Source organism: Camellia sinensis, chromosome 5, assembly GCF_055761805.1.
Source record: "Camellia sinensis isolate YWXY chromosome 5, ASM5576180v1, whole genome shotgun sequence".
Lineage (NCBI taxonomy): Eukaryota > Viridiplantae > Streptophyta > Magnoliopsida > Ericales > Theaceae > Camellia > Camellia sinensis.
Genome location: NC_138965.1, coordinates 171854742 through 171926830, shown reverse-complemented (window position 1 = coordinate 171926830; position 72089 = coordinate 171854742). Strand labels below are relative to the sequence as shown.

The 72089-nt window shown below is 36.3% G+C and overlaps 2 protein-coding genes across 16 annotated transcripts; one reads left to right on the top strand and one right to left on the bottom strand.

Annotated features, from left to right (window-relative positions):
* Positions 1-12492: 12492 nt before the first annotated feature.
* On the bottom strand, positions 12493-34657 carry LOC145790987 (uncharacterized). Of its 11 annotated transcripts, none has more exons than XR_014330504.1 (8): positions 34082-34219; positions 23823-24630; positions 20734-21260; positions 20400-20618; positions 15416-20247; positions 15242-15313; positions 14154-14260; positions 12493-12958 (listed from the first exon to the last, which is right to left on the bottom strand). XR_014330504.1 is itself a non-coding variant. In XM_082870438.1 (3 exons), the coding sequence occupies exons 1-3, from the start codon at positions 34353-34355 to the stop codon at positions 25041-25043; spliced, it is 1965 nt and encodes a 654-aa protein (XP_082726564.1). In that variant the 5' UTR covers positions 34356-34657; the 3' UTR covers positions 25021-25040. The 11 variants fall into 11 exon arrangements, 2 of the variants coding, with proteins under 2 accessions (XP_082726564.1, XP_082726565.1); XR_014330506.1 differs by having other exon boundaries at positions 15416-20618; positions 20734-20853; positions 21068-21260; XR_014330502.1 differs by having other exon boundaries at positions 20400-21260.
* A 23755-nt stretch (positions 34658-58412) lies between these two features.
* Positions 58413-66970, top strand: LOC114271082 (uncharacterized). 5 transcript variants are annotated; one of them, XM_082868045.1, is made up of 6 exons: positions 58413-58601; positions 58741-58770; positions 58905-58972; positions 65442-65638; positions 65843-65911; positions 66671-66970. In XM_082868045.1, exons 4-6 carry the CDS (start codon positions 65489-65491, stop codon positions 66881-66883), a joined length of 432 nt encoding a protein of 143 aa, XP_082724171.1. In that variant the 5' UTR covers positions 58413-58601; positions 58741-58770; positions 58905-58972; positions 65442-65488; the 3' UTR covers positions 66884-66970. The 5 variants fall into 5 exon arrangements, 4 of the variants coding, with proteins under 4 accessions (XP_082724171.1, XP_082724169.1, XP_082724172.1 ...); XM_082868043.1 differs by having other exon boundaries at positions 58741-58808; XM_082868046.1 differs by lacking the exon at positions 58413-58601 and having other exon boundaries at positions 58648-58770; positions 65460-65638.
* The last annotated feature ends 5119 nt before the right edge of the window (positions 66971-72089 follow it).

The window sequence follows — 72089 nt, the reverse complement described above, 5'->3', positions numbered from 1 at the left end:
GATTAGCACGAAACTTGGCACACAAGACCGCCTAGCCACGAGAGACTTATGGGAGAAGACGGAACTCGAATCAGGTTCCCGGTTTGGGAGTTAGAGTCGGATTTCACACTAGGCAAATTAATTCCTTAAGAAACTTGAATCCGAGGTGTTGACGCCCCAAAATCACCAAACAGGGTCAGATTAGCAAGAAACTTGGCACACACGACCGCCTAGGCACGAGAGACTTGTGGGAGAAGATAGGACTCGAATCGGGTTCCCAATTTGGGAGTTAGAGCCAGATTTCGGTCTAGGCAAACTACTTGCTTAAGAAATTTGAATTCAAGGTATTAACGCCCCAAAATCACCAAACGGGGTCGGTTTAGCACGAAACTTGGCACACACAACCGCCTAGGCACGAGAGACTTGTGGGAGAAGACGGGACTCGAATCGGGTTCTCGGTTGGGAGTTAGAGCCAGATTTCACTCTAGGCAAACTAGTTCCTTAAAAAACTTGAAATCGAGGTGTTGACGCCCCAAAATTACCAAACGGGGTCGAATTAGCACGAAACTTGGCACAAACGACCGCCTAGGCACAAGAGACTTGTGGGAGAAGATGAGACTCCAATCAGGTACCCGGTTTGGGAGTTAGAGCCGGATTTCACTCTAGACAAAGTAGTTCCTTAAGAAACTTCAATCCGAGGTGTTGACGCCCCAAAATCACCAAACGGGGTCAGATTAGCACGAAACTGGGCACACACGACCACCTAGGCACGAGAGACTTGTGGGAGAAGACGGGACTCCAATCGAGTTCCCGATTTGGGAGTTAGAGCCAGATTTCATTCTAAGCAAACTAGTTCCTTAAGAAACTTAAATTCGAGGTGTTGATTCCCCAAAATAGCCAAACGGGGTCGGATTAGCATGATACTTGGCACACACAATCGCCTAGGTATGAGAGACTTGTGAGAGAATACGGGACTCGAATCGGGTTGCCAGTTTGGGAGTTAGAGGCGGATGTCATTCTAGGCAAACTAGTTCATTATGAAATTTGAATTCGAGATTTTGACGCCACAAAATCACCAAACAAAGTCGGATTAGCACGAAACTTGGCACACACGACCGTCTAGGCACAAGAGACTTGTGGGAGAAAGCGGGACTCAAATCGGGTTCCCGATTTGGGGGTTAGAGCTAGATTTCACTTTAGGCAAACTAGTTCCTTAAGAAATTTGAATTCAAGATGTTGACGTCCCAAAATCACCAAACGGGGTCGGATTAGCACGAAACTTGGCACACACAACCACCTTGGCACAAGAAACTTGTGGGAGAAGATGGGACTCCAATCGAGTTCCCAGTTTGGGAGTTAGAGCCGAATTTCACTCTAGGAAAACTAGTTCCTTTAGAAACTTGAATTCGATGTGTTGACGCTCCAAAATCACCAAACAAGGTTGGATTAGAACGAAACTTAGCACACACGACTGCCTAGGCACGAGAGACTTGTGGGAGAAGACGGGACTCGAATAGGGTTCCCAGTTTGGGAGTTAGAGCCAGATTTCATTCTAAGCAAACTAGTTCCTTAAGAAACTTGAAATCAAGGTGTTGACGCCCCAAAACACCAAACGGGGTCGAATTAGCACGAAACTTGGCATACAGAACCGCCTAGGCACGAGGGACTTGTGAGAGAAGACGGGATTCTGATCGGCTTCCCGGTTTGGGAGTTAGATCCGGATTTCACTCTAGGTAAGCTAGTTCCTTAAGAAACTTCAATTCGAGGCGTTGACGCCCCAAAATCACCAAATGAAACTTGGCACACTCGACCGCCTAGGCACGAGAGACTTGTGGGAGAAGACGAGACTCCAATCGAGTTCCCGGTTTGGGGGTTAGAACCGGATTTCAGTCTAGGCAAACTAGTTCCATAAGAAATTTGAATTCGAAGTGTTGACGCCTCAAAATCACCAGACGGCGTCGGTTTAGCACGAAACTTGACACACACGACCGCCTAGGCACAAGAGATTTGTAGGAGAAGACGGGACTCCTATCGGGTTGCTGGTTTGGGAGTTAGAGTCAGATTTTACTTTCGACAAACTAGTTCGTTAAGAAACTTGAATTTGAGGTGTTGACGCCCCAAAATCATCAAACGGGGTCGGATTAAAACGAAACTTGGCAGACACGACCGCCTAGGCACCAGAGACTTGTGGGAGAAGACGGGGCTCAAATCGGGGTTCCCGATTTGGGAGTTAGAGTTGGATTTCACTCTAGGCAAACTAGTTCCTTAAGAAACTTGAATTCGAGGTGTTGACGCCCCAAAATCACCAAACAGGGTCGAATTAGCACGAAACTTGGCACACACGACCGCCTAGGCACGAGAGACTTGTGGGAGAAGACGGGACTCGAATCGGGGTTCCTGATTTGGGAGTTAAAGCCGGATTTCACTCTAGGCAAACTAGTTCCTTAAGAAACTTGAATTCGAGGTGTTGACGCCCCAAAATCATCAAACGGGGTTGGATTAACACGAAACTTGGCACACACACAACCGCCTAGGCACGAGAGACTTGTGGGAGAAGACAGGACTCGAATCGAGTTCCCGGTTTGGGAGTTAGAGCTAGATTTCGGTCTAGGCAAACTAGTTCCTTAAGAAATATAAATTCGAGGTGTTGACACCCCAAAATCACCAAACGGCGTCGGTTTTGTACGAAACTTGGCACACATTACTGCCTAGGCACGAGAGACTTGTGGGAGAAGACAAGACCCCAATCGGGTTTCTGGTTTGGGAGTTAGAGCCGGATTTCTGTCTAGCCAAAATTATTTACTTAATTATCTTTGTAATTATATAGTAGTTAATTTTTTTATATTTTTTTTGTAATTAAAATATTAACACATAATTATATTGGCATTAATTATTTTTATTTTTTTGTTTACAGATATTTCCTGAGTAGCAGTTCGCTTCTTGTGGAATGCAGGCGTGTGAAGATTGCGACTGACTTTTATTTTTGCTACCCACGGAAGAATCACGAGGAAAACTTTTGTTTTTTATTTACGTTATTTTGAATTGTGAACAACATTATGTATTTAAACATTTTATATGTATTATGCAACATTATGTAGTGGGATAATTTTGCTGATGTGTGTTGTTATGAAAGGAAGAATATTTTTATTATGGATGCATTGTTATTTTTATACTTGAACTTTTATATTATTATATAATTATCGGTTTCTTTTCAGTTATTTTTTATTCAATACAGGTAATTTCATATTTTTAATAATTTTATTACATTTTTTTTTTTTGAGACAGCACAACACCGTATCAAAAAAAATTAGAACCAGATTTTTTTTGCGACGTAAGCAATGTCGTCGCAAAAGAAATTGGCAACAGTTGAAACAAAAAACCTTTCGCGACGGTATTCTTTGTCGTCGCAAATAATCTTTTAGCGACGGCATGTCGTGTTGTCTCAAATAACCTTTTAGCGACGACAAGTATCCCGTCGCAATAAAAACACTTTCGCGACGGCATCTTTGCCGTCGCAAATAACACTTTTAGCAACGCCCTTTGTTGTGACCCCCCACTTGCCGTCGCTAAAAGTCAATTGCCATCGCAAAAAAGTTTTTGAGACGGCATTTTGAGTAAAAACCAAAATTTTTGTAGTGAAAAATATATATATATATATATATATGTGCAAGTATAGCGATTTCGTGTTTTACCCCTTGTTGTGCAGTGATCCGAACTTGGTTCCGTGGATGTTAGCAGTTGTTTATATCTTGTTTACATCCTTTCGTACCTTGTATTTGAGTTATAGGATGTGTTGGGCGTGTTCTGAACAGGTAGGTTGAGTTTTGGTCTCAAGTATAGTTGCCCAGGTTTTTGATGTTACGCTCGAGTGGATCATCCTGTGCTCGAGCGGAGTTTGGTTTTTGGTTTTCCACTCAAGCGGGCCTTCTTGCACTCGAGCGGGATTTACACACTCCCAGTATCTCGTGTCCCTGGAAAACTTCTACAGGTGTGTTTTTCACGCTCGAGCGGGTATGTTGGCGCTCGAGCGGGTAGTACTTTATCTGTGAAAGTTCTGGGAGGGGAAAATCTACGCTCGAGCAGACTGGTTTTCGCGCTCGAGCGAATGTATTTTGTTCTTGTGTCTTGGAGCTCGAGCGGGCCTTGTTGCACTCGAGCGTGTCCAGATTTGTGTGCTTAACGCTCGAGCGTTCTATTCTCCGCTCGAGCAAGAGTATCGTATATCAGTGGGCAGTTGGGCATTTTTGAATCACTTTTTACACTTTCTCTCTCTCTCTCACTTTCCCAAATCGATTTTGAGAGCTCCTCTCTCTAGAATCTCCCTTCTCTCTAGGGTTTGATCTAGCTAGAGTGTCCCACTACCTTGTTGTCTTTGCAAAAGGTGTGTTGATCGTCGAGGGCTTCGTTTTGATCCGAAAGGTTTGGAATTTGGAGCACTTTGAGTTCGGTCTCCTTCTCCATTTGAGCTCTAACTTCGAGATAGGGATATCCTGCTCCTCCTTATGAGCTTTGTCTTTAAATTTTAGCATTTTGATATGTTGGGGATTGTTGGGTAATTTTGAGAAAGTTTGGGTCTTTGTGTAATTTTACAAAAAGATGGGGTTTTATTTATATAAGCCTATATACATGTTTAACATGGAGAAATGAGATAAATGTTGGGTTGTTGATAGAAATGGAACCTTAGGTTTGTTTTGTTAATTATGGGAAATGTCCTAATTACATTGATGAATTAATTTGTGAAATTAATTTTGAGAAATGAGAAGTTGAATTGAGAATGTTGAAATTGGGATCGTATGGGATTAAAGGGTGTAGTTGGATCGTTTATTACTCACCTAGTTGAAATGTTGATATTTTATCCATTTGGTGCATTTATTTTCTGTTTAGAAATAACTGCTTTAGGCTATCGATGGAGGATAGTCTTGATTGTTGTAGACAATGCATGATGATTAGGCAAACTAAAACTAATTGATTGAGTATGCTATCGAGTATAGCGGTTGGGATAATACAATAACTTTATGTATTGATTGATTATGTATATGATCTTTATTTATATACATTGTGTGTGGGAGGAGATAGGGGATGTACTCCACGGTTTAGGGGAAGATAGGAGATGGACCTCTAAACCGGATTTTGTGTGACATTGATACAGCACTACAATGTGTATCAAGTGTGGATTATGGAAGTGTTTGAATTGATTTGATATAGCACTAAAATGTATATCGTTATCAATTGTGAAGTATAGAAGTATTTCTATGTGTTATTGATACAGCACCAAAATGTGTATCCATCATGAATTTCGAAAGTGTTTTAAAGATGAGTCTTAATCTCATTAAGTTATTTGGCTAGGTTCTAAGCCTTGTTTTCAAACTCAAAGTTGAATAAGAAATGGAAACTAAAGTGTGCTATGGGCATGACTGTCGTGAAACTGTAATATGACATACGTTGGAATATAAGTGTGGACTATCTATTGAATGCTATTATTTTAGTCATTGTTTATAGTTGGTTTAGTATATTTCTACTGGGCTGTGGCTCACCCTTTATGGGACATCATTTTCAGGTATAGGTAACATGCCACCTCCAAGAACATAGCTTGGGAGGCTAGAGGCAGACAGACTGTTTCTGTTGTTTTGTTTTCTTTTGATGTGTTACATGTATATCAAGCCAAGGGCTTTCTTTGTATAGAGTTAGTACTCTCTTTTTGTACCAAGTGTTGACTTGAAAAGTTGTAAGCCCATAGGGCATTTACTTTTGTTGTCAACATGTAATACATTTTGTAATGATTACTCTGATGGAATATATTTATGCTTTATTTTCTTATGTCTAAGCATGCTATTGTTGGATGATTTATGGGAATATTTTGAGGGCGTTACAGCAAGGATGATTGGCAGACTTCTCACCTTTTGCTGAGAGATCTTGAGATTGAAATGACTCAACCCTCTCATAAATAAGTCCTAAAACAGGAGTAGAGTGATACTTATTTGGCTTTCCCAAGTAATGTGGAAATTTTTCTGCCTTAATTTCGTCTGGAATTACAACCTATTTCAAAAGAAAAATAGAAGGTTAAGGAAAGAATTGCCAACATCAAGATCATAATTAAACCAATCTTCTGAAATTGAAACTTTATGTAATATACAACCATCAATTACACCCCAAAGCACCACCTCCAATACCAATAAAATATTCTCTTTATTAGAATCCCGTTGTTAATTAAGGTCAAACATTATCATACTGATTCGAGATGCCCAGTTAAGATATCGATTCCACTTAATAGAATCCTATCCTCCACATAACACGCTTCTTTTCATTATTTACCTATGAAACCTCAAAATCATGAGGATCTAATATGCCCGTGAGCAGTGGCAAAAGCAGATAAGTATCACACTTCCAACACAAGGCAGAGCAGATATTGTGCCTATTCAAGATTTCAAGGCAGCACTAGTATTATCAGGTCCATAACCAAGATTTCGAGGCATGACCTGTCACTCACATAAATGTTAAAGATAATGACCCTAATTTCAAAGCCCTTTTTGTTTTATTGTTATAACCATAAACAAATGGTCAGGATGGTCAGGATAATCATTTTCAGCAGTGTTTGTAGCTGGTTGACAGTAACCTGATCTATACCATAAAAGCAGGAGCCTTGAAAGTTGAAATCCACATACAGCTCAAGACAAAAGGAAGAGCATTGAAGTGAGTCTGACACCGAAATGTAGGGGGCAAATTGCTAGTAGTATGCATAGGAGAATTGCAAAAGTCATAGCCAAGTGCACCATAATTGCAGAAAGTAAAACAGGAACCCCAGACCATTAACACATCCAAAACTCAAATCTTTATCCAGAAAATATAGAACTGTCAAAACTAACCTTTTTCCCACTCTTGGGAGCATCTAAAGCCTCACAGTATATATCAATCAAATGGTGCATTGTTTCTTTCATGCGGTCCTTCTCAACAGAACTGCTGTCCCCCAATATAAGAAGCTGATCCACAAATGCCAGCCAACTATCAGCAGCGACACTCATATTGTAACTGGAATAGCAAAAAGTACTTTAAAACTTAGCAACATGGATAAAAACTTAGGTCTTTCTCGTTATGATAAATCAACAGCACAACACAGGTTTGTTCAAATAAAGAGGTCATGTCCTGGAGCAATGATAAGTTCTATGCTAACCACTCCAAGTGCAATGGCACAAGCTCTAGTCACGGGAATCAACCTCTCCACAAAAATGTGAGGGTAGGTCTACCTACCTACTACCTCTCCTAGACTCCACTATAAGCGGGAGCCTTGTGCACTGGGTACAGCCTTTCGGTTTGCTTAAAAGAGCCTGCACTAGCAACTTTAGCGGACAGAGATGGTTTACAAATAAAAAGGAGTCCATAATCTATTTCAACCTCAAACTGCTCTGAAGTAGCATATCTGAGACCAGATTATCCAGCCAAGTCACAAGTAGTTTAATTAAGGGCGACTTGATTCCTGTGCCATATGGGAACAGGATGACGTTAGCCAATATTATTACAAAGAATATATGGGGTGGAGGTGGGTTTGGGGGATAAAACATCATGTCAGTGTAGACACCCCATTTTTGACCGACCTTAAGACTCAGACGTCACCAATTAAGCGCTTAGTGATGTTGCATATCGCACTCGTTCAGAAGTTTCAGAGTCGCGGCCGTGAGCCTCGCCTCCGGACTTTCGAACCCTCTTCTGTGCCTTGCCTCGGTTTGCGAACCAGACTCGGTTTTCTCTGTTTCTTTTCCTGAAGGGAGGGAGAGGTCCTGTAGACCATCTCTTAGTGGCCGTGGGCTACATTTTGTGGCCATAGGCCATTTTGCCCATTTCGGAGCTCGGTTCCCGATTTTCGGAGCCATCAGGCCGTGTGCCTCGGTTCGGGACCGCTTAACCATCTCCGTTTGCTCTAAATTTTGGCACACATCTTATTTTCTCCCTTTCAAGGGACACTGGGGTCTAAGAAACCCACTTCATGGCCGAACGCCACTTTCGGTGCTTAACAGGCAATTTTCGGGACCCCGAACTGCGTGTTTTGGCCCCCGAGCATTCGTTTTGCATCGGTTTTCGTTCATTTTTGGCAGGTGCCTCTGTTTCATCACCGGGAAGGTCACTGGAGGGTGGGAGGCCAGCAATTGTCTTGGCAACCAGTTATATTCTATTTTCGCCCTCCGACGCCCGTTTTTCTCACTTCCGGGCCAATGTTGAACACCTTGGGGCCACTTTCTTCAATCCCAAACCACATATTTGTATTGTACACACATGGGAGGACCCTAAAAGTTTATGGCCGGCCAGAAACTCCCATTGACCCTTTTGAACCCCTCTTGAAAATGGCTTGTTCTCTCTCCTGTTTTAGAGTTTCCAAATTCAAACCACAGGGTTGTGATGAGGGGACCTGGGAGGCCACCAATATGAGGTGGCCGGCCAAAGAATCAAGTTGGCCTTTTTGACCCTTGGCCGGCCGGCTAGGGGGGTTGGCCGGCCGGCCACTTGCAACACCAAAAATGGGCCGGCCATGTTCCTCACACTATGCACTTTACAGCTGTATAGCCTTTTTCCCCAGAAAAGATCTGTATCCGGGGGATATTTTGTGGGGGAAAGCCTTGGTCCTTTTCCCCACCCTTTCCTTCCATGCTCCCCCTCCTTTTGGTCCTTATAACCAGCTGCAAGCATTGGTATTGAGGGTTAGAAAAATTGGTCTTCAAGTTTGGTATACAAAATCCCCCTCCATCTCTCTCATTTCCTTGGAAACCTCCAAGTCCTACATCACCATTTCTTCTACACCACCAACCCCCACCCTTCCATCCTCCATTCCAGAAGTTTGAAGGTGTTCTCCAAGGCCTAAGGAGCCACAAACTCAAGCCAAGAGGCAACCAAAGTCAAGCCTTCAAGGGTAAGTAGACTTTCCCCCTTTTGTGGCTCATTTTTGCACCAATTTCTTAGCCAACATGCTTACTGATTTGAGCTCCGACCAAAACTGAAAAGGTCATTTTTTTGAGCTCATTTTCTTGTTTCATTAAGGGCTCAACCCTGTTTGAGGCCCCCATATTGCACTTGCTTCAATATCTCCTTGTATGTCAATTTTCTTGCATGATTTATTAACCTAGTGTGCTTCCATTTTTGGGCGTTTTACAGAACTAAAAATAGGCTTATTTTGAGCCCCTCTTCAACATTGAAGAAGGGCTCATCAGTGTTTAGGACCTCCATGTGCCACTTCATGTTATATCCTCTCTTTGGTCCCCATTTTTGCATGCTTTGGCAGCCTATCATGCTTCTGTTTTTGGTCTTTTTACAGGCCTAGAAATAGTCTTATTTTGACCTTCTTAACATGTTTTATTAAGGGTCTTTTCTTGTTTGATGAATATTTTGCATACTTTGTGTTATAGCCTCTTTTGAGCCTCATTTTGCATTGCATTTCTAGCATGTTTGTATACTATTTTGGGGTTTTTACAGTTCTGTAAATATGCTTATTTTTTGTCCCTCTTCAATGTTGTAGAAGGGAATTTTTCAGTTTGGGCTGTGCATATACCACTTGCCTCTTTGGCCACCTTTTGGCCCATTTTCTTACATAAGAGCTTAGCCATATCCATGTTTGTTTTTAGGGATTTTACAGTCCTGAAAAAGATCATGTTTTGGGCCCCTCTTCAACTTTGTTGAAGGGCCCTAACCTGTTTGGGATCAGCAACTGTGAGTTGCTTCTTTACCTCATATTTAGGGTCATTTTTGCATACTAGTTTTGCCCTATTTATGTTTGCTGTTTGGCCATGCTCTAAACTGTAAAAATGCTTATTTCGGGGCTTCCTTGCTTCTGTCTTTTCATTCCATGTACCAATTGTGCATGCTTTGTATAGCTGTAGTTCATTCTATGTGTCTAATTTCGCATTTCGGTAGAGATTCCATGCATCGGGTGTGTTTTCGCCTCATTTCGGGGCGGTTTTCCCCCACATTTCAGTGCCGAAATTTCATTAGCATGTTTGCATATCATTTGCCATCATATTGCATTGTGTATGCCATTGCCTCGGTTTGCGTGCCTGTGTGCACACATTTCGAGGCACCTCATTTTCATCCATCGGCCTCTTATGTGAGCATGGCTGAGGCTCTCTCATGTTAGTATAAGTCCATGTTGCATTCTATATGCCATTTCCATGCCATTGCATTGCGTATGCCATTGCCTCGGTTTGCGTGCCCGTGTGCACGCATTTCGAGGCACCACATTTTCATCCATCGACCTCTTATGTGAGCGTGGCTGAGGCTCTCTCATGTTAGTATAAGTCCATGTTGCATTCTATATGCCATTTTCATGCCATTGCATTGCGTATGCCATTGCCTCGGTTTGCGTGCCCGTGTGCACGCATTTCGAGGCACCTCATTTTCATCCATCGGCCTCTTATGTGAGCGTGGCTGAGGCTCTCTCATGTTAGTGTAAGCCCATATCACATTTCCATGCCATTTGCATTGCATATGTCATTTTCTCGGTTTGCGTGCCCGTGTGCACGCATTTCGAGACATCTCATTTTCACGGCATAGTGCATACTAGGTTGTATCTTAGATCGCATTCTGTCATTTTCTCGGTTTGCGTGCCCGTGTGCACGCATTTCGAGACGTCTCATTTTCATAGCATTGTGCATGCTAGGCTGTATCTTAGTTGCATTCATGCATATCATGCATATTGCATCATGTTCGGGATAGGAGTTAGCCCGGGCACGGGAAACGAGGTACGTTTCGTACTCCGAGTGACGGAACGTGTCTCAATTCCAAGTCACCGACACTCCGAATTACCCATGATGGAGTTAGGTTTTGTTGTGTTTATACGTGCATTCATTCCATATTGAGTTGCACATTTCGACTCCTCTGCCATCATGCATCGATACGCGTGATTGGTGACACGAGGATCGAGGCATGCATATATCTGTGAAAATACATTGCTATGCCCCTTTCCTGCTCTCTGTTGCAGCAAATGAAGAATCAGCAAACTTCCGGAGTTTGGCGTGCTTTCCAAGAAAAATCACAAAACAGAGGCTAATCGGGGCATCCCAGTGGATTTCCACGCAAGGCAGCCCAGACATGCATCATCCATCAGGAGCAAGGCAATCCCTGGCTTGCACGCCAGTTTTACAGCTTTCTTAGTTAATTTGATTAATTAATTAGGAATTTGTATATTATTTGGACTGTAATATTTGGACTGTACTATTCTTTTATTCGGGACTGTGACCTTCTGCGCGGGGGCATAACTGTAATAAGTGTGCATGTGTGTGTTGTATGTCTTCCAACCCCACATCTTTCTCCCTTTTATTTACCAGCTTATGATGGTTAGATTTGCATCATTCATCTGTTTTGCATGCACCGGGCTCGGCGCATCATACTAACTGGATTTGTATTTCAATTTCCAAGTTGAATACATGTTAGCTGTAGCATTCCATATGCCATGTTTAGAATAGCCGAGCCCGCTATAGTTGCATTTTTGCATGTGTTGCATTAGGCATTTCTGTGTATTTAGGGTTCATGCATGATTTCTAATGAGTTTTTGTTTTGGCTTGGAATACCCGGTGAGCTTTATGCTTTAGCATCCTTGCATGCGTGTGAGTGAATGCCATGATAGCATGCTTACCATGAGGCAATACGCTTATGTGATATAACTGCCTGAATGCCTGTGGGTGAAGGTTGGGTTGTTTAAATTGGAACAAATCATTGACTGTAAGTTTTAAGCCCACTAGATAGTGGCAAAACCATCTTTTTTAAGCCCACCTGAGGGTGGCAAAATCTGCATTTTAAGTCTACTTGCGAGTAGCAAACCATCTTTCAAAAACAAACATGAAGTGTTTTGTTCCAATTCAAGCAATCCAGTCTATACTTGTATGTTGTGCGCATCACATAGTAACCTAGGCTGATAACCGGAATAAGAACATACAATGTTTTCAAAAATAGATATCATGGTTAGTAGAGGCCGATCTTTGATCGGGCGAGCGGGGGTGCTCACGAAGTGACCTTCCCCAATCGTACCCAAGTTCCCTAGCCGAGGCAACTTTGGTGATGACGGACACGTGGCCTTTGGCACCGAGTCAGGGTTTTCTAAATTTCCCATTAAAAAAACATTTAGGTGGCGACTCTGTATCTGGCAAAGCAGTCCATGTTTGGCACTTCTTTCAAAAAAATCTGTTTTTCTCAAAACGATTTGCCGGATTTGGACTCTTTGGTTCAGACTTAGAACCGTGACACAAATCGAGTCCGAGTTGTAGCGAGGTCCCCCGCGGGCTGGTTACAGTCAGCTTCTTGTGACCATCTCAATGAGTGACTAGGCAACAATAACTAGGTATCATTAGCAAATAACCACAGATTACAGCAGATGTTGATAGCCTGATGGTTACTGCTTCATATACAGGTAAACCTCAAAAGTTCTTACATCACGAATGCAAAATCCACTAAAATCAATCTGTAATAAATAAATAAAAATAAAAAGCTCATGTTCTAAACTTGCAGTTTCTGGAGGTCGGGAGCTATGACACCAACACACAACAAATAACTTTCTGAGTCTTTACCATAAAATTCAAAAATACCCTAGCCCAAAGAAATAACCTTACAAAATGTTGAACCATTAATTCAGTGGTCAACCAGTAACTAGACATGTAGCATGCTCATAACAACATTCAAAAGTTCAATTAATCACAAAATGAAATGATATGATACAAGCAATAGTTCAAACACAGCACAAGGGTAGGCTCAATTCATAGATATACACATTACAGCCACAATAAATGACTTTGGCCTTAAACAGAATTCCCACTATGCATAACCAAAATGTTTCAGATTAATGAACTGCATTTGCAAACCTTCGCTGAAACCTTGTTCTTCTGAATAGCTGAAAAAGCTCATGTTCTAATTCCTCAGCCGAAAGCTCACTGGGCTTTTTTGTGTTGCATGCATTTGGTGTTGAATAGATACGGCTCCAAGGATTACTCGGTTTGAAACACCTCAACAGCTGAAGAATGCAACCAAAAACATTCAGTTGTGAACAAATTTCAATTATACAATCTTAGACAATGCTCAAGCTATAAAATAAACTTCTCCGTCAATTTTTGTGCAAACATTATCTGTCATTCAAAATAAAACAACAATAGATCACTTCAAAGACCAGTGACAACATATAGGCCACATTTGGTTGCAAAACAAAAGAGGCGCGATCGGATTTGTTATACATGGGACCCATTTATACCACATTTGGTTGCATAACTTGACAACGGGGTAGTGTGGCTGGATTGAACACTATATTCCACAAATGGGGGACAACTCAATCCTATTGGGGGAGTGGGGACACAGTGGGATAGGATAAAACTTACGGACAAAATTACCAAGCATACAATGATACAACCAACCATGGCCATAGGAAAAACATCAAAACTATAAAAAGGAAATTAAAGGCCGAAAGAAATGAATTTACAACAGAGAACCTAATGCATGTATGTTCCACTCAGATTTCCTGACCCCAGGGTAGATTCAAAGAAAACAAAATCTTGGAATTAAACAAGGACAAAGATTTATGCAGTACTAGTACACAGCAGATGGCTTAAGACTCTAATCTAATGATGAATATGGTTCAAAGTTTAAAGACTAGCATAGAGTTTGTAACATATATGACACAAATAAACTACAAACAAAAAAGAATTTTCAAAGCAGCCACCAAACTGCATAAACAATAAATCAAGCATTGAGCGCACTGGCAATACTAATCATTCTTGTGTGCAGTATCTAAATTATATAGTTTCTGTGAGCATAAAAATTAGATAGATTTCCTGGTCTAACTCAAGTACAATGACAATTTGAAACTGTAGAGCATTTATCAACATAAGATAAGGAAAGACAACTAATTATATCAAGTGCCACTAGTACATGACATAGTGATTGTTAAGTCACAAATTTTCCAAAAAGCCTAAGATTTTAAGAAATGAGCCCAACAATGTCTGATTCATTGTGTGTTTTTTTATGTATTTGTGTATATGCTTTCCAAAAAATTCCACATCCAAGAATCCTTCTTAATTTTAGTGTTCATACATATTTGGTGGTCGTAAAGGAAAACCTCATGGCAATATGTCAACTGAATTAAGAAAATTTAACAAGTGACATTCGAATTATATATGACCACAGTACAAAGTCAATTTTCAAAAAAAAATACATACCTAATTCCAACTATCTCCAGTGAGTTAAAAGTTTGCACATTTGAGAGTCTTGAATCTGCCTCAACCTTTATCATTGAAGACATAACCTGAATTGTTTTTTCTGGAAGCTGCAAATATTTAAGAGGAAATTTGTCAACTTAAAAACTTTAAGTAAAAAATAAAAAACAAAAAAAAAAATAGAGGCAAAAACTTAAACCTGTAATTCAAAAGTGAGAATATTGTCAATAGCAATAATACAGTGATTAACAAAATGTTTACAACAAACTCTTCCTTTTTGGAACATAAGGAAACTAATTGATTTTTCTGTAACCTGTTAGCCACAGCTCACCTCTCCTCCACCATCAACAACTCTATTGCCACTAAAGCACACTGTGAGATAAATGGTTGGTTTTCTGTTTCTCAAATTTCTTTCTAAAGATTATATAACCCTGACATCATGTTTGACAGTCACAATCATTTAATCTCAGTTCGTATATAATAATCAGGTCTATGTGAAGTGGTGCAAAATATGAAGGAATAATTTGTGTTGTGAGGGCAACAAAGATAAGGAAATCCGTGAATAGTTATGGGCCAAAACAGGGTGAGCTCAAACATAGTGGGAGCAGAGCAAGTTTGGGTAAAGATGGCAGGGGTGGCAGCATCTGGTACCCAGTCTAATTGCCATTCCTTATAATTCATTTGATTTGGGTGAAGTAAAAAACAGGGACGGAACCAGGATTTTTGCCTTTGGAGGATGGAAGACAGGGGAAAAGTATAACTATTAAGATAAGCAGAAATGATAATATTTTCATTTCATTTGTTTAAGTTCTCCATCCACAAATTGAATAACAAATAATGAATAAAAAACAGAAAATAGTAACTAAAAATTATCCATGTAACATCCTCAACCACAAAAATAAAATATCAAATTATAACTATATATTTTCAATTTTTCATAGCATCACAATTGCTGCCAGCCAATTTGGATGGTCAAGTAAGTTAGGAACTAAATCAGGTTTGACAAGGCCAGAATCTACCAGCACCACCAGAATTAAAATATGTCCACATGCCAAGATTAAAATACATTCAAAAAAATTGGCAATATATACCTTTCTATTGACAAGAAGGGTGCCCTTGACAGCACGTCCATTGTAAACCAAACGGATCTGCATCAGCAAAGGCTGCAAAAAATGCAAATGACAAGTCCAAGAACTTAATTAGAAAGATTAAAAACATTACATCATCAATAACATATTAACATACAACAAATATTAAAGACATACCGGCTCCCTGGTATGAGCTTCCGACCCTCTCAATTCCAGTGATTTCTCCTCACAATTGGCGTGATCAAGAAAACTTTAAAGTTTAAAAATGTTAGAATCCAGATGATTTAGCAAGAAAATACAGTAAATGTAACTAGCCATAAAATAGAAACAAACACAGCAGGCACAAAATGTCATATCTGCTGCATGAGATGATTTATGTGCACCATACCCATCCACACACACTACCATACATTGAAAATGCAATATATGTTTATCAAACATAAACAACAAACTTTTGATCACCATTTCATTGGATGTTATTTTAAAACATATTAACAACCTTCTCCATTGTAATCTTGTAGAGCAATAAACTGATACCTTCTTTCCATATTTGTATCTGTCATTGAGAAAGTCTTAAGAAACTGTAAATGCAGTCATGCAAATTTTTTATTTATACAATTATATATATATATATATATATTTTTATCAATGACAAAGAGAAGATTATCACAAAAGAAAAGAAAGAGACACGCAAAAGGTGCAAGGATGACAAGAAGTCCACCAAATGGGAAAGGGAAAAAACCAAAAAAATTAAAATCACACATGGTTCCCCAATCTCTACTAGTTAAAAATAAAGGAATCCCCTTAAAACTACAAGGCACTGAAGTTGAAAAAGTAGCCAAACAAAAAAATTATTGCATAAGCGCCCAATCTTTTCTAATTGATCTCAAAGACTCTAAAAGTTGCTTTCCAACCTAATAACACATTTCCAAAGAATCCAAGGCTTTGTCTTAGGACAGAAGCCCTAACAACAAGCACTCTCCACCATAGGGCCAATATCAGTAGGCAATGCAAAAATAGGTCATCAATACTCTCTACATCCCTCTTACACATGACTCCATTGCGGATATAATAGCAATTTGGTCTCCTTTTCATAAACATAATCGTTGGTATTAAGTATCTTCTGAGCCACAATCCATGCAAAAAGAACTTTCCAGATTCATCTGCACTCCAAATCATTTTATGATGATCAAAGACCAGCGCATTTGGGTCATCAATTATCTTATCAGAAAAGGACTTACATGAAAGCACTCTCAATGAATGAGAATCCATAACTTGTTGGGATTTATATCATATCTCGCCAACGCGAAAGGAAGCACACCCACGCACACACCAAAGAGAAAAATAGTCATACAGATTTACATGGTTCGGCCCAAATTGCATACATCCACCGGAGTGAGAGCTTCCACTATATGAACAAAATAAAGACTACATGTGAGATGACCAAAACACTCAAAACCTACACCACTACCTAAACTTGTGTTCAAGAGTAGTTCATTCATTGCTCACCTTGGTGCCCATCGTATTTTTTGTCTCATGCCTTACATCTTTATTTTTTCCCTCACCTCAACCTCTCAATCTCTCTTAAAGAAACCCTATAATCCACATGACTACTTATAATAGTCTACCGATGAGAATCCTAGTTCTATATAATGAGGTAACCAAATTCTACATATATTAGGTTTCCTAGTAGATTCCATACTCTACTATCCCTACCCAAATACATGTATAAACCAACCTAATAATTGTATAGGGCCCACATTTATCACATGGGTGGAGTAATCCTACCACAACTTGTCATTTGGTTGAATTGTTCAAAGAAACACTTCAAGGATAGATAACAAAGAAGCAAATTCATTAACTTCAAGATCATTAAGATTTCTGAAAAAGGGAAAACAATATCGCACCAATTATGTTACAAAGCAAACAATATACACATAAAATTAGCCTACAAAGCTTAACAGAACCTTTCCAACTAAATCATGGGTATCAAGGGAGAAAACGAATTTGTGACTCTGCCATTCAAAAAGGAAGGGGGGAAGGAGGGGAATGCATCTTAGCTTGTCCAAGAATGTGATTCTAACAAGCATCCATTTGAAGTGGTCCCTCTTTTTGACTAAATTATAACATAGTAACTTAAATAATTATAGTCCCATATGAAAATTAAACACGATAATTATTACTATATATTTATATAATCGGGGACAATGTTAACAAATAAATGGACCTCTTATCAAACCACCAGAACCTACTCTTTCAATATACACCCTTTTCCTAGCTAGGAGAAATAATGGGGATTTCTCAATCTAAAATTAGAGCGTAGAAATTAGAGATGGAACCCATTTTTAATATAGACTTTCTTGCCCCCCTAACCCATCAAGGACAAATCTCAACCTTGCTTGGATACTTCAACAGTCCACGATTATTCACTAACAAAATTGGCAGATGATGGTGTTAAGGGTTTCATTAAGAAACTTGCTATACAATTAGAGTTTCCTATCAAAGCTTTTCTCTTTGTGGCTCATGCATACATATACAACTTAGACATAAGCACACGAGTATAACTGTCGTCCAATCTAGACGTTGGAGGCTTCCCATATCTTCATATCAAAGTAAACTCTCTCTCCCACAACAAAAAATAGTAGGTATTGTCTCTAACATCATTTCTGAAACAAACAGCCAATTGATACTAAGGTTCATAACCAAGTCAAACATCATGTTCATCTAACCTTCTAAGGGGCTATTAAAAATTAGGTGATAAAAACACATTAAAATTGTTGGAATATGTCCACATCTCCTGGAGTTGCCCCATCTGTGCTGGTTATAAGGTTCTATTTTCTCTCTCCTTAATACCTACGTTTTAAGGAGAAGTGTGGGCTGAGCTTTTCAATTTGGTATTAGAGCTTGGTTAGGCCTTTGACTGGTGTGCTGTTTGTCCAGCTACCGTATGTTCTCCAGTTTTCCTCCCCTTAATACCTGGGTTTTAAGGAGAAGTGTAGCCTGGACTTTTTAATTTGGTATCAAAGCTTGGTTGGGCCTGTGATTGATGTGCCGTTCGTCCGGCTTAGTGTATGTTGTGGTCCAAGAGGGTGTGTTGGAATATATCCTACATCACCTGGAGTTGCCCCATCTGTGCTGGTTATAAAATTCCAATTTCTCTCTCCTTAATACCTAGATTTTAAGGCGAAGTGTGCCCTAGGTTTTTTAATTAAAATTGTAAAAGCTCCCATTCAATGAGATAAGGGCCAACTAAGATTTAATCTCAACTGAACAGTCCTGGCAATTCATGAAGCCGGGGCCAAATATGTCCCTACATCCATTGATCTACCCCTGTAAACCGCTAATCTAAACGAAAGTAATGCAAGCAACTTGCTTCTACCCCTATAAACCACGGCTAATCTAAATGAAAGTAATGCAAGCAACTTGCTAAAAACAAATTCAGATTCTCTTTTCATTTTTAGTGATGATAACATATGCATTGAGACATAGACCAAGGAAAAAGGGAAAAAGGCATCTTTAACAATTTGGAGAGAAAAAGTAGTTTTCCAAAAGAATTGCAAGTTGAGGACAGGTATACTTCTGGTCCTGGGCTTCATCAAGTAAAACTTGAAGATCGGACATTCAAAACATGTAGATCTAAGTTTTTTTGCCCAGGCTCTATGTGGTTTTTTGTTTGATTTTAACAGTTAGAAAAAAGAAAAATGAAGAAAATGATCTTATATACGAATTTATAAAATAAAATAAAAAAATTGTCTTATGACCGTTGCGGCCTTTACTTAACGATGGCAGCTATTATGGCCATGAATTTCAGTCACACCACCGCAATGGGTGGTGTTACGTAACAGTTGTGGCCGCTTTTTAAAACCATGATCATAATTTGACAAAATCTTAATGTACTAAAATTACATCAAATTCACAATGAGAAAGATGCACTCCAAGTTTTCACACAGCATCTTCTTGCTGCAGTAACTCATTAAAAAAAGGGAAGAAAGAAAGGGAGAAGATGAATTCTTTTTCCACATATAACAAAAATGTATGTATAATGACCAACTAAACGGTGATGCAATCAAAGCATTATTCAAACTAGTAATAAAACATATGGTCAAAATGGTAGAAAAGTTTACTTGTCAAACATTAATGCAATACTAAGTACTTAACTGAGAGAGGCACCAAAGAGGGGGAGTCACTAGATCTATTTTGGTCAAATACAAGGCTAAAAGGCTTTATGAATGAAAAGGTGGAAGCAGATGATATGCAAAATAAGATAAAGTCAAAAAAAAGTTATTCTCTATTAAACATTCATATGCACTAGAAAATATGCGCTCAGAGAAACCAGTCAAAATCATTAACCTCAAAATTTTCATCATTTATAAACTTTGCTCTGGAAAAATCTTTGGGAGTCTTCAATGCAATATCTTCTGAAATATAGCCAGTTCCGTTAGTATATATAAGAGGGTCTCCATCTTCATTATAGACAACACACCTATTTTCATCCTATAATTTAAGAAAACACTAATTATTTGGCTTGACAAATGGATTAAAGAAGAAAAGCCTAGATCTACATGGTGGTGCAAGTGAATATTAATGAAGAAATGAGACGAAAGATTATGCTCGGCAAGAAATATCTTCAATTTCTTCAATAGTGATGGAAGCAAGATCGACTTGAAGTTTTATCGTCTTTGATAAAATAAGGGAAAACCTACATTCTCAACAATGTATAGAAACCCCATATTTCAAAATAGAGAAACTCCATACTTCATAAAATGGCACTCGTATATGGATAACAAACAAGAACGTCTAGGCAGTATACCTAGCCATATATTTTGCGAGGCTAGAGACCATTTGTACATGCATGAAGAGACACCTTGCTTCATGGACTGTTCTCTTAGACAAAATGTAAGATTCTATCTCATCGCAAGGAGCAAGAGACTCCATTCTTACAAAGTAGCATTTTACAATTGATGAAGTTGGACTTTTTTTCTTCTCCTCTTTGCCTCCATCTTTAAACACTGATCAATAACAAGAGTGAGACACGTAAATCACCATGTTGGGACTCTTGATAAATTAGCAAGAAAATGCGTGGAAAAAATTATGTGTTTTCAGAGTTATTCTGGTTTCCACAGTAGAATTAATCACTTTGTTAATGTCTCAGGCAACATACCAACTGAGAAAAAAGACAGCATTTAGTTTCAAGATTGGACACTAGTGACCTGCCAAAGATATTGGTTCTGGCTTAAGAAATGCACAAAGAACAATCAGGCTGCCAAAGGCCCAATGTTAACAACTCAAAATCTGCAATCCTACAAGTTTAATGGAGGACCATGAACAAGGATCCGTTGAAGCACAAGATCTTCAAAATAAATGAGACAATTACTCCCTCCTGTAAAATTCACTTCCATATTTTTACTAAGAAGACCCATAAAATGATTTAAATTTAAAATAAATAAATAAATAAATAACAAATAAGAAGGAAAGAAAGAAAAGAAAAAACAAACCTAGGTAAATCACTCTTAGGCCCTTCTGTGAACTAGATGGTTGGTTGGATTATATGAATCAGAAAACAGTACTCTAAACGTATGATTATATGAATCATAAATTTAGACAAACACTCGCACCTAACACTCGTGCCCAAGTCCATGTAACATAGAAGGAAAAAAAACAAAGAAACAACAAAGAACGTGTTAGCTTGAATCCATAACAAATACAGTGAGTACAAATCAAACTATGGTCATCATAGCTTGAATCAATGTGTCCCAACTAATTTAGCATAGAAAATCAAGACTGATGTTTTGAAATGCTTCACATCAAGAGCATGAAAAGAAAAATCACCAAAAAATCGAAAGCGCCTCAGACCAACAAGAATTCCTTCTTCAGCAATCTTGTTGAATGCAACATCATAATTACTAGAACCAGTCACCCAATTATTACAGCTTGTGGTCTCTTCGACAAACTTCACAATCAGCACAATCTGATCTCTTAATTCCCTTTGTAGGTGAGTTCTGGTGCTGTTCAAATACAGTCCCTGAGTTATAAAGGCAATGGACGTCACAATTGAAATATTTAATAGAATAAACACTAAGATTTTGTATGAGAAATCTCAAACGATAATCTACAAATACACCACAAATAAAACACACTATATTGCCAGCCATTATTAGAAAGTAAGAAAAGTGATGCAAGTCTATCTTGTCAAACCAACAAGGATATTTCAATTGTGATGGAACAAGCAAGGATATACACACCAACCAAGGTGGAACAGTCAGAGTTAAAGTGACTAAAGAGCATTTTTTTTTTTTTAATGACAAATGAAGAGCACTTAAACTCCAGGTTTATGTTGAATATAGAAATTAGAGTACATAAAAAAAAATTATTTTTAGTATTATGTATATAATCTGTGATTGTGTCAATTACTGATTTAGGGCTGGTTTGGCATGTTATAAAGAAGGCAAAAAGTTACTAAAAAAGCAAAAAAATTATCACTATTCACAAATTAAAAAAATTAATTTACACAAAAAAAAGTAAAATCCAACTTTGCACAGGTGATGGTACTGAAGTGATGGGGAAAATTACATACATATACTGTGATGATACAAATTACAAATTAGATATATATATTCATTAAGTTGGAGGGTACTGTTGGGTTCGTGAGGGCCCACCACGGGTTCCATTTAGATAATCCGAACCATTCAATGTGTAGAATTCGTCGAGTATTATACGCCTGTAAAAAATCACGTTGATCGAATATGGATCGCTATGTAATCAAATCGATTTTTGTCAGTCATTTATTTTTCACCGTCCATTTTTTTCATACAAAATTGTTTTCATCACATAGCTATCGATATCCGATCAACGTGATTTTTTACACGCATATAGTACTCGATGAGTTCTATACATTGATCCGTTCGAATTATCAAAACGGGACCCGTAGTGGACCTCCATGGGCCCAACAGCACCCGTGAAGCCTCATGCTATATATATATATATATATATGTTCTGAAGTTATCACCATTTGCAAGGCAATCCGTACTATCCTTCAATTAGCACTGTCACTGAGTCTAGGACATAGGGGTAATAATGTAATTTTGCTATTTTATACAATATTTTAATACACATTTTTTCGTAAAAAGACAAAAAGTTATCCCAAACACACATCTTTTTTCTGTCTACTTTTTTCACCAAAAATTCAAAAAATGCACTTATTTAGAACACTCCAAACAAGCCCTTAGTATTGTTTCCTTATTTATAACGTTTTCTTATTTATATTGTTTCCTAAATTGTATCATAAATCTATTATATATACATGGCCTCTACAACATTCATGGGTAAGCCAACTAATTTTTTTCATTCTTTTTTAGTATCAAAGCTAAGTTAAGTACTTAGTGATTTTGCTTCACCGACAGGCGACAACCTTACCTTGACCGCCCACTAGACCTCAATCCATTCCATTGTCATATTTTCTTTTAGTATCACTTCATGGTGATTTCTTCCTCTATCCACTAATTTATTTCTATCCCAAATAGCTCTATCATATTTTTTTTACTTGCAATCCATTTTTTTGTGTGTGTTTCTGTTCCACTCTGTCTTTCCCTCTATTTCAACTTCAAATAGATTTCTATCTTCAAACTTATTTGAGTTTGAAGGGAACCACCTAAGCCGCCCCATCTAGCGCACAACCCAAGTCGCCCGCTTGGCGCACCACCTAAGCCGCCTCTCTGACGCACTTTCTACTAAGCCACCCCTTAGCGCATTCAGTCATCTGTTGCCATTTGTGAAGCACGGACACGGACATTGACACTGACACCAACACTGGCACAAGACACGACAATTTCCAAAAAATAAAAACACGGACATGAACACGAACACGAACACAGCGGGAGACATGACGAATTTTTTTTTATATATATATATTTTTATGTGTTATATAGATTCATATTACATTCATCGTAAATCAAAATTAACAAACACTAATATAGTAACATTAATTCAATAAATATAACCACTACATTTAAACAAATTAATAGATCATCCATTCACAAAAAAGTCAGAATAAACGATAATAAGAACTAAGACGAAAAGGGGAAAACATTCAACATCCAACAATATTTTTTACAAAAGCACTAAATAAGAGAGGTAAAAGAAGGGTAAAAAAAAAAAAGGTGAGCCCTGCCGTGTCCCGACATGGACACACGTGTCCTCGCCGTGTCCCTTATAAAAAAATCATTAAATTAAAGGGGCATGCCATTTGGCTCGAATACCATCAAAGCAGTGTTGTTAAAGGCGTGCCTAAGCGCTCGCCTAAGCGAGAAGCGAGGTAAGGAGAGCTATTGCGCTTCATAGCGTTCGAAGCGAGTCGAGGTTGAGGCAATTGAAGCGAGGCTTAGGCGATGAAGCGCAAGGCGAAACAAAGCATCGTTTCTTGCTTCTAAGATCTGGGCCCTTCATTTTCCTGATTTTATGTTATTTGTGGACATGCAGTGCACCTTAGAATTGCTTTCTACTATTTATTGAGTGTAAAACCCTAGTTTCTGGGGTATAGAAAAGAGAGAGACGAAAAGCAGAGAAAGAGAAGAGGAGAGAAACGAACCTGGTCCTGCTCTGCCTTCATCTTCGACATCATTTCTAAGGTAAGTCTTCTTCTCCTACTTTCTTCTCTCTTCCTGCTTCATCTTCTCCCTCTTCTCTTCTTTTCGTCTTTTTTTTTTTCTTCTCTTCTTCTTCTCTCTTCTTCTTCTTTCCTTTATTTCATCTCTTAGCAAAAAAAAATTTTATTCGCTTTTTTTTTTTTCTCCTTCCCTAATTCTTGTTCTATTTCTCTTCAATTTATTTTGCTGAAAATTTTTTCAATTAATTTTACTAAATTGATTTTACAATTGTATAATTATTTTGTTGTGTTAATTATATAATTATTTTGCTGAAAAATATTATACAGACTAATAACTTTTATAGCATTGTCTTACTAATTAATATGTCGTGTACTAATAAAAATTTAAAATTTAAAATATAATTCACTTTAATAATAAGATAGGTGTCACATTATTGAATAAAAAGAATAATAAAAATTATTAAAGCATTGCATTGATTTTTTATTAAAGAAGGGGAAAGAATTATTTGGGATGGTTGATTGGTTTGATGTTTTTGATGAATATTTAGTATTTAGAATGTTAGATTTGTTGGATAATTTGTGTTGTTTAAGGATATTTAGTATTTAGAATGATAAATGCATGATAGTTTTTGAAAATATTTGTATTTTTGTCTATACTATTTATTTTACAAAAAATATCTTTTGTGTTCGCCTCGATTTGATGAAGCCCTCGCCTCACCTCGCCTCGTCGCCTCGCGCTTAAGCGTTAGCAGACCTTGTCGCCTCAGTTTGCTTTTCGCCTTAAAAAACACTGCATCAAAGCATGTTTTTAGAATTAGAGAGTATAGATGAAGCTCGAATTCTTGCATTAAATAATATTTTGTTCCAAAAGAAAAAGGTAGCCAAGAGCTATAAGAAGAAGGTTAAACACATTAATTTTGATGAAAGTGATTTGGTATGGAAGACAATACTTTCAATAGGAATTAAAAGCCATAAGTTTGGCAAATGGTCACTTAATTAGGAAGGTCCATATCAAATTCATAGAGTCTTGCCTGGGAGAACATACCATTTGAGAAATCTGAATGGATATGTGCATTCTAAGAAAATTAGTGGCAGGTACTTGAAGCCTTATTATCCAACTGTGTGAGAAACACAAGACGTATAGAAAATGCTAAACAAGAGAAGCATAAAAACACTCAAATAATGAATAAAGATTTCATTTCATATAGAGTTGAGTACATGCAGCCATAAATTGGCCCAAAAATCAATACAATGTTTCAGTTGTTCCCTTACAATTAATTCTCTACTCCTAAGGGATGGGAACAACTGAATGGTAGTAGCCATGTCTTGCCTTCGATCAGCCAGCCCTTGATTGGTGATTTGCAGCTTTGTAGCAGTTCGATCCAAAGCTAGATTAACCGCTAACAACTCTTCTTCTAATTGAGCCTTCTTCTCCAAGAGCTGGGTTTGAAATTGAGAAGCAGAAGAATGTTTTCCTTTCAATTCAGACACCTCAGCATGTATATGGGAAACAAATTCCTTGTCTTTTAATACCTTCTCTTCTGCAGCCTTGGCAATTTGGCAGATGTTGACATAAAAATCTATGGTAGCTGCTGCCTGGGACAAGTGACTTGAAATAGCCATGTTGGATTGCTCAATAACCTTACAGCATTGGAGAAAACCATTCTTGATGATAGGTCTTTGTAAGGCTTCGAATGGGATCCTTGAGAATAATGCCAGCAATTCCAAACAGGTGCCCAAGTCCAATGGAGGTAAGGAAGCCTTATTGATAGTTGAAGAGCTCTCAAAAATTTCCAAAAAAGAGTCAGCCAGAATTAATGGCTCAGTTTCATTATTGGTTGTTGGAATGGTAGGAGATATATCAAAAAGGCTAGCCAGTCTAGCTTCAAAAATGTCCATCTCTTCCACTGACATTGGAGGTGTAGAAAAGTCTCTACTGAAAGGAAGAGATGGCTGTATAGGGATAGGAGAGGAAGATGAAATGTCCCTAGTGGTGTCTACAGTCCTGGCTACCAGTAAGTCAAGAGAAGAAGGGCTGGAGCTGGATAGTGATGGTGGACAAAAAATTGGTGAGCTACCAGTATCTTCTCTGGGAGTATCAACTATTACTGGAGATGAAGTGATAACTGGGATCTCCTCATGTAGGGAAGGAGCAGCCAAGATTGTAGGAAGAGTAAATTGGGCTGAGGTAAAGGTTAGATGAGGAAGATATGAAGTTAAGCTAAAGGATAGAGATACAGGATTGTTTTGCCTCAAAAAAGGTATGAAAAGTGTAGAACCAGGAAGTGAAAGAATTGTCTGGATAGGCTCTACACTTAAAGGCACTTTAGTGTTGATTTCCTTCCTCCTTTTCAAGAGTGCTTCTAATAGTCTTTGAACTTTAGATAAGACTGAAGAAATCCTTATCAAAGGAGGAGGTAGAATAGATGTTGCTGCAAAATAAGAAATATGAAGCAATGTTAAGTTTCATTACTGAAAACTTGGAAAGGGAAATTACTAGAGACACGAAAGGAAATTACCAGTTTCAGAAGTGGTAGCAATGGTTGGAGAACTGCGAAAGGCATAATGTTCAGTAATTTGTTGTCTCCTTGCAGCTTTTCTTTGGAGTGCATCAGCAGCAGCAGCTTCATCCCTTAGTACTTGTTGCTGTCTCCTTTTCTCAGACCTCTGAAATACAATGATTTCTTTGGAGTGCTCCTCTTCCCCTGCTTTGGCAGCTGCTTCATGAGTAGAGTCCCCAATAAGATCAAAGGGAAAAACTGTCATTTTCTTCATTCTTTTCAATGGTGTCTCTTTCTCTTTTTTTGTTTCTTCATCTTCCAAGTGAGTTTCAGGCGTCTCCTCTTCAGGATCCAGCAAAAGTTTTCTTTTCCTCTGTTGTTGTTGTTGCTTGCCTTTGAGGACATTCAAAGCCTGAACTCTCTGAGGAGATTCTATTTGTGAAGCTCCTGCATTAGAAAAAGAAAAGAAAAAAGAAAGCCATAAAGTAGATGAACACAGCATTATAAACATCATATAGAGAAGAGAAAGGAAAAAATGAAAATGCGTGCCTCTCTTCAAAACAGCCCTGGAGACTCTAGGAAAAGGAGAGGTAGCAAGAGTAGTCTCTGTGACAGCAGAAGCAAGAGCTAGGATAGCAGGGGTAATAAAAACTGTAATAGTGGTCTAGTCTTTTTGGGTTTGGCTTGAGTGGGCACATTTAGTCCCACTAATAGATCTTTGGGAGGTATTGCCAAGAGCACCCCCATATTGGCTGTTCACCAATTTTGAAATCTTTTGGAAGCTATGCCATGTGGGGTAAAGGGGGTGAATTGAAACTCACTCAACTCTTGTAGCAATTTGAATGTTGCTTCTTCCAATTTGTTTTTGGATACCTTCAGGTCTTTGACTGTGAGATTGGTATTGCAGTGGCTACAAAGAGAGACAGGAATTCCTTGAATAAGCCCAAATTGCCTGGCAAATTAGGAAGGGCAGTAAACTTCAGATATACAATTGTAAGCTTGAGAATTCAAAGTACCAATGAAAAGCTCCCTTGGCAACAAGATTGAGGCCCACATATCTTTGTGTAATGAATTGGAGCATTCCCTATCAGCCAAAAATGGCCTAGGCCAGGCTGGTTTCGAAGGGACAAAAGGAAGGAAGTGGAGAAATTGGGAGTTGATGAAAAAAAGAAAAATAGTAGACAAAGCTGGAGGGATATAAAGAAATCTTGGCAAATTTCTCTTCATAAGTAGTGGGTTCTTGCACCAAAAATCTCAAGCATTTGGAATGTAAACTAGTGAAATATGCAAAGATCCAAAGCTGTAATACCCATAGAGGGCCTCCTTGGTTGACATCTAGAGGCTTCTAGCAAAATTGGGAACAAGACCTATAAACATGGCCTAAAACATAAGGAGCGAAGACTATCTTCTTCTTCGAAGCAAGAGTCTTGGCAAGTGGGGCAAACTCAGGCATAATCCGTTGAGATGAAGTACAAAAAAGAAATTTGCATAACCAATATAGAATGAAGGAAAAGAACTCTCGATCACCTACAAGACCTACCTTCTTGTTCTCAAATTTTACAAAATCACTAAAGGAATAGTTCAAAGGTGGAATGGTGAAATTGACGGGAAGGTCTAGGTAATCAGGTGTAAAGGGAGCACCAAGTGATGAAAGCCCTAAGAAAAGACAAATATCAAGAACGGTAGGGGCAATCATGCCACACTGAAACTGGAAAAAATTAAAAGCCGAATTCTAGAAACAAAGAGCTACAGGAATCAAGAAAGTATCCTTAGAGATAGTGAACCTGGAAAGGCGGAGGGCATCAAGGATACAGAGCTCTTGTAGATCCAATTCTTTGGCTGGCACAACTCTGTTATGCCACTCCTCCCATTCAACCCTCAATGTAGGCCAGCAGCGGTGGGGACAGTTTAACCTCCAGCTTCCCCAATCAAAACCCCGTTCGTAGAGTAGGCAATGATCTTCTAGATGAGGATACAAAGCAAGAAGCTGAACTGAAGCTTCTCTGAAGATGGGTCCCAAGACGTATTCCTGTTGTTCTAAAAAGGCGACCATCTATGACACTCAGTTCACCGGCTCTGAGCTTGGATATCTCTTCATCGATACACCTCTTTAAAGCCAAGGATGGACTCACGCGCTCCATAACTATTACTTTTAGGGAGGAAGAAGCTATTAGCAAGAGTTTTCGAGCATGAAGCTGAGAAAAGAGTAAAGAGGAGGAGAGTGCAGTAAAAATGAAAGAGTTTGTGTTTTCGGCAAACGAGTAAGATGAAAGCGCGAAAGGAGAGGGTTTTAAACCTTTCTGTTCGAAAGATGCCCCATCTGTCTAAATGGGTAAAAAGACCCGAGATAGATTGTTTGGCTGATGTTGGAACCCGTATGAATTTAAGATTGTCCTAAAATTTGTGAGGGTCTTGAAAGTGCAACACCAAAAGTCTCTCTCAAGGTTGATTGTTTGGACGGGAGGCATATCTCAAACAATCAAATTGGCTGCGAAAATAAATATTTAGCTTCGAAAGTCAAGATTTGGCTCCAAACCCAGATGTCAAAAGATCAACTAAGGCTTTAAGAGCAAGTAACTGATTTCGAAGCACATTTCATACTTAAAAATATAAGAACACTTAGGTTTTGTCTGCTTCAAAGGGATCGGTGACTTGCTATTAGGTTTCTTGTAAAGATAAAATCCTTCGAAGTAAACTTTGAAGTGCTCTGCAGCTAGAATTTGTTTGTTTTATACTTCAACGTTGCAAAACCAGTATTTGGTCAAGTAGTGAAGAAACCCAAAAGGGCTTACTCTTTAAAAAGTACGCAGTATAATTCCTAAGGGAAGTTTCCATACTTCGAAGCTCATAGACTATTCTTCGAAGCTAATTGGTTATGCAAATTATGTTAATTATATAATTGGAATGTGAAGCTTAGGGCAGAAGTTGTCTTCTTTACAGACAAAATTCCGTTTCCACACTTTGAGAGTAAGTTTGATTGGTACGAAGTTTTTTGTGAACATAGTAGCTTCTGAGTTAGAAGCACGGTCACATCAATCATACAACCAAACATACAATTGGAACACAAACCTAGACCATGCCGAATAAAGAAAGAAAACCTAGTTTTATTGATATGTAAATAATTACATTAAAAAACCTTCTTGACTACAAATTCAATCTCATAAAAATAAGGAATAGAAAGAATAGCAATGTCATAATATTTGTCCCAACAGTGGTCAATGAATTTATGTTCCTTCTTTATTCTGTCCTCTGTCCTATCTAAGCTGGGTTGTTGTAGTTGATATGTTCTTATTTGATGAAAAAGCTGTTCAGCCTTCATTTCGAACTCCATCTCCTTCAATCCTTGTTCCATTTCGTCCATCTTTAAATCATCCCAATATGCAAAATCCTTACTCTTAAAGTCATTATATTCGTCAATAAGATTCTCTGCCTCGTACTGGGTTTGAATTCGTTTGGCCGAAATTTTATCCAAAGAATTAGTGATAGCCAAAGAAATGTGGTACCAATGGAGAAGAAGCCTGTGTTGATCCAAAAAAACCTGAAGTTCTGCTTGAGCAATGGGGTTGAGAATATGACCCCGAGTCATAATGTCACAGGCCCATCGAAAGTTCTTGAGAGAAGTCTCATCTCTAAGAACATTGAAGGACAAGTGAGAAAAGGTTGCAAGCAGAAGTTGAGCTTGATATCACTCAAATGTAGTGGGCAAATCTGGAGGTTGGTAGAAAGGAAGAAAATGATTCTCGAAGAGAGTAAGTTTCAATTCCTCCATCCAGTGAGGATTCTAAGGGAAAGGAGGCACAATAGGGTCCATCCCGAAGGAAGAGAGAAATTGGGGATTATTCACACATTCAAGCCAGTCAGAAGAGCAAAGTTTTGCCTTCTTGGCCAAGAATGACAGATTGTATCCTTGTACTTCCTCTGGACGAGGAGTTGCTCGCACTATCTTCGCGGGCATGGAAGATGTGTACCACACCACAAGTAAGTTGTCCTCCAGACTGCGTCACTGATCGATGAATACATAGGGGTAAACCACCGAGCTCCAAGCAAAATGAGGGATAGACCGAGGATCAGCGAATTCAACGAATCGGTTGTGAATTCGCTCTCTTAGTTTGGATTCATCAGGTTCTGGCCAGCTTCCCCAGCCAGTAGACCTGGAGGAAGAAGGAGCAATTGTGTCCCATGCAGAGGGTGGTGGGGCAGAGGTTCAACTGTGTCCCATGCAGAAGATGGTGAGGCAGAAGAAGAGTTTCCAAGATCCATTTTTGCAAATGCTTGATCCAAGGGTTCGTAATTGGCAAACTTTGGGTCTAAAGGTTAGTACATTGCAAAAGCTTCCATAATTTGTATAAATGGAGGCGGATAGATATAATCAATAAATGCATTGAGATTCTTTCAAGATCTGTAATCATCTTCCATAGACTCGTATGCTCGATCAATGTAGGAGAAGGTGTGATTGGCCATTGGGGATGTACCAGTCTTTTCGTCTACTCAAAGAATGGAAGTGCAAGATACAAGGATTTAATGAAGTTCACAACTTCATTATTCAAAAACGATTATGCTACCAGAATACACAGAGTACATGCACGTCTTAGAACATGGGTGGATTGCACTAGTTTACTAATATCACCAAGTATTGGATATATTTGTGCGGGGGTAATGTTGGTTACATATTTTGTATAGGCCAATCACAGCTTAACACGTGACAAGATGAGGGCAAAATGGAGAGTTAATTCAAGTCTTCATGGATCTACAGAGTACAGAATCAGCAGAAAAATACAAGATGATGTAGCCTAACGATTACTCACAAAGTTTAAATTCAAAATTAAGAGGGAAGCCTAACTGCAAGAGTGGCGTAGTGAGACTGACTGTGAGAGATCATGTTCAGCAATCATTAGAAGACATTTCGACAGTTGAAAGCCCACTTTGACGGTTATTATTGGAAAGTATAAATAGTAGAGAAGGCCCCAGAATGAAAGATCCAGACTCAAATCAAAAAACCAATTTTTTTACTACGTTTTTTCCTCCTAGTTTTTACAGTTTTTTACATTTCTACACTTCAAATCTTGTACTGCACTTCATTCCTAAGAGTAGGTTCAAATGGTTTGTTGCTATAAACCTCTACGAGACTGGGTCAGGTCATTGTAAGTTTTTCATTTTACTTAATGAAATTCTAAAATTATTCTTCACTTATTGTTATCTACTAAATTCTCCTAAAACAAGCCACCAGTAAAAGTCTCCGTCGTTTTGGTTGAGAGAACTAAAACACAATCGTCTGATAATTGGTTGGCAATTAATATTCTGTAAAGACTAATTGATCTTTGTTGGCACGCTTAAAATTACATTGTTGGTGTTTGGGAAGTGGCTATTTTAGAGACTTTTTGACTATGTTAGTAGGCTATTTTAGTTTTTGTATTTAGGAAAATAGGATGGATTTCTATTTGAGTTGGTGTATTGAAAAATGTGTTGAAATAATATTTGAAGTTAAAATGACAAATTTGTCCCTAACCTCACATTTTTCAAAATTAATTTAAAAGAGCAAAATTGTAATTTACCAATTTGTCACTATGACAGTGGTAGGCTATGCCTACACTGTCACATTGACAGCCCACTACCGGCCTATTTTTTTTTTTGTACTTTTTTTTTTTTTAACCATTGGTTTAGAGGCTTTTAGGCTTTTTTTTTTTTTTTTTTGAAGCTATTTTAGCCTTAAAATTAGGTTTCCAAACACCCCCATTATTAACCTTCGAAAGTTAAAAAAGTCAACAGTCTTAGGCCAAGTTTGGGAACACCCCAAAAAGTCAAAAAGTCAAAAAGTTACTCAAAAAATTAAAAAGTTATCACTATTCACCAAAAGTTAACAATTACGGCTGCACAACTCCCAATTCTAATTTTCTCCTACAAATCAATTTTTACAATTTTTTATTACACATTTTTCCATAAAAAGTCAAAAAGTTAACCCAAACATTCATATTTTCAACCTCAACTTTTTAGTCTAAAAAGACAAAAAGTGCACTTATTTAGTCTTCCCAAACTTGGCCTTAGATTTATTTTTATTTTTTAAAAAATTTTCGCCTCATTAGTACTCAATTAAAAATCCAAAATTAGAAAAATAAATCATTATTGGATATAAAATACTTGACTCAAACCTACATCAAATTTAAATTTTGTTAAAAAAATCACTCAAAACACCCTCCACTCCCTAGACCCAAACTAATACCAAATTGTGTTTTACTCAAATTTGTATCCAAAACAAAGGGAGACTCATCACAGTTGAGTGCATTCAATGCAAAGAAAAAATGAAAATTACAACACATGATCCAGATGCGTGCATATAAGCTTAACAGGTTTTTGAAACCTCTGTCTCGTGTCCCTGATGTCATTCACTATAGCACGAATTTCTATACAAATGCATATGTGCCCACAAACTTGCAAAGAAAAACCAGAAACCGTGGGAAATTTTTGGCAACAAATGGTCAAAACACTGAGATGCCTCCCGTTTGGAATGGCCAAAATTACCCAATCACGACAGTCTACACGTTCTTTTAAAAAATTAATTAAAATAACTACTTTTCTGTAGGGGAAAGAAATAAACCAAGACGCCCGGCCGAGTTTTTGTTAATTAAAAAATTAATATGAGATGTCTTCTTGGCCTAAGACCGAGCTACACCAAGACGCCCGGCCGAGTTTTTCTTTTTTTTTTTATACAACGGAAAATAAAAACAACTACTTTTCAAACACCATCTTATATAATATATATTATATATATATGCTGCATGCATATATGTATCACAGCATAAGATGCTAAAATATACCCAATTTCTCACCATACGCATTAACGGCTCCGTTTGATTAAAAATTTAAAAAAAAAAAATGAAGTAATATATACATATATATATATATATATTCCTATGTGAATTTAATGAGAATAAAAAATTTGCAGAAAAAAATAAGAAAAATTCTATAACAAATAATCTTTCTTTTTATTTTTATATTTTTTGCAATAAACTAAAAATTTGATTACCAAACTATCAAGAGTGAATGTTCAAAAAAAAAAATTATCAAGAGTTGTACAAAAATATGTATTTGGCAAGAGTTTTTTTTTTTTAGCTATTTAAATTAAAATTTACAAAAACATAAAATAAATTAAAATAATTAATAAAATAAAATATCACATCAAATTCATAATAATTTTATTTTTTCTCTCACAAATATCACATCTAATTATAAAAAAATCAATCTTCTCAAATATAAAAATTTTAAATTACTAAAATAACATACCGTAACTTCTAAACACCAAGATAACTTTCTCGCGACTTCCGCACCACAGCTTCGGGGGGGGGGGATACAGTATATATCTATGTGTATATATATATATATATATATTTTTTCCATTTCCTTTTCCATCATTTTCATCCTAATCTCCTAACCAAACTTTAGACAAGAAATTCCAGGCGGGACCACGTCAAATTCATTTTCCCAGAAAACAAACAGAGCTAAAATGTATAAAAACCAGTTCAGAAAACCCAAAAGTAAGCAAAACTCCAATCATCATAACAAAGAAATTCCGGGCGGGATCACATCAAATTAAACTTATTTTCCGAGAAAACAAACAGAGCTAAACTGTATAAAAAAGAGTTCAGAAAACCCAAAAGTAAGCAAAACTCCAATCCAACAGACAGTACTTAAAAATTTAAAAAAAAAAAATTTTACTTGGTGAATTCACTGGACTATAGCAATCACCTGAGCTCCGTTTATGAGGTGATTGATAAATGCCTTGTTGAGTAGGAGCTCTAGCGTAGTTCTTGGCTAAATGCATTATGAAACCACTCAAAGTTTTGTAAATTTTGTGTGTGGAAATTTTTCTGAGGATCTCAAGAGACACTTCTTCGCCGAGCAATTCAAGCTGTTTTCGGACCGAAGTATCTGGAGGCGATTGACATTGTTCGATACAGATTTTCTGGAGCATCGATTGGACGGATGGGGGGAGACGGACTTCAGAGAAAGGTTCAACCATAGTTGGTTTCTGTTTGTTTCCAGGGAAAAAATAAAACAAGGAGTTGAGATTTCAGAGGATTTGGAAGGAGATTGAATTGAAGAACAAATTCGAAACTCTGGCTAGAGAGATGAGAGGGAGGGCTGATTGGGAGAGCTAGTTTTTCAACGACAGAGAAAAGTGGTGAACAGGATTAATGATTGTTGCACGAGAAAATTTTGGAGTTGAGATTTTCTCACTTGGCTTCTGTTTGGATTCTGGAATTGAAATTCCGGTTCTTACAATGGGTGATTGTGGGTGATTGTGAGATGAAGAAGTGGTGTGTATTTATAGTCCTCAAGTGAGGGTTTTAAATTCGAATGATTAAAATTATTTTTGTTTTATTTTCTGTTAAATTAATGATTCAAATTTATATCCGTCCGTTTGACCATACAAAAATTTTAACAAAAAAAAATTTCAAAAAAAATTAGTTGGGGGTGACGGTGATAATGATGGTGCTGAGGTAATATTCGTAAAATTTTAATAAAAACGAAAAATTTATCTTTTTGAAAGTGTAAAATATTTCTTGCCTAGGTTTGTTTCTATTAACTATAAAAAAAAAAAAATTCAATTGACTTTTGTTTTGCATTATATTAAACATTTTTAATATTATTTTTGTCCCAACAAACGAAATGCAAAAAAAATTATGGGATAATCACTGAGAGGTCCAATTGCTGGATAGCCTTGAATAATTTTTTTTCGCGAAATGAGTGGGAGCTCTAATTAGAGCCATCACTAATGATATGGCAGTGGCCCACTGCCACAGTATGTGTTGTGTGTTTTTTTTTTTTTTTTTCCCTCATTAGTGGTGGGTTTAGAACCACCAAATTAGAGGTCTCTAGCATGATTGTTTTGTCCTTACGTCTTTGCCTCTCCTTTTGAGAATGACCAACTTTTAGAGAAGCTCTAGTGAGATGGCACCATATTTGTTTTTTTAAAAAAAAAATGGAAAAATGACAAATCAGGAAGAAAAAAAAAAAGACAATTTAATACTCATTTAGAACTCCTCTTTTAGACGTCTAAACCATTTTTGATTTTGAAATGATCATTCGGTATTAATAATAATATAAAAAAAAATTATCAAAATAACAGGGGGAAGGACATTTTTTAATTTATGTAAATTTTGATTTATTTTTAATTTATTTGTATTAGTTTATATTTAAATATGATATGAATAATGTAAATAGTCTAATTATATTTTTTATTTTTTAATTTATAATACCAATTCATAAGATAGGCTGATAATTATTTCAAAAACCATTCAGACCGGCATTACTCTTATACTCAATTTTCATAGTAGATTAGTTTTTTTTTATTATTTCTTAAATAATATTTTAAGGCCTTGTTTGGTTTATGAAATTTAAAAAAATTCAAATATATTGATTTGTGATTATGATTCAATTTTAAACAATTAATAGCAATCTTGATTAAACAATCAATAACAAATTGGCACAACAATTTAATGTGAAAAAAATCACAATTAGACTCCTTTAATTGTGATAAAAAAATTACGAGTCAAGACCACAAAACAATCTATTAAAATGACATAAAGAAATTACACACAGTAACCCTCAATTACTTATCGAATCCACTCCTGAAGTGAAACAAACTCGATGTGTCTCTTCTACTACCGTCTTCACCTCGAAATTGCTTTGTCCAACATTAAGTCCACAACGCCGATATTGAATCCACAATGATGAGTCACTCCAGAATCTACCAAAGTTTTAGGTTCAAATTCCTCGGAATTCACCAATGAACACCATTCTCCTTTTGTGAATGAAATAACAAAAATAACCTCTGATATTTGTCAATATGTAGTTCGTTAATTAATCAATCAATTTCTATACATCAATGAAACTCATAGTATAAACATCCTCAAATATAAAACACTTTGTATTTTACTCATCTCTAAAATCTAGACGAGTTAAACTTTACAAATCACAAAAATACACTTTTATATTAAATAGAGCCATAAAAATCGCTCGAACAGTGTGACTAAAGGTGGTGCTCACTTATAGGCCAACCGCTCAAGCAGTAAAAATTGTCTCCAGAAAATTCAAAACGCATGCAGAGACACTAGATGAATTACTTCACCGCTCAAATGTACAAAAAATCGCTCAAGCGGTTAATCAACTCTGACTTCTTTCTTGGTTTCAGTCCCTGTACTTAGTCAATGAAGTGTCAAACAAGGAATACTCAAGTCAAGATACGGAATATTAGCACAAAATCCTCTATATAGGCACAACTTGGATTGCATTCGCATCTAAACTATCATAACTTACAAAGCGAATATACAATTGAAATGAGTTTTGTCAAATGAGATTGCCAATAAAAAAGACCTAATAGTTTAGTTTTACAAAAAAAAATTTAAGAGCTCAAAACTTAAAATTTGTTTAGTTTACAATTTTTTTTAAACTGCTTTCAATCACCCTTTTTTTTTTTTTAATCGCATATCCCCTTCTCTTTTTTTTAACTAATATAGCTAATAAAGACAGAATATATCAAAATAGGTAATAAGATAAAATATTACATTCAACCATAATCATTTTTTATTTTTTCTTGCATAACCATCCAATCAATAAAAAAATATATATATTTCCAAACACAACTATTTTAATTAGTCTAAAATAGTCAAATAACCAATTAAAATAGCCAACTTCCTAAATAATGCCAAAATTTCTAATTACAAAATTATTTCATAATATACAACCAAACAAAATTTAAAAATTTAAAAACTTTTTTCAAAACTCGGCTCATGTGGCACGTGGTTTGTTCCACCACAAGGAAAGGTTATAAATAGAGTATAGTGTACTTTTTTTTTCATTGCAACACTCAACGAAACACAGCTACCGTTGTATGTGACATATTCCATGACAAAGACGGTTAAAATGACTATAATATTTTTTTTCTATTGTGACATTCACTTTTTTCCATTATAATGGCCCCGTTTGGTGTAGTTGTTAAAATAGATTACAGATTATAGATTATGACTTTATCAGAAGCTGTTAATCTGTTTGGTATAACTGTTGGATTATAGATTTAAGTTACTGAGTAGTGTTTGTTAAATAAGCTGTGAAGTAGTTTTTTCAATTAGTTTTTATTTTTTATTATTCACTACTTGTTTATATTTCTCATAAAAAATAATAATAATATTTTATATTCCATTTGGGTCTTTTTCTATTTTTAAAAAAATAAAAAATAAAAAAAATTAAGAGTATAACCGTAAATTAACATGTTCACAGCAGAAACTGATAATCAGAAGCAAGGGGTGAGCAACTTCTCAGAATCAATTTTTTTGACTTAAAATAAGTTGTTAGAATCAGAAACTATTTGAAATAAGTTTAACCAAACAATCCAAAATAACTTTTCAAAAGCCATAAGTCATAAATTGACTCAAAAAAACCCAAACAAACACCACCCATACCCATCCAACAAAAAGTTAAGAGAGTGCTGATGCTGCATGATCTATTACAAAGAAGGATTTTAAAAAGGATATAATATATTATCTTTTTTCATTATGATACCTACTTCTTCCCACTATAACTTCTAGCAAAATATTAAATTTATTATTACACATCCAATAAGACCAAACCAAATATTAAATTTATTACACATCCAATAAGACCAAACTACACATAAGAAATATCTTGAAGGGGCCAGCATTGTCTCCAACCCAAGATCCAAGACGGATTGGAGTGTGACGTTAGGCTCTTCGGGTCCTATCATGAGTATTGTTTTGATAATATGAACCATTTGATGTATAGAAATCATCAAGTATGTTATTTCTATAAAAAATCACTTTGATCGGATATCGATTACTACTTGATCAAATTAAATTTCTATCAACAATAAATATAATTTTCAAAATAAATTATTGACAAAAATCTGATCCAATCAAATAACTATCAATATCTGATTAATGTATTTTTTTACAAAAATAAAGTATTCAACAAATTTTATATATTAAACAATTTAAATTATCGAAAAAAAATCTATAGTAAATCATATAGACCCAATCATTTTGCTTAGTTAGAGTTTTTTAAAAACACTTTTAAAAAAAATTTACTTTCTTATTTTTCGTATTTTTTTTATTTTTACTATTTTTTTAATATTTTAAGCATTTTTTTTTAATTTTTAGACACACCTAACGCAAATAAACTTAAAAAGTATAATTTTTATGAAAAAATCTTTTAAAAATTAAATAAATACCAAAAATACTAAAAAAATATATAAATTCATTACATTTTCGTATTTTTATATATTTATTAATTTTTTAAAATATGTTTTAATAAATTTTTTATTTTTTAGATACATCTAAATAAGGTGTATCTGAAAAATAAAAAAAAATACTTAAAATTTTAAAAATATTTATTAAAAACAAAAAAATATAAAAAATAAAAATTTAATAAAAAAACTCAAACAAAACCCAATGAATAATATCGTCCAATAACAAAGTAAACTTAAAGCAAACCTGTCCCATCTTGAAACTATTTCAATCACAATTTCAAAAGTGGGAGGGAATCGTGCTTTTTTGTTCCTTTGAATAAATCGAAGCCGTTGATGCATTACTTAAACCATAAGGACCCTGCAACCACGGGATCTTTTATTACTTTTTGCCTGCTAAAGACTTCCCCCCACTGACAATTAAAGGCTTGGGCTCTGTTTGATTGTGTTTTCAAATTACATTTTAACATTATTACTCGTGCTTCATGTTTGGATAGTACTTTTAAAATACAATTCAATCATATAATTTAAACTACGATTTGAAAATCCGTTTGACAGCCTATGATTCATTTCTCAACTTTCAACGTTTCAGCCTTTTTTCTCTTCCTTTCTGAAAAGCTTTCATCTCCATGTCTCTTTGAAAATTTTCGTGTGAACTAATCTACTCATCTTCCTTTGTCCGTGTAAACGATCAGACTGAAGATTCGTCACGGGTAATTTTCACATAGAACTCAGACCATTTTTTAAATGGTGAAAAAACAGAACAGATAGGTAACAGATAGCAAAACTGAGTGCGGAGGACGAAGGGGTGATTGAACCAAATGACCGGCCAGTTGACCGGCCGAATGACCGGCCGGTTGTCCCTGGAGGTTCAGAAGGTGCAAAACAATTTTTTTTTTCTTTTCTTATCTTATATTTATTTATTCTTTTTTCCTTACAGTCGTATACTGATTACTTTGTTTGCAGGTTTTGACTTCGCCTTTGCTTTCCTTCATTGTAGCTGTGTTGAACAGACAACTAGAGTAGGAGTGGTAGGTGTATTGCGAAGTGAAATTACATGATTAACCTTATTCATTTTGTTGTCATTCAAATCAAGAGGGGTAAATTGGTAATTTATACACAAATTTCAATCCCCCCAATTATATGACCCGTTCATGGGTAAGTACAATAATGCATATGAAGAAGTGATTCTTTTATTAAATTAATAAAATATAATAAATGAAAAAAATTGATAATGTTTAGTAACGTTTACGTTTTGATTTGTATTTAAAAATATTAAACACACTGATTTATGTTAATTTTGATTAATACGTATTCTGAAAAGTTGTTGACTTCAAATAGAAAATTTATTTTGAAAAAAAAATTATTCAAAAAAATTATTGAAAAAAAATTAATTGAAGAAAAAATTAATTTTTAATTTCAGTATTTTAAAAATTATTTGGTTATTATTGTTGATAAAAAAAAATATGGATATCGATATCTGAGCTGTGTGTTTGATTATAAATTATTAGTTGAATTAAGTTTTGAAAACTATTTTCAAAACACATCACTAAACAAATTTTTACCTTTCACATGTCACATCAAACTTTCAAAACTTAATTCAAAATACATCTTTAAAACACAATTCAACACTCTATATAAAAACCATAACCAAACAAATTTTCTACACTCGAATCATAATTCTACAACTCACAAACTCAAAATACAACTCATACTCTCAAATCACATTTACAAAACACAACCAAACGCAGGCTTGGTTTGTCATGTTTAAAAAAAGTCAAAAAGTTAAAAAAGTACTATCTTATTTAAGTTATATCATTTTATTTAAATCATATTACCTCTCTAACACATTATTTCAAATCCAATCCACACCTAACTCATATTTTATAAAAAGTCAAAAAGTGCACTTATTTAGATCATTCCAAACAAAACTTTAGGTTGCATTTGGTAGAGTTTTGTAAGTATGATTTGAGAGTATGAGTTGTATTTTGAGTTTGTGAGTTGTGAAATTATGATTTGAGTGTATAAAATTTGTTTGGTTATGGTTTTTGAATAGAGTGTTGAATTGAGTGTGGAATTGAGTTTTGAAAGTTTGATTTGACATGTGAAATAAAAAAATTTGTTTGGTTATGAGTTTTGGAAAGAATTTTCAAAACTTAATTCAAATTATTATAACTCATAACAAAACACACTACTTTCACGCTATTGAAAATTCTGATCAACACTCATAACCAAACTTTTTTTAAAATTCAATTAAAAAAAATTATTATTAACAGAAAATAACATTAATCAATTTTTTAATTGAAAATATTACAAAGAAAATAATTTTTTTCAAAATAAATATTCAAAAAACTTAAATAAAAAATATTTAAATAATCTAAAAAATTAATAAGTAAAAAATTTAAATAAATATTCAAAAAAAATTTAAACCGTAAAAATTTTAAAAATTTAAATATTCAAAAATTTTAAATAATTTAAAATGTTAATATTTTAAATTTAAAAACAACTGTACACTCAAATCGTAACCAAACACATAAAACAACACTTAATTAAGAAATTGTTTTTAAAACTCATAACCAAACACATAACTCGAAACTCCATACTACTTTCACAATTTTACACTCAAATTGTAACCAAATCCATAACAAAAAAAATTAAAATATTTAAAAATATTTTTATAAAATTGAATTTGAATTTATTTTTATAAAATATTTTAAAATTTAAAAAATTAAAATCGTAATATTTAGAAATTAAAATATTTAAAAATATTCAAAAAATTTAAAAAATTAAAAAATCGTAACATATTTAAATATTAAAATATTTAAAATCTTAACAAAATTAAAATATTTTTAAAATATTAAAATATTTAAAATATTGATTTGAATTGAGTTTTGAAAAGAGATTTGAATTATGTGTTTGGTTATGAGTTTTGAAAAGTAATAATTATGTTTTGAATTGAGTTTTGAGAAATTAGTGTAAAATTATGATTTGAAAGCTCCAAACAAACAATACACTCAAATCAATGGGTAGAATTATATTTTGAAAGACTTACCAAACGGAGCTTTACTTTCTCGGGAAATGATTCAACTTTGTTTGGCAGTATTTGATTTATTGATTTAGATATAAATTTAAAAATAAAAAATAAAAAATATAAGTAAAATATAAATAAAAAATATTTTTTTTTTATTTTTTTAAATCTTTATTCAAATTTATAAACTAAACCAAACATAAAAATAAATTTAGAAAGCCAAGTTAATTAGAAAGTTAAAAAATTAAACATCAGGAAGTTAAAAGATATTTTATTATGGAGTATTTTGGAAATTTTGGTAAAAAAACAGTTTTCTTTTACAAAAAAAAAATTACAAAAAAGCCAAAAAAATCAAGTTTTTTTAATAAAAAAAATCAAAAAATTAACTTTTTACTAACTTTTCCAGACACCGAGTCTTGATAAAAAAAAGTTTAAAAGTATTATACATCTTATATTACATTCATATTTATACATATGTATAAAAAAGCATATCAATATATATTCTAAGAACACATGTTATCAAACCCTTCTCTAATTTCTTTACATTTTGTATTTTTTTAATAAAAAATTTAAACACATTATCGAATAATTTTTTACTTTATATTTTATCCTAGAGAAATGCTAACTTACTATTGTTGTTGGTGTTGAAAATGTATAAAAGTGTATTAAAATATGTAAAAAAATTAAAATATATAAAAAATTCTAATTAATGTTCAAAATATATATAAAAATATATTGACATATATAAAAAAAATTAAAATATATAAAAAATATATTAAGAATATAATTTTTTTGTTAAATTTAATATTTTTTATTGACAACATTTAAGATTGCCATCATTCACCTCGCAGAAAAGAATAGATGTGTGAAAATATAAACCAACTGTGAGGATATATTTTCTGAATACCAACACGTGGCATGGTGACGCCGACGTGTCAGCCGAGGTGCCACGTGTCCTGGTAGTTACGCCGAGGTGATCTCGGAGTTGCCGATGTTATCTCCAAAGATATCGGAATCCGAGATAGGCGGATAGGGGACAAGAGTCCTAAGACGAAGAGGGGACTTAACCTAGATAAGGATAAAGCTCTTAGGGAGTTTATCCTTATCTCTTAAAGAGTCCAAAGTAAACATTGATATGAAGTTCATAGAAGTCATACTTCTAGTGGGACTTGGATTGAGTATATTATAAAAGAGAGGCACCCCCGTGGGTCTAAGGTATGCAATTTATGTTTTGAGTATTCAGTTTAGCACTTGATTATCATTGAGAGATATACTGACTTGATCGTCGGAGTGCCCCCGGGTGGAAGAACCACCGCCGGAGCTTTTTCTTCCTGTTACAGGTTGCTAAAGCCATCTATTCTGTCTGTGCTCTCCAGCTGATCACTAAACGGGCAGTGTGGTCAGATTTTCACCCACACAATTTGGCGCCGTCTGTGGGAACGAAGAAAGAATAGATGGCCAGTAACGGACAGCAGGAAAATATTGGGGATGACGCTCCCACTGGGAGTGGTAGACCAATTGACCTTGACATTGAAGGAGACAACCACAATGCAGAAGCCCGTGACCAGGGTCACAGAGAGAACGACGTCATCCCGGAAGGTGACACGTCAAAAAGAACAAACCAAGGAAAATACTACAATGAAGATAACCTCCAGGTATGGAGGGACAGGTGCCTACGGAGGGATGAGGAAGTAAAAGAATTGGCGAACAAGTTGGCAGACCTTCAGTCAGTCGTCAACTTCATGATGCAAAATAATGTTATGCAGCCACCATACCCGCTGCAAGATACGTCGATGCCAGCAACCAACACCCAAAAAGGGCGGAAGAAAAACAATCCCCGAGGTCCCTCAGCATACCAGGAGCGGAAGGCATTCTCACCAGCCTTCCAGGGAAGTCGGACGGGAAAAGCCGAGGCAAGAAGAGTCCCGAAGGACGCACCACATGAAGAATCTAGAGCCCAAAGAACATCGACATGTTCAGGGGCAGGTACTCCACTTTGACGAAACCCATGAATAAAGATCCAAACGGACCCACCACGAGGCCGAAAGCAGTGTACCAAAAAGACTAAAATCCAAAGACAGCCGAGCTCCAGGGAGGAGCAAAGAAGACCTGAGGGACTACCTCAAAAGGAGGCAACAGAATGCTGAAGCCGAGGTAAACTCCCCAGTAAAACCGAAGACAGCCTTTTCGATGAACCACCCAAAAGATTCAGTATGCCGAGGTTTCAAATCTATGATGGTAAGTCAGATCCAAACTTTCATGTTGGGCTATACCTGAATTCAATGGCATTATATAGCGGAAACGAGCCGTTGCTCTGCAAAGTATTCCCCTCATCCTTTGGGGAAATTGCATCTGATTGGTTCCATAAGTTACCAAAAGGAAGCATAAAGACATGGGAAGGCCTGGCCGAGATGTTTGTGGCCAGGTTCGTGACCAACAAGCTGCAACCCCTGAGGGTTGATGCTTTGATGGCTCTAAGAATCACCAAGGAAGAAGGCCTTAGGGCCTATGCGAAGAGGTACTACGAGGTGTTCAACCGAATACCCGAATGCAACCAGGAAGTAGCAGTCGTGTCTTTCAAGAACGGCCTGAAAGATGACTGCCCACTACGGAAGTCTTTGGCAAAAACATTGCCAAAAAGCATGGAAGAACTCATGGCAAGAATTGAGAAATACGCCAGGGCCGAAGAAGATACATCGGGAAACAAAGAGGTAAAGCAAGAAAAGGGAAACGGCTCGCCAAAGCGAGGCCGAGTCAACAATGGGCCGACCAAACAAGAAACAGAATTAAGAAATAAACAAGCGGTAACGACGGTATTCCGGATCCCAATCCATAAAGTCTTAGATCAGATTCGAAATCAACCTTATTTCAGGGCTCCGGCAAGAGCACCAGGGGAATTCATGGGAAGGAACGTTGGTAGACGTTGTGCCTACCACAATGAAGAAGGGCACCCAACTCAAGGCTGCAGAGCCTTGAAAGCACACTTGGAGGACCTGGTAAGACAAGGCCTTCTGAGGGACCTGGTCGATGAGGCCAGGACAAGGGAAGAACAGGCAAGGTTGCCTCAACCACCAGCAGCACCGCCTCCCCCAGCACAACTACCACAAGCAGGAGGACCGAGGGTGGTTAATGTGATCCACTCAAGGGTCAACGAAAACGAAGTCAGAGGAGAAACCCAGAGGGTAAGACATTTGCAGCAAATCTACCAAGTCGGGGAGAAGAGACATCGGCTAGAAGAATACCAAGACCCGATGATAGCCTTTACTGAAGCCGACCTGGAATGGGTCCAACATCCGCATAATGATGCCTTGGTAGTATCCCTCCAGGTTGGGGAATGCCAAGTGAAACGCATCCTAATAGATCAAGGCAGCTCCTGTGACATCATGTATGTCAGATGTTACAAAGAGCTGGGCCTTCACCCTGATGACTTAGAACAATCCAGCGGCCCGATGGTCGGCTTTAATGGAACGCCGACATGGCCACTGGGCGCAACAAGCTTGGAGGTACAAGCCGGCACTAAGAAGATCCGGACGGAATTTCTGGTAATTGACACACCATCACCATACAACATCATTTTGGGAAGGCCGTGGTTGCATGCAATGGGGGCAGTTCCCTCAACGTTGCATCAACTACTGCGGTTTCCAACAGAGCATGGAATTGAAGAAGTCAGAGGGGATCAACTACAAGCAAAAAATTGCTCCATGGCAGCAATAAAGTCCACCTGCAGTATACGGGAGCCAAAGAAAGCAGAAGTTGAAGATGAGGACATGGAAGTCCTAGAAGACGTCGAGAAGGAACCAGCCGAAAAGAGCGAAGAGGCGCTAAAAAAAGTTTACGTCCAAGAGGACGACGAAGAGCGTTTCTTTCTTCTCGGCTCAGGATTAAGTAGAGAAGAAGAGAAAGAACTGGAAGATTTTTTAAGGGCAAACATAGAGGTGTTCGCCTGGACACCTTATGAAATGCCAGGCATCGACCCCGAGGTCACTTGCCACAGACTGAATGTCGACAGATCGGCAAAACCTGTGATTCAACGAGCCAGAAGACCGATGTTGATGCACGTCGAAGCAGTAGAGGAAGAGGTAGACAGACTCCTGGAGGCCAGGGCCATCCAAGAAGTCCAGTACCCAACGTGGCTGTCCAACACAGTAGTAGTAAAAAAGAAGAATGACAAATGGAGGGTTTGTGTAGACTTTACCAGCCTCAACAAAGCCTGTCCCAAAGACAGCTTTCCCCTACCAAAGATCGACCAACTGGTAGATGCTACTTCAGGACATGAAAGGATGAGTTTTCTAGATGCATACAAAGGGTACCACCAGATTGCCATGTACCCTCCAGACGAGGAGAAGACCGCGTTCATCACCCCTAAAGGCTTGTACTGTTACAAGGTAATGCCTTTTGGGTTGAAAAACGCAGGAGCAACCTATCAGAGGTTAGTAACAAAGATGTTTAAGCACCTAATTGGTAAAACAGTAGAAGTTTACATCGATGACATGGTCGTAAAGACTAAGGAATCAAAGGGTCATCTTGCCGACCTAAAAGAGGTCTTCGACATACTCAAAAGATATCGGCTCCGACTCAACGCCTCGAAGTGCGCCTTCGGAGTTGGATCGGGCAAATTTTTAGGGTATCTGGTAACAAGAAAGGGCATTGAGGCCATCCCAGACCAAATCAAGGCCATCCTAGAACTACAGAGCCCGACATCGGCAAAGCAAGTTCAAATGCTTACTGGAAGGGCCGCAGCCCTAAACAGATTCATCAGCAGAAGCTCAGATAAGTGCAGACCCTTCTTTAACCTGGTGAAAAAGGCCACAGAGTTCCTATAGACAGAAGAATGTGAAGATGCCTTAACCGACCTAAAAAAGTACTTGACCTCAACTCCGGTTCTTTCTAACCCAGTTCCAGGAGAGGAGTTGTTTTTGTACTTAGCAGTCTCAAAACACGCAGTCAGTGCAGTACTAATCCGAGAGGAAAAATGGGAGCAAAAGGCTGTCTATTATGTAAGTAAAACTCTGGCCGACACAGAAACAAGATACCTACCACTGGAAAAATTAATGCTGGCCTTAGTAATGGCTTCAAAGAAATTGAGCCATTACTTTCAGGCACACAAGATTGTGGTCCTAACAGAACACCCACTGAAGTCCTTGTTGCAACAAGGAGACTTAACAGGAAGGATAGCAAAATGGGCAGTAACCCTGGGCCAGTTTGACCTGGAGTTTAGGCCGAGAATAGCAATAAAGGGCCAAGTTTTGGCCGACTTCGTCGCAGAACTCACACCTGAAGCCATCGCACATCGGGCTCCGTCGAGCCAAGATGAGCATTATCCCAACAAGCAAAAAGAATCCCAGCCAAAGAATAAAAAGTAAGAGAAAGAGAAGCTCAGACCCTGCAGCATCTACATCGGCGATTCATTCAGACTATTTGTCGATGGAAGTTCAAACCGCCAGGGAGCAGGGGCAGGAGTACTGCTAATATCTCCAGATGGAGAAATAGTAGAACAGTCCATTCGTTTGGGATTCAAAGCCTCAAACAATGAAGCAGAATATGAAGCATTAATCGCAGGGCTAAAGCTGGCAACAGCAGCAGAAACATATGAGGTAATTGTTTTTTGTGATTCACAACTCATTGTTAACCAGTCAACAGGAGAATTTGCAGCCAGGGACGAAAGAATGTCGGCATATGCAAAAGAAGTCATTAGACTGGCAGCCCTATTTCAGAACTGCAGATTACTACAATTTACAAGTTGAAGTTAAGCCGAGATTATTCCTTAATTCACTTGTTGAAATTTGTAGCAATTTACAAGTTGGAATTAAGCTGATTCCTTATCTTCACTTGTTGAAATTTGTAGCAATTTATAAGTCGAAGTTAAGCCGAGATTATTCCTTAATTCACTTGTTGAAATTTGTAGCAATTTACAAGTTGGAATTAAGCTGATTCCTTATCTTCACTTGTTGAAATTTGTAGCAATCTACAAGTTGAAGTTAAGCCGAGATTATTCCTTAATTCACTTGTTAAAATTTGTAGCAATTTACAAGTTGGAATTAAGCTGATTCCTTATCTTCACTTGTTGAAATTTGCAGCAATTTACAAGTTGAAGTTAAGCCGAGGTTATTGCTTAAGTTCTCATAGCAATATGTGGGTTGCTTAACCCTAAGGAAAATACTTAACACTTGTTGAAATTTGTAGCAATTTACAAGTTTATGTTAAACCGACATATGATCACCCGCTGAGGTATACAGAAATTTACAAGTTGAAATAAAGGCTAAGTATATTGTTTACTACTTATTGAAATTTGTAGCAATTTACAAGTAGGATAGATCGAGATTACTGTTTGAAACTTACTTGAGAAGAAACTTGCAAAGTTTACATTCAAAAATATACGTTTTATACTTGTTAAAATGCCAGGAAAAAGTTTGCAGGTCAGTATCTTGCCGAAGTAAAAGTTTTGTAGTTATACCCGAGGTATGAAACCTCGAGAAGATTGCACAAAGGAAGCAACATGAAGAAGCATGCAAAAAAATTTTTCTAAGTACAAGACTATGCAGAAGTAGTCAACAGAACATCACAAGATTAAAACATCCAAAGGAAGAACAGTTGCAGTTACATATTGAAAAAGCCACGTCGGCCATAAGAAGGAGTTTTGCATTATCCAGAAATTAAAAGAGTACAAAATGCAAAAAACAGAAAAAGAAGGAAAAAGGTACAAAAGACATTTTTTCAAGATTCTTCAGTATTAGCCGCTGCTAGGACTGGGACTTCGGACGATTCTGGTGGAACCTCCTCGGCAACCCTTTCTGCTTCAATCTCAGCATCAATCTCAGCCAGCGTATTATCCACATTTCTTTCGGCCAAAAGAAGGTCGGATGATAGTTGCCCGATGGCAATCTCCTTAGGTGCCTCCCCAACCTCATCACCCTCCTCATCCAGGGTTAGATCCATGACTTGCTCAGCAGGAGGAAGGGACTTGGCTTCAACAGCATCCTTGGGTCTCCTCACCAAGGCTTCATCTTCATTTTTTTCTCCATCCTCATCCTCGACATCGGCCTCAGTCTCTGATTCGTTTTCAACCTGACTTGGAGGAGGAAATGGTAAGGGGATGGCATCAGCATTCCGAAGGGGCGAGTCAACAGGGAGATCAAGCTTCTTTATCAAGGACATCCAACCAAGGGAAAATCCCCTGTTGCATGCCTGCCTGACTTGAAGCTTATAATCTTCTGCGACGTCGGCCATACCTTGGGCATAGGCCTTTTCATCGGCCTCTTTGACTTCGGCCTCCTTGGTGGCCGGAGCTTGCTGGAGTTCTTTCTCCGCTTGGGCCCTCTTAGCCTCGGCCTCTCTTTTCTCAGCTTCAGCAACTTTTTTAACGGCCTCAACGGATTCGGCCTTCTCAAGAGCTAAAGTTTGGGCTTTAGTGGCAGTCTCGGCCTGATCCTCCAGTTTTTTCATTTTTGATTCAAGAGACTTTATCTCCCTCTTCAGAGAGGACGCCTCCCTCTTCATATCAACCAATCTTTGACGATTTTCAAAGGATTGCATTGAAAATGAATGGGCGTGTTGGATAGCCTGAAAGAAAACAGAAGTGTCAGAAAATTTTCTCAGTAAGAAACAGAAGGAAAAAACACAAATGCAAACAGAAATGCTTACCTGAACAGAATGTTAGAGCATGAGAGCATAATTCTCATACTCACTAAGCTTAGCATTTCGTTCCAAATCATTTGGAAGCAAAAGAGCAGTGCTGAGGGCGACACCAACGTTAATATCGTCGGCACTTTCACTGGCCATGATAGGCCTATCCTCTAGAGTTAGTTCAGGAGCCCATGGAACATCGGGCTTCTTTGACGCCGAGGTCGTCGCAGACGATGACCTTGGCCTCTTTGATTGTGTAGACCCTGAGGGTTGGCCCTCAGCTGACCTCTTGGTGGAAGCAGAGGTTGATTTTCTGCTTTCTGCCAGCTTAGAAATAGGCAAAGCATCCTCAGCTTCGGCATCTGTAGCCTTGGCCTTGGGCTGAGCCTTTTTAACTCTCTTTGGCTTTGGTGGGAGCATTGATTGCGTTGGCGCAGCTTCAGCGTCAGTTGGAAGGTCGGCGAGAAGGTCTTGAACGACAGGCCTTGGACGAACCATCTCGGCAGTCTTTACAAGCCTTCGTCGACATTTACGTTCTGGAATTGGAAGTAAGTAGGGGGCCGAAGTTGATGGAAGATCGGCTGGGTCAGATGTGGACTCTTGATCTGTTCGGGATGTAGAAGCAGTTAAAGTTGTAGCCGTGGGTGGAGAAAGGCTCTTCTTCCTTTTTCTTGGGACGTCGGGTAAAGTGGATTTATATGTAGGGATGAAGTTTAGTAACAGTGGGGCTTTTCGTTTATGGATTGGAAGGTTAAGGAGTGTTTTCAGATCTGTTCCTGGGAAGAAGGATTGACGAAAATTTTTCGGTGGCTGATGAAGATCTGTAGGACAAAGAAACAGACGTCAGAAACAAAAAGTATTAAAGACTTAAAAAAAAAAAAAAAAAAAACAACTAAGTGTTGACTCAGGGCTCTTACTCTTGCCCTCTGTAATTGTTCGAGAAAGAGGGTAGAGGTGGACATCTTCATCTGGGCTAAATTCCCAATTTCCAGAAGCAATGACAAAATCATCTCCAGCCCTCTTGTTGGAGTCTGGGAGGTCGGCTACAATTTTGTACTGAGTAGATCTCGGCTTAAGGTAATAGACAAAACCCCTATCCTTCAGGTCGAGAGGGCACATGGTATAACAATATTGAAGGTCGGCTAGGGTGATTCTGAGGTTTTCCTGCCTAGCTAGGGCTATGATACCGTTAATCACCCTATAGGAATTGATAGTAAGTTGCATGGGGTTCAGCTTGTAGAAATGAAGAACTTCGCGAAACAGGGGATCAAGTGGAAGCCGAAGTCCACATTCGGTGAAAGCTACTATAGGAAAAGGCATTGTATGATCTGTGGGCATGATAGTGTCGCTATCCCCAGCTAGCTTAAGGTGAACATCGACTGGGATAGAGAATTCCTGCCTAAAGTATTCTAGTTTTGTTGGGGTATTTACCCTATGCCTCCACATACCCATCACGTCAACTTAACAAAAGAAGAATGTGTTTCAGAAGATGGGCGTTTAGAGAAGGGTTGCAAGAACCTCGGCAAAGAACTGGGAATGGACTGATAAGGCTTGTTTCAGTTTTTCCTAAAAAATTGAAGGTTCTACACACAAATCCCAAGCTAAGGAACTATAAAGAACAAAATCGAAGGCACAGATCTGGGACAGATACGAAAAACAGAAAATAGAGACATAGTTTCAGAATCAAGAACAGTGGCAAGAAAAATGGTAAAATAGTACAAAAGTTCAAGATATAGCCACAATCCAGGATACAAGTAAATCCAAGGCTTCGAACAAAAGCAACAATGACAACAGACAGACGAAAGCTCATGAAAAAATTTTTTTAGAGTGAAAGGAAAGAATCTTACCAGAACAAATGAAGCCGAGGCAATGTTCGCCGAACCTAGAAATCGGTCGCAACAGTGGAGAAAGCTTCGCAAGAATGGGAGATTAAGAACAGTTCCAGAAGGGAGATCGAAGCAATGGCAGATCCGAAGAGGAAAGAGCTTTCAGAGAGAGAAAGAGCAAGAAGTCAGAATGAAAAAGTGAAGGAAAAATAGAGGCAAAGAAGAGTTTTGTCAAAAATTTGATACGGCGGCAAAATTAGGGCAATTATTACGCCTAGAGCAACGCACGCGTTAGACGGCGCAGACGAATGACAGACAGCTTTCAGGCGCGTCACCGACACGCTCCAATGAAGACAAAACACGTGAAGGGAACAGTTAGATATGCATGACAGCTCATGCGTGTAAAAAAGTACGATTGAAACCTTGTTCTCCGAAGAGAACACATCGGCTGAAAGTGGATTATCTCGGCTAAAAATTTTTTTTGAGTCATTACTCAGAAAAGGAATATCGAAATATCGGTATAGGTTCCATCACCTCAGAGCGCCGAGGTAATAGAACCTAGGGGCAGTTGTGAGGATATATTTTCTGAATACCAACACGTGGCATGGTGACGCCGACGTGTCAGCCGAGGTGCCACGTGTCCTGGTAGTTACGCCGAGGTGATCTCGGAGTTGCAGAGGTTATCTCCAAAGATATCGGAATCCGAGATAGGCGGATAGGGGACAAGAGTCCTAAGACGAAGAGGGGACTTAACCTAGATAAGGATAAAGCTCTTAGGGAGTTTATCCTTATCTCTTAAAGAGTCCAAAGTAAACATTGATATGAAGTTCATAGAAGTCATACTTCTAGTGAGACTTGGATTGAGTATATTATAAAAAAGAGGCACTCCCGTGGGTCTAAGGTATGCAATTTATGTTTTGAGTATTCAGTTTAGCACTTGATTATCTTTGAGAGATATACTGACTTGATCGTCGGAGTGCCACCGGGTGGAAGAACCACCGCCGGAGCTTTTTCTTTCTGTTACAGGTTGCTAAAGCTATCTATTCTGCCTGTGCTCTCCAGCTGATCACTAAACGGGCAGTGTGGTCAGATTTTCACCCACACACCAACCAAACGCCCCTCCCCTCTTTCACTGTCACAAACGTGTAGGTTTCGTTTTAGAAGTTAGTTATTTTAATAAGTTTTTTTTTTTTTGTTATTTTAGTAGACTAAAATATTTATATTTAGAAAAGTAATTAAGTTTTTCTGTAGTTAGATATGATTTTTGTAGAAGAAAAAATAAAATAATTATATATTTGATATAATATTTTATTTTATTAACTATTTTAATCTATTTTATCTTTTAAGAATTTTAGCTAAAAAAAAAACTTTACCAAACCTTTTGAGAAGATGATTATAATCAATTTTTTGGTGAAAAGCTACTTATAAGCAACTTTTTTGTGAGAGAAAAAGTGAGTTATAATCTGAGAAATGAATTATAACCCACTTCCCAAAATAGGCTTATCAAACTTTACCAAACCAAAACTGAACACACTCTCACTTCACTCACTCACTGTCATTGCACTCCCTAACACGTATTAAGCACTCGTTTGGAAAGAACGGTTAAGTTGGATTTGGTGTTATTTTAGTCAAAAAATAAAATAAATTTTTTAATCTAATAAAATAAAATATCGCATTTAATTTATAATCATTTTATTTTTTTCTCACAAAAGTCAAAAAAATTAAAAAATCTATCTCAAATCAAGCTTTTTAATCCAAAATTAAAATAGTCAAAAAATTAAAAAACTAAAAAACTAATCCACTCTCCAAACGAACTCTAAAACTATTTCTACAAAAAAACACATATTTAAAACTGAACACTCACACTCTCACTATCTTTACACATACAAAAATAAGAAATAGGATTTTACTATTCATATACCTAAAAGTTAAACTTATTTTTTTAATTTAATAATGTACAAAAAAATTAATTAATTGATAATTAAAAAATAATTAAATATTCAATTAATCATTTTCGTGACACATCACTACATTTAAAAACTAAGTCTAGAAAATAAACTTTTATATCATTTTTCTAAGAAATATATATACATACATATATACAGTATAAACGACTTGATTTGGTCAGGATTGAAAGAAAATTTAGCACTAATCAATTTTTTCAATTTTATTAATTGATAAATCGCAACAGACCGCAAGATACAATTATATGTTTTACCAATTTTGTGCAGAGAAAGAATTCTCAAATGATTTTAAAAAGTTTTATAAAAATTTATAAAATCTCATTGAAAGTAAATGAAGAAAAATGATAAAAAATGTTCTATAAATACTTCAATTTTAAATATTTTTTTAACAAAACTTAAATTATTAATCACTTATGTTCTAATGCTTAAACAATTAAAATAAAAAATATTTAGATAGAATACTATGATCAGTTTAATTTGTATTGGTTTAAAATTGAAACAGATCATATATATAAAAAAACATAACGAATCTTGAGATTCTGATTAGTCTTGAATTGTCATTTTAATTATATCAATTTTATTTACACTCCTATATATAGATTAGAAGTGGCAAAGTCAACGCATTGTTGGCAAACAATGATATATAGATTAGATGTAGGCAAAGTCAATTCAAACCCCTAAAAGTTACATACACCATTTAAAATCTCTTTTAACCGAAATTGAAACGCGTTGTTGGCAAACAATGAGTCGAAAAGAAAATTATTGGCAAACCAAAGATTAGAACTTTTCGCTCAATACATTACGGTCATGTTTGTTTGGATGGACATAAGCTTAGGATTAGACTAATAGTCCAATAAAATTATTAATTCGATATTTAGTTAAACAATTGAAGTACAGATTAGTTATTTTAAACTTGACTATTAGTTAAGATAGGATACATAATCTAACGGATTGGTAGTCCTAGGACTATTAGTCATGGGAATACTAATCCAGTCCGTCCAAACAAACATGGCCTACAGGTATATTTAATGGGACGTACTGAATAAGGAAGAATTAAAATTTATCAGATTTGAATTTTGAGATTGTGAATCCTTCGAACTATTTAGTTGAATTAGATATGTATTATGTATTTGTTTTCTCATGAGATTAAATGTTTAGAAATGATTATTTTTAGTGAATCAAATATTTGGCTGGACGGACTGGATAAGATAAATGAGCAAAAGATTATTTTACCCTTTTTCAATTGTTTATTAAGTAATAACAATATTAAACATATCTTTAATATTTTAATTATTTTTAGGTAGATTAACTAAAATTTATTTTATTTTATTTTTTACACAATTAAATAAATTTATTTTTAAAAAATTAAATAAATAAAATATCAATAAAAATATATGTTATTTTTAATTAAAATTCTAAATAATTTTTTTAAAAAAATTATAATAATTAAACAATGAAATTAAATAAAACATCTATTAAAATTTAAATAATGAAATTAAATAAAATATAAACAAAATTTTAAAATAAAACATCAATAAAATATCTATAAAAAATTATTTTTAAAAATTAAATAAATAAAACATCAATAAAAAGTTAAATAAAATTATTTTATTTTTAAATTGAGACATTTAAATTTTATTGAATTTTACTAAATATAATACATAATTAAATAGTAGATGGTCAAAATTGTCATTTTACCATCTAATCCCAACAGTAAATGGCCCTCCAAAATTGTCCCACACCCCCCTCCCCGGATAGTATAATCCCCCAAACTCCATGTCCAGTGGATTAAAAAAAAAAACAAATGCCGAATTGGATGCTTTCCTCGGATTACAATCCACACAATAAATAATCCCCTTTTATCTCTTCAATCAAACACACCCTAAGATTATATGCAAACAAGGTAAATCTTACTCCACATAATTTTTTCCAGTCAAAAGTCAAACAAATAGTGACACTTGCATACTCAGAAAAAATACTAAAAAATATTCAAAATTTGAAATATGCATATGAGATTCATTTGGGTATTAGTTCACATTACACCAAAGTTTGAATCTACAGTCACACACTTTACTTTTTGAATGCATCTGGCTTATTTTTTTTCCTGGGTACAAAACATTTTTGACCAAAAAAAAATTAAAATAATAATAATAAAATAGTAATTAGAGATATGTAAGCATGAAGAAAGAGTTGCATCGCACATAACTTGCACAGTGCTTCCCACAACTAGCAGTGGATTCAGGGAAGAAAAGACTTTCCCCGCATTGGTACTGAAAAGATTGACCCCATTCGCCATGCTTAATTACTCTTGTGGTTTGTGGAGGAACAAACTTGTGTCTACATAGAGAACTAACAATGTTGTAGTTGTCACAAACAGGCAATGCTAGCATTGTCTGTGAATGGCCTCGCGCAGAGCTACCTTTCACTATAAAGTATGGTTGGCGAGTCCCATGGATTCGGCAACTTCTGGATTCGGCAACTTCTCTAGAGGAAAAAGAATCAGCTTGTTCCTACTCATTGCACAGAACATGCATTAGTAGATTGTAAATAGTAGATATTCACGAATCCAAGTTTCAGTAAAAAAAAAAAAGAAAAAATAGTAGATATTACCAGGCGTTGTTCAGGGTCACAATGAACACAACCGTAAGAACCAAACTGTGTTTGCGGATACACTATGTGTAGTCTATTGTCTTGGCTTACATACACAGCTGAACAGTTCAAGGCATCGCATCCACTGGTTAGCCAGTAAGTCCGATAAGCTTTCACTAGAGAAGGTTCAAAGTCAAAAGCTACCTATCTTGATGTGGTGTATCTTCTTAATGTACTCTTTCTTTGTCTGCATCTTGTTGCATGTCCGCTATCGTGAATTCCATTCATGTGGGGGATTATTGGAAAAATAGCTTTGGAATAGTTTTGGAAAAATCCTTATTTTTTGTTAACTTTGAGCATTGATTAAGGTGGGACCCGAGCGTTATTTTTAACTTTTTTTATTGGATTCATGTTTAATGTCGCGCAGTGAATAAAACCGTGTATTTGGTTGCTCAAAACTATTTCCAGATGAATGAGAATTGAACGCGCATTTTCGGGTTCGTGAAAATGTATTTTGGTGGGTTTACTATACATTTGTGAAATGTGCTTGTCCACATTAGAAAGGCTTGAGGAATTGTTTGGGTTTATAAACCTTAGCATTGGATACTTGGGATGAGCCCCAAGGGGTACCCAAGTTTGTGGAAGGGTGAGGTTAGACCCAAAACTAAAACCACACACGCGCGCCGCCGCCATCCGTCCGGTCAGGCAGGCTGGGCCTAGGCTTGGGCGCGGGTGTGTGGTGTGAGGTTGGGTTGGGCTTGTCCGGCCTAATATTTATCTTTTTGGGCAAAAAACATTTGTAATTTATTTTTTATTTTGGTTTCAAAATTCAAAATAAATTGGTCCAATTTTTTTTTCTTCACCCAAACAGGTCCCAACTATTTTACCCTTCACGGAACAGGTTCAAAAGGTTCAAAACAGGTTCATACCTGTTCATTTCAAACTGAATCTGTTTGGACAGATTCATTTCTGTTTGATGCCTATTCAATCTGTCTGAACAAGTTTTTACCTGTTCGGAATAGCCATCTTTTCTTCTATAAAAAGCCTTCAATTCTAACATTCTTCAATCAGATTTTTCTATCATAAATTCATCTTCCCTCTCTGTGTTTCTCTATTTTTTTTCTGCATTTATTTTTAGGAAAATAAAGAGAAAGAGTTACAATATTTTTTGATTCGTCAGACTTGATTTTATAGTGTTGTAAAATCAAATGTTAACCGTTGTATCCTGGGAAGTAGATGCCATTTTAACTCGAAGCACCGGAGCGAGGGCGAAATCTACTTTAAGGAGATTGTGTCCAACACAAGCCTCGACATTATTTTCTGTAAGCATTTAATTCAAAAAATAATTTATATAATTATTTTCTGAATTATTTTATTTTATTGTGTATTTATTTTATACATTTAATTTATACACATATACCTTTGTGGGTTCTAACAAAAAGATCCAACAAAAAGTTAAGAGAGTGCCAATGGGGCATGTTTCACCACAAAAAAATGATTCTAAAAAGGCTATAGTATATATATTTTTTCATTATGATACCCATTTCTTACCATTGTAACATCTGACAAAATATTAAATTTATCATTACACATTCAACAAGACCAAACCAAACATAAAAAATAGTTTGAAAGGGTGAGGCTTGTCTCCCAACGGGTTCTGTTTCAATAATTCAAACCATCTAGTGTGTAGAATTCGTCAAGTATTTTAAAAAATTATATTGATCAGATATCGATAACTATTTGATCGAATTAGATTTCTATCAACGATATAATTTTTAAAATAAATTATTGACAAAAATCTGATCCGATCAAGTAGCTATCGATATCCAATAATATTATTTTTTACAAAAATAAAATATTTGACAAACTTTACATGTTTAACGATTTAAATTATTAAAACAAAACCTATCATAAATCATACCAAGCTAACAACACTGTCTAATTCATAAAGTCAACTTAAAACAAGCCTGCCCCTATCTTCAAGCTATTTCAATCACAATTTCAACCTTTAATATTCATGCATCAATCACCTTATTTTTTTTTATAAAACTCCAAAATCAAAAACAGGAGGGAATCGTGCTTTGTTGTTTCTTTGAATCCGTAAATCAAAGCCGTTGATGCATTACTTACAGCATAAGGACCCTGCAACCACCGTCGGATATTTATTACTTTTTGCCTGCAATCATTTCAAACAAAGACTTCCCAATTGAAATTGACTTTGTTTGGTGATATTTGACTTATAAATGTAGATATAAATTTTAAATAGGAAAAATAAAAAAAATAAGTAAAATATAATTTTTTAAAATTATTTTTTAATTTTATTTTTTATCAAATTCATAAAACAAACCTGACCTAAAAATAAAGGGAGACTTATTTATAAGTGCTTTTTCAGACACTTATGTTAGGGTAAGTCCTGTGTAATTTTTTATAGAGTCTCAAGTCTTATTTAGATAGGAATCACTACAACAAAAACAAGCTACGACAACGTTTTTTTTATGGCATTTTTATTAAAACGCCATCATTGATCAATTAAAAATTAAAAACTACAGTGCTATGTTAATTAAATTTCAAAACAGTGCTGTTGTGGGTGCATATCTGATGCCGTTACATATCCTATCTCACTCTTGCTCGAATTCACTCTCACCCTCGCTCGAAGTCTCTCTCAGTCTCAGTCTCAGTCTCACTTTCGCTCTCGCTCAAATTCTCTCTCACTCTCGGTCTCATTCTCACTCTCTGTACTCATCCCTTCATTAGATCTATGATGTTTGTTGAAGATTTGAAGGTTGATTCTTGAAGATTCGAAGGTTGATTCTCCAGATTTGCAGTCGTCTCTCAGTCTCGCTCTCGCTCTTGCTCTCATTCTCTGTCTTAGTCTCACTGTCGCTCTTGCTCAAATTCTTTCTCTCTCAGTCTTACTCTCACTCTCTGTACTCATCTCTTCATCAGATCTATGAAGTTTGTCGAAGATTTGAAGGTTGATTCTTGAAGATTCGAAGGTTGATTCTCTATATTTGCAGTTTCTCTCGCTCTCGCTCGAATTCTCTCTGTCGCAGTCTCACTCTCACTCTTGCTCGAATTCTCTCTCTCACTCTCTGTACTCATCTCTTCATCAGATTCGAAGGTTGATTCTTGAAGATTCGAAGGTTGATTCTCCAGATTTGCAGTTGTCTCTTTCGATTTTGTGAGTTTCAATTTGTTTTGGTTTTTTATTTTTAATAGATTTTTTACATTCTAACTCAGATTTGGCTTCTCACTTCTGATTTTCTGTTTTTATTAGATCTCATCGTTCATCAATTGGTCGATTAATCTACATGAAACCTATTTGAGATTTGGCTTCTCAAATCTGTAAGTTTTTATTAGATCTCTCTCTCTCTCTCTCTCTTCTTTGTGTATACAGTTATATATATATATATATATATGCTGTTAGAATTGCAATATTACTTGGGATTTGCTCTTTATTTTCAATCATAAAAAGAAGGGAGCTATTTGAATCTGTATTGTAAAAACTAATGGCAGAGTGGAAAATTTGAGACCTTAGTTTAGAATTTAATTTTGAATATAGATTTGAGAATTTCTTGATTTGGTAAATATTGGAGTAAAATTCAATTTGGTGTAAATTTATGTCAAGGAGTTTAGGGTGTTCTGAGTGGGGTTTTTTTTTTTTTTTAAAAAAAAAAATTTCAAATTATTATTCAAGTTTATTTTATTTTAGTTTATTTTAGTTTATTTTTGGTTTCAAAGGAATCAGAAGTGATTGAAGTTTTTCTAATTGGAATGGTGTTGGGTTCATCATTGATTTGAAATATATGAATAATATGCTCTGGCTTCATCACTGTTGCCACTCCGATTGTTAAGGACAATCTTTGATACTTTAATTCTGAATAATTTGAGTGCTATCTTTCTCTTTATTCTCTATATGGGAGTTCTTCTTAGTGGGGAGAATTGATGAAGATCGATAAGGCAGCAATAATTGGGAGTTTGAGTTATTTAGGAGTTTAAATCTGTTCATGAGTTATTTTGAGTGTATCTATTTATTTTTATTCGTTAGCCTTATATATACATAGTGTTGGTGTATGAATTTTATTAGATTGTGGCATAATTGAAGCTTAAAGCTTAAGTGGAACCTACTTTTATGTTGCTGCCAAGAGAATCGCATGTGTCAGAGCGAGTTTGTAAACCAAGGATTGTTTCAATCCTCTTACAGCATAGTTTCGAAACCAAGAATTATTTTTTGATGATTGCAGTTGGCATTGTGATTATATATCTGTCATGCTAGATGTTAATGGACTATTTTATTCTTTAAGTTCTTTAAGTATAAGATTCAATTACGGTATTCAAAAACTTGGTTAGGGTATTCAAAAACTTGAACTTAAATTTGGTTAGGGTATTCAAAAACTTGAACTTAAATTAGAATTTGTATAAAAAGAATACACTTATCAGTGGTTATTTCCCACTACTAATAAATCTTCCAATTTGAACTTCTCAAATCACAAGCAAAATACTATTGAATAAATTATTTTCAATGTAAGTAACTAAACAATCTTCAAATTTGAGTTTATGTTTGGTTTCTATAGTATTAGACTTTTTCTTTTTTGTTTGAGGATTGTTTTTTGATCTTGAATATTACTCAAGTGGAATGTGAGTTGGGTGTGCAAAAATTGGAATCAACAAATTAGGTGTTCAAGATCTAAGAATTGGGTATTCAAAATCTTGATTCATTACTGATAAACATATATGAAACCTCAAAAAAAAAAAAAAAACATCAGGGTATTGAGTGTACATGCTCTGCCTCCCATGCGAGCCATGGATGGATTTGTATCATTACTAGTGATTATTGGATATTGATCGTGTGTAGACACCCCATTTTTGACCGACCTTAAGACTCAGATGTCACCGATTGAGCGCTTGGTGATGTTGCATAATGTGCTTGTTCAGAAGTTTCAGAGTCACGGCCGTGAGCCTTACCTCCGGACTTCCGAACCCTCTTCTGTGCCTTGTCTCGGTTTGCGAACCAGACTCGGTTTTCTCTGTTTCTTTTCCTGAGGGGAGGGAGAGGTCCCATAGACCATCTCTCAATGTCCGTAGGCTACATTTGGTGGCCGTAGGCCATTTTGCCCATTTCGGAGTCCGGTTTCCGGTTTTCGGAGCCGTCAGGCCGTGTGCCTCGGTTCGGGACCGCTTAACCATCTCCTATTGCTCTGATTTTTGGCATACTTATTATTTTCTCCCTTTTGAGGGACACTGGGGTCTGAGAAACCCACTTCGTGGCCGAATGCCATTTTCGGTGCTTAACAGCCCATTTTCGGAATCCCGAACTGCGTGTTTTGGCTCCCGAACATTCGTTTTGCAACGGTTTTCGTTCATTTTTGGCAGGTACCTCTGTTTTATCACAAGGAAGGTCACTGAAGGGTGGGAGGCCAGCAATTGTTGCAGCAACCAATTATCTCTCCTCCGGAGCCTCCCGACGCCCGTTTTTCCAACTTCCGGGCTAATGTTGAACACCCTAGGGTTAGTGTTGCCAACTTTCAACCACATATCTGTGATCTACACACCTGGGAGGCCCCTAAAAGTTGGTGGCCGGCCATTAAGGTTACCTGACCCTTTTGACCCCTTTCTTCCGGGCTAATGTTGAACCCCTTGGACCTTTTTTCTTGAACTTTGAACCACATATCTGTGATGTACACGCATGAGAGGCCACTAAAAGTTCATGGCCGGCCAGTAATTCAACTTGACCCTTTTGACCCCCTCTTTTCGAGCCAATGTTGAACCCCTTGGACCCACTTTCTTGGAATTTCAACCACATGGTTGTGATCTACACACATAGGAGTACCTCCCCAGTAGCTGGCCGGCCAGAAAATCTCATTGAACCTTTTGACCCCTAGCCGGCCGGCTAGGGGGTGTGGCCGGCCGGCCACCTCCAACAAAAGTAATGGGTCGGCCTGCTTCCTTGCACTGTGCACTTTACAGCTGTGGGGCAATATCCCCCAGATATTATCTGTATCCGGGGGATATTTTGTGGGGGAGTTTTACCCTCCTTTTCCCCCACCTTTACACCCCTTCTTTGGCCTATATAGCAAGCAAACCTTGTTCTTTGTTGGGGTTAGAAAAACTCTCCTTCAAGCTTCCATAGCCAAGTCCATCTTCTTCCTTCTCAATTCTTCAAAAAACCCTAAGCCCCTAACCATCATTCCTTCTACACCACCAAGCTCTACCACCACCATCTCATTTCCAGCAACAAGGAAGGATTCTTGAAGGCTAAAGAAGCTGCAAATCCATCCAAGAAGCAACAAAAGTTTGAATCTTCAAGGGTAAGTAACACTTTTACCCTTTTGACCCTTTTTCTTGATCTATTTCTAAGCCCCACTTCTTTTTGGTTTCAAGCTCCGGCCCTAACTGAAAAGGGTCATCTTTTGAGCTCACCTTCACTTTTCATTAAGGGCTCAACCCTGTTTGAGCCCTCCATAACACACTTGCTTCATTGATCCTCTTGTATGTCATAGTTTTGCATGCTATTTTTGACCCATGACCAATTTATTTTCGAGCATGTTGTAAACTGATATTGGGCTTATTTTGAGCCCCTCTTCAACATTGGAGAAGGGCTCAACATTGTTTGGTGTCTCCATGTGTCACTTGTAGTTATATCCCTTATTTGGCCCCATTTTTGCATAAATTGGCAACCCTCTTTGCTTCTGTTTTTGGACCTTGGTCCGAACTGAAAGTGGTCTTATTGTGGCCTATACTTCATGTTTCATTCACACTTTTTTTCTGTTTGGTGAATATTTTGTATACTTCATGTTATAGCCATTTTTGAGCCTAATTTTGCATCACATTTCTATCATGTTTGTATACTGATTTGAGGGCTGCCATATACTGTAAATATTCATATTTTTAGTCCTTCTTCAGTGTTGTAGAAGGAAATTTTTCAGTTTGGGTTTTGCTTATACCACTTGCTTCATTACCCCTTTTTTGGCCCCTATTCTTGCATGCTATTTTTCCCTTACCTATACTTGCTGTTTGGCCATGTTTATAACTGTGAAAGTGCATCTTTTGGGACTGTCTAGATTCTGTCTTTGCATTACATGTCCATATTGTGCATGTTTGGCATAGCTATAGGCCATTTCGGGTGCCTAAATTCGCATTTCGGGACATTTCCTTGCATTTCATGTCATTTCGCTTCATTTCGGGACTGTGTTCCCCCATATTTTAGTGCTGAAATTCCATTGGCATGCTTGCATATCACTTTTTCCATGTTTCATCGCATTTTGCATCGCCTCGGTTTGCGTGCCCGTGTGCACGCATCTCGAGGCACTCCTTTTTTATCCGCCGGCATCCTATGTGAGTGTGGCTGAGGCTCACTCATGTTGGTATAAGCCCATTTGTCATTTCCATGCCATTTCATAGCATTTTACCATTGCCTCGGTTTGCGTGCCCGTGTGTACGCATTTCGAGGCACTCCATTTTTTATCCGCCGGCATCCTATGTGAGTGTGGCTGAGGCTCACTCATGTTGGTATAAGCCCATTTGTCATTTCCATGCCATTACATCGCATTTTGCATCGCCTCAGTTTGCGTGCCCGTGTGCACGCATCTCGAGGCACTCCTTTTTTATCCGCCGGCATCCTATGTGAGTGTGGCTGAGGCTCACTCATGTTGGTATAAGCCCATTTGTCATTTCCATGTCATTTCATCACATTCCGCCATTGCCTCGGTTTGCGTGCCCGTGTGCACGCACTTCGAGGCATCTCATTTTCATGTCATTCGCATTGTTCATATCATCGCCTCGGTTTGCGTGCCCGCGTGCACGTATTTCGAGACACATATCATCGCCTCGGTTTGCGTGCCCGCGTGCACGTATTTCGAGACACATATCATCGCCTCGGTTTGCGTGCCCGCGTGTATGCATTTCGAGACACATATCATCGCCTCGATTTGCGTGCCCGCGTGCACGCATTTCGAGACACGTCATTTTCTCGGTTTGCGTGCCTGAGTGCACGCACTTCGAGGCACCTTATTTTCGTAGCATTGTGCATACTAGGTTGTATCTTAGATTGCATTCTTGCATTTTCTCGGTTTGCGTGCCCGTGTGCACGCACTTTGAGGCATCTCATTTTCATAGCATTGAGTATGTTAGGATTGCATCTTAGTTGCATTTCATGCATATCATGCATATCGCATTGTGTCCGGAATAGGAGTTGGTCCGGGCACGGGAAACGAGGTACATTTCGTACTCCGAGTGACGGAATGTGTCTCAATTCCCCAGTCACCGATACTCCGGATTATCCATGATGGAGTTAGGTTTTAGCTGTAGTTTCATGTGCATTCATTCTATATTGAGTTGTGCATTTCGACTCCTCTGCCATCATGCCTTGGTATGCGTGATTGGTGGTACAAGGATCGAGACATGCATATATCTGTGCAAATACATTGCTATGCCCCTTTCCTGCTCTCTGTTGCAGCAAAATGAAGAATCAGCAACCTTTTGGGGCTTGGCACGCATTTCAAGACAGGTGTAAACAGAGGCTAATTGGGGCATTCCGGTGGATTTCCGCGCAAGGCAACCCGGACATGCATCATCCATCAGAAGCAAGGCAGTCCCTGGCTTGCACGCCAGTTTTACTTGCTTTCTTAGTTAATTCATTAATTAATTAGGATTCTGTAATATTTTGGACTGTAATATTCTTTTATTTGGGGACTGTAATATTTGGACTGTATATTTATTCGGACCCTCTGAGCGAGGGCAATGCTGTAATAAGTGTGGGTGAGTGTGATGTATGTCTTCCAACCCCACGTCTTTCTTCCCTTTTATTTATCCGCTTATGATGGTTAGATTAGGGCATGTTTAAATTAGCATACAGTATGACAGCATGTTCGCACCATTCATCTGTATTGCATGCACCGGGCTTGGCGCATCATACTAACTGCATTGTAATTTCAATTCCAAATTGAATACATGTTAGCTGTAGCATTCCATATGCCATGTTTAGAATAGCCAAGCCTGCTATAGTTGCATTTTGCATGTGTTGCATTAGGCATTTCTATATAATTAGGATCATGCATGATTTCTAATGAAGTTTCTATTTTGGCTTGGAGTACTCGGTAAGCTTTATGTTTTAGCATCCTTGCATGCGTGTGAGTGAATGCCATGATAGCATGTTTACCATGAGGCTATGTGCTTATCTGATATAACTGCCTGAATGCCTGTGGGTGAAGGTTGGGTTATCTGAATTGGAATAAATCATCAAATGTTTCAAGCCTACCTGCGGGTAGCAAACCATTTTCAAAAACAAGCATGAAATGTTTTGTTCCAATTTGGGCGACCCAGTCTATACTCGTATGCTGCGAGCATCACATAGTAAACTAGGCTAATAACCGGAATAAGAACTCACAATGTTTTCAAAAATTGATATCATGGTTAGTAGAGGCCGGTCTATGACCGGGCGAGCGGGGGTGCTCACGAAGTGACCTTCCCCAATTGTACCCAAGTTCCCGAGCCGAGGCAACTTTGGTGATGACGGACACGTGGCCTTTTGGCACCGAGTCAGGGTTTCCTAAATTTTCCAAAATAAAATATTTAGGTGGCGACTCTGTATCTGACAAAGCAGTCCATGTTTGGCACTTCTTTAAAAAAAAAATCTGTTTTCTAAAAGCGATTTGCCAGACTTGGACTCTTTGGTTCAGACTTAGAACCGTGACTGACAAAAAGTCGAGTCCGAACTGTAGCGAGGTCCCCCGCGGGCTTGTTACATCGTGCTTTAACAGTCGTTTTCATTGTATGAATTTGATCACTCTTTTGGTTGTGTTTATTGTTAATTTAGTCCATGAGGATGATGCAGATGCTACAGCGGACACCTCCAACCAGGAAATGCACAGTACTGCACCTTTTCTCAGAAGTGAAGCCACCAGTTCCTCGTTGCTCCCTGAAAATAGACAGTTCAATCTTGAAGTCTCATCTTTAAATATTCCAGTTGATCAAATGAAAACGATTCAAAACATTAACACATTAATTTCTGAGGTAGCATGTGTTCCATCTTTATATAGATTTCAGTTCACTTGTTTCTTGCAGGATGAACCTTTTTTATTTCATTTTTGTAAGGTTTTGATATCTATATTTTTCCCTTTTTCATATTTGATATTTTTAATTTCCTGGTGAAATAATTGAAGTAATATTATTGAGTATACTTTTAGAATTACCGAGTTTTGGACTTTGTGTTTGCAGTTAGCATTGGAGAAGGAAGAGTTGATGCAAGCATTGCTTGCTGAATCATCTGAAAGTTCCACGCCGAAGGTAATGTTGGTCTTAATATATAAACGGAGTGTCTCTGGTTCAACTGTGGCAGTATTGAAATGTTAGAACCGATTTGGGTTAAGGATGGTAGTGTTGAAATGTTAATAGTCTGTGGGTGTTTGTTTTATGTTCATTGTAGGAACACCTTGTTGCATATTATTCTGAGGACCAGGATCCACCATTAAATAAGCCTCACTGAAAGACCAATATTATTAAAACTGAGATACTTCAGTGAAGGTTTACAACCCTTGATATAAAATAATAATCCTATTCCTAACAAGACATAGAATAATGAACAAAAGTACCAACAATTACAAATTTCTATTAGATTCAAACTGAGATACTATAAAGTATAAGAAAAGTGTCAAAAAAAAAAAGAAAGAAAACTCCTAAATTAAGTCATAACTAAATTAAAACTTTCTAGAAAGGGGAACAAATGTGAATTTGGGAGCCAAAATAAGAGACTTTGGTGGCTTAGGTCACGGTGAAGCAGTGAATTTTTGTTGTTGGGCTGTTTCAGATCGAACATGGGTGGTTCTGGCCCAAATTTGCAACTTTGACTGGATGCCTAAACTAACTAACACCGCATGTTCTACATCATATTTAGAATCAAAAGACATGGTGTAACATTTCACTTAATGTAATTTATAGTTATGAAATACATTGTTGAAATCTGTGATTTCATTATTTTTGGGGTTAACATACAGTAAGATTTTAAGCTGGAGATTTCTGTGCATTTGATTAATCAATGTGATGCAGTTAAATGAAATCTTAGATGTCAATATTGGTGCTAATCGGCATACACTTGCAAATTCTGAACACCTTGGAGACAAGCCGACAACTCAGGTGGAAGTTTGGGTTGATGTGACCAATTGTGAGAAGCAGCTTTTGGAACTGCTTGATGTAGTGAATTGCTATTTAGAGTATTGTGTATTGTTGTTAGATTTGCTACTAGTTGTTAATTTGTATTGATGCTTAAAGCTGTTAATTTGTATTGATGCTTAAAGCTGTTAATTTTTATTGGTACTTTGGATTGAATAGTATGTCATCTTTGCTTCATTGGTGTGTGTTGTTGCAAAAGCAACTGATGGGAACTGAGTTGGTCTGTTTTTTCAGTTTTATATGATAACACACACCCAAAAAAAATAAAAAAATAAAAAATTGGCGTTTTTGGTAAAAACGCCATTAAATGACGTCATTATGACGTCATCTGTTACTAACGGAAGTTCCAACAATGTCAAAGATTTTGCGGCGTTTTCAAAAACGCCGTCTAATATTTTTAGCGACGTTTTTCAAAAGTTGCAAAGCTATTGCGGTGGCCAGATCAGCGACGAAAATATTAAACGTCGCTGTAACATTTGGTGGCGTTTTTGAGGCTTTTGGAGGCGTTTTTGAAACGTCTCTAAAACTCTAATTTCCTGTAGTAAATGTATTTCACAAGATCCTACATAAATGTAATGTGACGTGACACTTACATAAACGTAACGTAACGTGACACCTACATAAACGTAACGTAATGTGTCACGTTACGTTTCGAAAACTTAATGAGTTTTTATTTTTTTAAATTGAATGTGAAAATGTTATTGGTTTATGTTGGTGTCACGTTACGTTTCATATAAATATGATCTATGTAGGAAATTGAATGTTGTCATAGATCATAGGTGTCACGTTACGTTTATGTAGGTACCACGTTACGTTACGTTTATGTAGATATGATCTATGGCAACATTCAATTTCCTATAGGTGTCACATTACGTTTATGTAGGTGTCACGTTATGTACATGTGTCACGTTACGTTTATGTAGGTGTCACGTTACGTACAGGTGTCACGTTACGTTTATGTAGGTGTTACGTTATGTTACGTTTATATAGATATGATCTATGTTAACATTTAATTTCCTATATATGGTTTTACTATTATTTATGATATTAACAACTAATATTGAGGGTCAATGTGTCAACAAACTTCCCACAAGACTTATGGAAACATAAGTTTTTTAGTAGGACCATATATATCATAAGTCTCCCCAATATGACTTATAAATAATTTTCTCAAAAATAAATTTAGAAAGACAAGTTAATTAGAAAGTTAAAAAATTAAACATGAGGAAGTTAAAAGATATTTTATTATGGGTCTTGATAAAGAAACTTAAAAATGTCACATATTTTTAGGATATTCAGTTCATAAATTTAAGGGTAAATTACAAATACATCTCTTAAGCTTAGATTAAAATATAAATTGCTCTATGTAGTTCTGAAAATTGCATTCCACCCCCCTGAGATTTCTAATTTCATAATAAATTGTCCATTTTATTAATAAATCATCAAGTCAATTAACAGTTTTTAATGATGTTATAAATATGTTTCAATTAATAATTTAGGTAATTTTATTATTGTATAGGAGAACAATTATAAATTTCTTTTTTTTAGTTAATTCTGTTAAATAAATTTTTTTAACAAGGGGATATTTGTAATTTTTCAAACTACAGGAGACAATTTGTATTTTAAGCAAATCTCAAGGAATGTATTTGTAATTTACAGTAAATTTGAATTGTAATTTTATAAGGCGACAGATCCAGGCACTTAATCAATTTGTCTAAAAGGACAAATTCAATTAAAATGATCAATATACCCTTCTTATATATTTGTTTTTATCTGTTAAAATTATTTGTTGAAAAAATAATTTATATTACTTTCCTAAGAAATATATATATATATATATATATATACAATATAAATGACTCGATTCGGTCAAGATTGAAGGAGAATTTAACATTAAATCAAAATTTTCAATTTTATTAATTGATAAATCGCAACCGACCGCAAGATACAACTATGTTTTATTTGTCTTAAGATTTTAAAAAGTTTTATAAAATCTCATTGAAAGTAAATGAAGAAAAATGATAAAAGTTGTTCTATAAATACTTCAATTTTAAATATTTTTTAACAAAACTTAAATTATTAATTGCTTATGTTCTAATACTTAAAAATTAAAATGAAAAGTATTTAGATAGAATATTTCGGTTAGTTTAGCTTGTATGGGTGTAAAACTGAAACAGACCATAAATTATAAAAAAACAGAAGGAATCTTGAAATTTTGGTTAGTCTTGAATTGTCAATTTGATTACATCAATTTTATTTACACTGCTATATATAGATTAGAAGTGGCAAAGTCAATCCAAACCCCTAAAGTTGTCCAATACACCATTTAAAATCTCTTTTAACCCCGAAGTTTAAACGCGTTGTTGGCAAATAATGAGTCAAAAAGGAAATTATTGGCAATCCAAAGATTACAACTTTTCACTTAATCCATTAAGGATGTGCTTGATTGAACGGATTGAAAAAGGAGAATTAGAATCCATCGAATTTGAATTCTAAAACTGTGAATCTCCCAAACTATTTGGTTAGATTGGATGTGTATCCTGGGTTTGTTTTTTCATGGGATTAGATATCTAGAAAAGATTATTTTTAGTGAATCCAATATTTGGTTAAACGGACTCGATGTGATAAATGAGCAAAAGACTATTTTACATTTTTTCAATTGTTTATTAAGTAATAGCAATATTAAACATATCTTTAATATTTTAATTATTTTTGGCTAGATTAAATAAAAATTTATTTTATTTTATTTTTTTACACAATTAAATAAATTAATTTTTTAAAAATAAAACAAATAAAATATCAATAAAAATGTATATTATTTTTTTAATTAAAATTTTAAATAAATTTGTTTTTAAAAATAATAATAATTAAACAATGAAATTAAATAAAACATCTATTAAAATTTAAATAATGAAATTAAATAACATATAAACAAAATTTTAAAATAAAACATCAATAAAATATCTATCAAAATTATTTTAAAAAAATTAAATAAATAAAACATCAATAAAAAGTTAAATAAAATAATTTTATTTTTAAATTGAGACATTTAAATTTTATTAAAATTTACTAAATATAATACGTAATCAAATAGTAGAGGGTCCAAATGGTCATTTTACCATCTAATCCTAACAGTAAATAGTCTCTCCAAAATTGTCCCACACCCTCCCCCCTCTCCCAGAATAATATAATCCCCTATATGAGGGATAAGGAGTCCAGCCGGACTCCATGTCCGGCAAACTAAAAAAAAAACCAAATACCGGATTGAATGTTTCTCCCGAATTACAATCCACACAATAAATAATCCCCCCTTATCTCCCAATCAAACACACCCTAAGAGCGTGTTTGATTGGGGGGATTGGAGGGGGGACTATCCACTATTTGGATTATAATCCAAATAGTATTCCTTATCTGCCGTTTGATTTTTTTTTAGTCCGCCGGACATGGAGTCCGCGGACTCCATGTCCCCCATATGGGGGACTATTGTGTCCTGGGGGGAGGATAGAATGTGGGGGACTATTCACTGTTGGGATTAGATGCGAAAATGACCATTTTGACCATCTACTATTTAATTATGTATTATACTTAATAAAATTCAATAAAATTGAAATGTCTCAATTTAAAAATAAAATAATTTTATTTAACTTTTTATTGATGTTTTATTTATTTAAATTTTTAAAATAATTTTTTATAGATATTTTATTGATGTTTTATTTTAAAATTTTGTTTATAATTTATTTAATTTCATTATTTAAATTTTAATATGTGTTTTATTTAAAATTTATTTAAAATTTTAATTAAAAAAATAATATAAATTTTTTATACAGGTTATACAGTATTTTATTAAATCAAATTTAGTGGTTATTTATTTATTTAATTGTGTAAAAAAATAAATTTATTTAATTGTGTAAATAAACAAACACAGTAAAGTTTTGCATGTAAAAAAAATAATGATTTGTTATACAGTAATGATTTAAAACAAATTTTATTGATATTTTATTTATTTATTTAATTTAATTTAAAAAAACGAATTTATTTAATTAAAAATAATTAAAATATTAAAGATATGTTTAATATTGCTATTACTTAGTAAACAATTGAAAAAGGGTAAAATAGTCTTTTGTTCATTTATCCTATCCAGTCCGTTCAACCAAACGTTGAATTCACTGAAAATAGTCCTATCCAGACATCTAATCCTATGAAAAAACAAACACAGGATACATATCCAATCCGACCAAATAGTCCGGGAGATTCACAGTCCCAGGACTCAAGTCTGATGGATTCTAATCCTCCATTTTCCAGTCCGTCCAATCAAACACACCCTAAGATTCTTATATGCAACAAGGTAGATCTTACACCACATAATTTTTTCCAGTCAAAAGTGGAACGAATGGTGACAGAGTAACTCTTGCCTACCCAAAAAAAATATTTAAAATTTGAAATATGTAAACTAGATCCATTTGGGTATTAGTTCACACCCCCATCAAAGTTTGAATCTACAGTCATACACTTTTACTTTTTGAATGCATCTGGCTTATTTTTTTCTTGGGTACAAAACATTTTTGACCCAAAAAAATTAAAATAATAAAAAAAATAGTAACTTGCATGAGTTGCATCAAACATAACTTGCCTAAGCATAACTTGCATAGCGTTTCCCACTACTGGCAGTGGATTCAGGGAAGAAAAGACTTTCCCTGCATTAGTATTGAACAGATTGACCCCATTCGCCGTGCTTAATTACTCTTGTGGTTTGTGGAGGAACAAGCTCGTGTCTACATAGAGAACTAACAATGTTGTAGTTGTCACAAATAGGCAATGCCAGCATTGTCTGCGAATGGCCTCGTGCAGAGCTACCTTTCATTGTAAAGTATGGTTGGCGAGTCCCATAGATTCGGCAACTTCTCTAGAGGAAAAGAATCTGCTTGTTCCTACTCATTGCACAGAACATGCATCAGTAGACTGTAAATAGTAGATATTCACGAATCCAAGTTTCAGTAAAAAAAGGAAAAAAAAAAAGCTGCCTCTCGTCTGAATTAGAGGATTTGAAAACAGGCTTAATCAATAGCTAGAACGACAATAATCACAACAACAAAATGCTTAGGCACTCATTGGTTAACTTGGAAATGAAAATGGTCCACATTCATCGTTGTCGTTGTTTAAAATACGAACACCATAGAGGCCACTTGATACTTAAGATTAAACCTCCATTCCGAACATACATTCAAAAGAGAGCACGACAAATTTGCCTCTTAGAAGTCTTCATTACCACCGTCTTTCAAGACCGACTGTCCCTCTG

What these genes read in the sequence shown, in the direction of transcription:
- LOC145790987 (XM_082870438.1), bottom strand. Translation starts at nt 34,355, where the DNA reads ATGGTTGAACCTTTCTCTGAAGTCCGTCTCCCCCCATCCGTCCAATCG. An exon ending in TAGTCCAGTGAATTCACCAA is followed by an intron (nt 26,789 to 34,051) that starts GTAAAATTTTTT and finishes TTTCTAATGCAG; the next exon opens with GAGCTTCACAAATAGAATCT. An exon ending in TGCTACCACTTCTGAAACTG is followed by an intron (nt 26,273 to 26,359) that starts GTAATTTCCTTT and finishes CTTATTTTGCAG; the next exon opens with CAACATCTATTCTACCTCCT.
- LOC114271082 (XM_082868045.1), top strand. Translation starts at nt 65,489, where the DNA reads ATGCACAGTACTGCACCTTTTCTCAGAAGTGAAGCCACCAGTTCCTCG. An exon ending in TTAACACATTAATTTCTGAG is followed by an intron (nt 65,639 to 65,842) that starts GTAGCATGTGTT and finishes TTGTGTTTGCAG; the next exon opens with TTAGCATTGGAGAAGGAAGA. An exon ending in CTGAAAGTTCCACGCCGAAG is followed by an intron (nt 65,912 to 66,670) that starts GTAATGTTGGTC and finishes AATGTGATGCAG; the next exon opens with TTAAATGAAATCTTAGATGT.